Genomic DNA, 53,014 nt, shown 5'->3' on the forward strand with positions numbered 1-53,014 from the left:
GCTATTTCTCTGCTTTATAAAATCCTCCTTCAGTTTGGGTGATGCTTATCTACAAGTTCAGGAAGAGTTTAAGAATAGCTTAAGTGAAATATGAAAGCATCCAATCTCTAAAGTATGTCAGGAGGTTTAAAGTGCAGAAAATACAGGATTTTTTTTTTTTAATCTTTTAGAGAAGTGAGAAATGATAGGACTGTAAATCTGACATATGTAGGGAAAAGGTAATTAAAAATTGTAAAACCTAAAAAGCATGATCTGAAAATGTCTTAACTAGCACTAGTCTTCTAAAGATAAATTATGTCTCAGTAATCTCTTACAGAAATGCCTAAGGATGAGTATTTAAGAACAGGCAGGCATGACTTAGACTTTCAAGGGTCTGGCCTAGTGGCATAATGTAGAGCTCAGCAGAAACCCAAGTCTTTGTAAACTTGCATGCCAATGCTGTCCTGCTACTCAAACTACCTTGTTGGAAGAAATTCACAGCACCTGATGTTTAAAGATAGTCAAAGAGGCTTTTGACACAAAAGGCTACTAAAAAAAACAAAAACAAAAGAAAATGAAATTTTAGATGAACATGGAAATAATGCAGACCTGTATTTCTGTTAAGGGGAAGAGCTTAATGATAGGTCAGCTCAATAAAAGTTTGATGATAGATCAGCTCAATATTCTGTTTAGATATGGTTTCTCAGGGTTAGTCAACTGTGGTACTATTTCACCAGTTACATGCAAGTTAAGTCTGCAGTCCATATAAATATCTGAAATGCCTCTTTCTACTCTGATAGTCTCTGAGGTTTGGACTCACATGAATCATTTATTTATGAACGAAAAAAAAGGAACAAAAGGAACAAAATAAACAGATACTAGAAGACAGTTCAATCAGGATCATAGATACTGCAAGAAGGTAAATGAGTAGGAAAACATGGTAGCAGACTATAAAATAAAATTGGATAAATGCATTGAAATTGAAAGTATGAACACTATAATGGGGTTTACAGGATTCATACTGTTTCTTATGATGATTTGTTATATGAGGTTGTGATGACAGAAGCTAATGTGATAAATAAGACATGGAATAATGACAACAATGCAGAGAATATGCAGGGACTGCTATATAAGGCTGAGAAATAGTTTCATTTAGGAATTTATCTCTGTATTTCTGGTCACCTTAACACAAAACTGACTGAAACTGCAAAATTATGGGGACTAAAAAACCAAGCAAAGATTAAGAAAACTCACAAGAAAATAGATTAAGGAGACAGCAGCCATTCATCTACAAAGAAGCACAGGAATGAAAATATAAAAAGGCATCAAAGTGAACATTTATGGACAAAGGATACCCAAAGCTGTTAACACATGAAGATTTAATGGATTTTGATTCTCCAGAAGCAAAGTTTCTGACAGATTGTATTTACATTTCTGCATGTTTTAATCTTTTCCTATTGGAAAAATGTTGTCCCGAGCCCCCTATTTTAACTGCATGGGTTTTCTTATGCTAAAACATTTTAACTAACTGTGAACGTACCCCCGAAAGCTTTCCCTGTTTTACAAAGATAAAAGGACAACCAATCTACCAAGACTGATCACTGGAGAAACAAGACCATTGCCCAGCAGGAAGAAAACTGCTCTCCAGTTGCTGCCTTGAGTGATGAACATCATGAACATCAGAGCTTTGACACCCTGCTGCTGTGAGCTGCATAGCAAGAAGACAAGTGGGTGCTTGGAGCCATACCTCAATAGGACGAGCCATGAGGGATGGCTTCTCTGTACCTGCCCTCTGCTGCGCCTTTCCAGAAAATTCAGTGTTAACAGAGTAGTGTTTGGTAACTTTTTTTTTACCAAGTCTTTGGTAACCTGCCACAGGCCCTTCAGACTTCCAGGTGCTTAGTTTTATTTTTACTTAAAATTTTATTTAAGTTTACTTCTTTTATCCAAAAGTAATTTCTGCAAAGACTCTCTATAGTATTCCCTGTTGCATTTTGTTACGGATGTTACTGCAACATGAAGGGTACGTCAGAGGGACACAGGTGCTAAGGTGGTGATCTCCTCAGGCCTTACCGGCCCTTGCATACCCTCACCCGGGTTTCAACCAGCGCCTAGCCCCTAGGGCCCAGGCGCCCAGCCTCAGTTCAGCCCGGGGCTGTCGGTGCCTACCTAATCTGTTATCGGGCAGGAGGAACCGCGCCCGCCCGGGGACTGAACGGGGTCATGCGCCGAGAACATCGGACACCAGAACGACTCAAGTGAGTAACCACCCCTCGGCCGCAACCCCTGCACCATCACTGCGCATGCGCTATGAGGCCTCCCGCCCGCAGCAGCCGGTGTTCTTTCCCTTCGTTTCTGCTGCGCGGCCGCAGCGTCACCTCGCAGGGACGGGACGGGACGGGACGGGACGGGACGGGACGGGACGGGACGGGAAGTGAAGTGGGTGGCTCGCAGTGGTCCTTGCGGTAGCGAGAGAGGGGGCTTCTCTTCCTGTGGCTGCGTCGCCGGGGCACGACGGGGACACTGAGCGGAGCCTGCCCCGGTGCGCTGAGGCGTCCCGTGCCCGCTGTCCAGCATGTGGAAGCTGGTGCCCGCCGCAGGAACAGGTGAGGGCACTCAGAGCGCGGCGGGCTGGGCCCGGGCACCGCGGGAGGCCGGCCCTTCCCCAGCCTGTGCGGGTGCGGGTACTCGGCCTGAGGGCGCCTCTTGGCCTCAGGTTCGCATCTCGCGGTGGACCGTGAGGCCGGAAGCTGCCTTTCGGTAGTGCCGGCGCCGGGAGCGCGTGGTTCGGCTTCCACGGTGGTCTGCAGTCGGGCTTACTTGTCCGTGCTCCTCGGGCAGAGCTGTGTTCACCCGGTGTGGGCCGGCGGTGGCAGAAGGCCTCTGCTCCGGGCGCTCGTCCGGCTCTGAGCCTCCGATATTCCCTTGGGCACTGCGGGCGACAGCTCCCGTTAAATTTAACAGGGTTGTTTGGTCTGCCATCCCGTATAGGGTGTCTTCAGGTGTTGCTACAGGCAGTGTAGCAGGTCACAGAGCGCTGCTTTAAAATACCTGATGATCTCTGAGGCAGAAGTCAACCTCAGGAGTCTCTGAGGCTGACAGCTTCCCTTTCAGAGAAGTTGTATAAATACTGTGTTGATGCTTCAAGGACCAAGCATTGAACTTAAGACGTCATGTTGCTTCTTGGATGCAGAGTTCTGAAACTGAATTGCCACTGTGCCTTTTTTCATCTGTTCCCTTATCCATGGGAGTTTTGATACATTGATAACTTTGACAATAGGTATCATATAATATACAGTTTTTTTCTTTACTTAAATGTTTTCTTGTCTGTATAACAAGTAGTCCTATCACAACTTCATCTGCTCTTTATTTTCTGTTTCATTGGAAGTGAATTTTGAATGTTTGGTTTAACTCCTAGTGGGGAGTTCATTGAAATGAACTGAGTTATCTCTTACTGCCTGGAAAACTTGAGGAAGAGCCAAAACAGCGGGATTGTTGTTATGTTCAGGTCAATCATTTCTGTGCAGTTCATTTTCGGAAAGTTACTTGCCCAAGGTTGTTAAGTAGAATTTAATCTTTCAGAATTAATTTTCATCATTAAACGTTTCTGATTTTGACAAGTAGGGAACACACACCTTTTGGATGTTGCCACTGAAAGCCACTATGTGGTCTAGATGATGGATACCGAGAATGACCTAAAGCATAGGTCAGAGACTCAACTTACTAAGTGTCAGTTTAATTTATATTGCAGATCTTTTTACATTCATTAAGAGGACATTTTCCTCTGAATCTCTTAATATGCTATGTAAATAAATTATGTACCCTCAAAAAATTATGTACCCTTAAAACTTGTGTTTTGGAAAAGCTATCTTACATAATATCTTTTTCTTTATGTAGCACTTCTATGTGTAACACGTAATCTTCAAGAAGTAATACAAGAGAAAAGTTAAGCAGCAGAGTATTAATAAAAATGTGTTGTCCTTAAATTTGTGCTGCCACTTTAACTGCTTTGTTTATTATAAAATGTAACCTATAATGGATAAAGCAAGAGAGAGGGGAAGAAAAGAGATTTTGTCTACAAATTAAATGAGTAATTTAAGTCAGCCTAATAAATGATGTGTGACAAAGTTGAGTTTCAGCTACGCAACATATATGCAACATACATAAACTTTTGAATGTTTACTAAGTACTTAGGGTATTTTGGGATGTTTTTCTACATTAATATTTTTCTGTCTCCTGCTTATTTTTAGGAGAGCCATATCGGCTTTTGAGTGGTACAGAATATGTTGTTGGACGCAAAAACTGTGCAATTTTAATTCAACATGATATGTCCATCAGTCGAAGTCATGCGGTTCTGACAGTAACTCATCCTGGAACAACCACTGTAAGTAGCCAGCATTTTACTCTACTATCAGTGTGCTGTGTGGATAATTCAGTCTGCTGTGGTCACACATACTCTCATTACAATCTCACTCGTGTTTTATGCTTGGAGTAGAACAAGTAGATCATCTCTCTTTTGGGTTTGTTTTTCCTCAGGGTTGCTTGCCTATGTTGAGATATTTAGTGGCATAATTCTACTGATTCAAGCTCCCTTTTATTCCAGAGTGAAGATTCAGTAGGAATTTGTATTAAAATAATAATAGCAGGAAAATTATGCTATTAAATTCATTGTATAGTTAAGTTTTAGGTCTTGGTTCTGAAAAGTGCTTCAGTTATCTTACTGCAGGCTTAGCTCTTGTTTCATTCCTTTCTGTATGTGATTAGGAGACTGAAAAAAATGTCCAAAGGGTGCTTAGTGATTTACTATTACTCATGGAGAAGAGAAGGCTGCGTGGAGACCTCATAGCGGCACTCCAGTATCTGAAGGGGGCCTATAGGGATGCTGGGGAGGACTCCTCATTAGGGACTGTAGTGATAGGACAAGGGGTAACCGGTTAAAACTTAAACAGGGGAAGTTTAGATTGGATATAAGGAAGAAGTTCTTTACTGTAAGGGTGATGAGGCACTGGAATGAGTTGCCCAAGGAAGTTGTAAGTGCTCCATCCCTGGTGGTATTCAAGGCAGGTTGGACAGAGCCTTGCGTGAGGTGGTTTAGTGTGAAGTGTCCCTGCCCATGGCAGGGGGTTGAAACTAGATGAACTCGGGGTCCTTTCCAACCCTAACTGTTCTATGATTCTGTGATTCTGTGTGCTGCAATGTTTATGGACATTTTGTAGCCAGTCAGCAGGAATTTCATTTATGTAACCGTACATAGAGTTTGAAGTTAAATACATAAAATTTGTCATTTTAATATTCCAAATAATGTATAACTACACGTCAAAATTTCCATAAAAACAAGGTGATAGTACTTGTTGAACCATTTGGGAAATATGACAGTGTCTTACCTCTTCTTGAGCTATGCTGGTGTCAGCATCCCCTGCAGCTTGTGGAAGACTAGCAGTGCTCAAGGATGGGAGTGAGGGAAGGTGACTTGGGCACCTATGCCAGGGCTGAATGGTAGGTAAAAGCAATAATAAATCTCAGAGCCTTGCTAAACTGCAGTAGCATGGTCTTTGGCCTGGCAAATGATTGGCTTGCACAGCTTACAGAAAAACTCAGTGTGAGAAGCACTGAAGTTGTGAAGCTAAAAATGTGTATATTTTGTCTCATTCTTCACTGTGAAAACAAGGTGATGTATAATGAGGTAGCCAGCCTCATTGTCCAGAGTCTTTCTTTAGGATGGTATTTTGTAAGCTTTTTCTTACTCATCTACTGCTTTGATCCATAATGGTAATAACCTCTTTGTGATAAAACTGTCTCATTCTGATAAACTATAACGGCTTATTTGTGTTTTTATTTTCAGAGCCAGTCTCTCTCAGTCCCTATATTAACAGTAACGGATACATCTAAGTATGGTACCTTTGTTAATGGAACAAAACTCAGTGGCCCTTCGGTGTCCTTGCAGTCTGGTGACAGAATCAACTTTGGAGTCCTTGAAAGCAAGTTTAGGTAAGTGCTTTGATTCTAAAATATCAAATAGAAAATTGCAGTTTTTGAAAAGAGTATTCTAGCACATCATACAACTTGGCAAGTGATGCAACAATGATGGATTTAGAAAGCAAAGGAGATGAATAGTATTTTGCCTGTGTTCCACACCTCCTTTTGCAACAGTTTTCTATTACATATTTTTATAATATAATTTATTTTGACACTAAGATGTTAAATTGTTCATAGTAAAGCACTGGCAATTTAGAAGATGATATATTGCATACAGTGAGTGTTTTCAGGCTATTTTAGGTAAAGAACAAAATCCTATAATATAAACGATTCTAAAGAAGAGATGAAAGTTTAGCATAGGGAGACAGCTTGTCAGAGCCCTTGTTAGCTGCTGATAACGTAATGAGAAAAGAACTGACATAGCTGTAGGGTGCTTTCTGCAGCAGTAGCCATTGAATGCGTGTTGCTGTGATGTATGCCTGCATTCTCTTTAATGAATCCAACTTGTTAATTTTTCAAATTTAACATGGTAGCCAGAGCTATCTTTAAATCTATGAAGCAGTCCTTGAAATGGCAGGTAAACAGAACAAAATCTAATGATCAGTAAAATCATCATTAAAGCAACCAGGAATTGTCTTTGTTCCTTGAAATTTGACTCATTTGTTTCACAGCTGCTGGCATTATTTGATAGAAATTCCCCTCACATTTATTACAGTTATTTTTGAATTTTTAACTTAAACTTCTACAACACTTACGGTTTTTTTTTAGATACTAATCTATTTGTGGACCCTTTTGTTGAGCATACTTTTGCCTTAGGAAGCGCACGCTCAATTTCTTCTAATATTCCCTGACCTTGCAGTATTGTTGAAGCAGTAATCTTATGTGATGTCTGTGAAAAATTCGGAAGTCTTTAAAAATATTTCAGCCAAATTGTTATGTTTTCTAAATAAGAATCAGTATTTAGTTTCTTTGGGAAATTTTAAAGCTGTCTTTGGTCTAAGTAAGAGTATGGGGGGGGGAGGAGGGAAAGGGCTGTGGCTTGTGTTTTTCTTGTTGTCGGGTCTTTTTTTACCCCCTTCAGATTTCCCTGAGACATAAACATAATAGTTAAATCATAGTTGTTCATCATGATTGTTGAAATAACAACAGCAATTTTCTCTTGCTTTTTGCAGAGTAGAGTATGAACCTTTGATTGTCTGCTCCTCATGTTTAGATGTAGCTCAGAAAACTGCTTTAAATCAAGCCATCCAGCAGCTTGGAGGCCTTGTTGTGAATGAATGGACAAAAGACTGTACTCACCTTGTAATGGTATCAGTAAAAGTTACTGTTAAGGTATGTTGAGCTTTTACATATTGATGGCATTGCTTTGCCATGTTCCCACAGATGCGAATTAAATTCTAGACCTGTTCAAGATTTACCCATACAAAATCAACTCTTAACACATTTAGAAAGAGGAGGATGTTGATGAAAGGTTGGAGGGGAAAAAAAATCAAGCAAATTTTGAAGACCTTTACTGATTTTCGTCAGTTGCCTCCTACATTTTCATAACTTTGGTCAAGACAGCAATTAAAAGCTATGCTGTTAAAAACTAAACCATCCTGGATTTCAGTAGCAAAAATCAGTATTGTTCTGTTTGTGTGACGTTTGCCACATCTAAGATCTTGAAAACCTAATGTCAGTTGAACCGTATTCTAGCTGAACTTTTTACATAGAGTAATGATATGTTTTCTGTCTTTTTAGACTATATGTGCTCTGATTTGTGGTCGGCCAATTATAAAACCAGAGTTTTTTGTTGAATTAATCAAAGCTATTCAGTCCAGACAACAGTTGCCGAATCATAAAAGGTAAATACCATGTTTTCAGTGTCACAGATTAAATTTACGTGATGTAGATTATCAAGTAACTACATATTTACCTGATGATGTTTGACAGAATGGGTGATTTACAGTAACTTTCCTTGTGGAAGAATGCTTAATATGACACATATTTTCATATTCAGGCAGGTTCCTTGTTCCTGGAGTATGTAGAGCGAGCTCTTGGAAATGACTGTATGCTTAGAGATGTTACTACCTCTAAATAGGAACTTGTTTTGTTGGTATATTTGAAACAGCATTTAAACTCCTGGGTGTTTAAATGATAAAAGTTGTATCTTGGTGATACAGTAACATAAAGAAAATTATGTTTTTATAAAAGAAATTATGTCAAGCTTATTTCATTATGTAAACATAGTTTTCCACTACGCAGTTACTCAGTTTACTGTAAACTTTGGTTAAGACAGAGTTAGCCTGGCCATTGACTTCCCTGGAATAGCAAGGGGTTTTAGTTGTCTGTTAAGAGGTGAAGTAAGACTAATGTGCATTGGTCTTCACTATGTGAGAATAAAATACTCATTGTTTTCATGGTTAAATTAGCTTGAAATTATTACTTTGGAGTTAAGTATTGCAGAATATTCCCTTTTGGTTATTTTCTCTGGTTAGAAAAGTGTAAAATAATCCTGTTGTTAAGAATTTCATCTGAGCCTGTATTGCTACTGTTTTTACCTTGAAAAGGGAGACAGTTGTGTTTTGGGTTGGTTTATTTTGTATGAACACATGATTTGTGTGGATGAGAAGTTTCCATTGTGTATTTTTAAAAGGTAAACTGCATTGGTAGCTGTTTGTTTTGTTGGTTTTGGTTTTTGGTTTTGGGGTTTTTTTGGGTCTGCTTTTTTGTTGTTGTGTGTTTTTGTTTTTTTTAACTGCTTCTATTCTTTGCATGCTTTGGAAGATACTGTGAAATGAAATACGTAGTGAATGGGCATTGTAAGAGTACTTGGCATTGAAAATAACATGTTGAACTTTTAATGTCAGTCAACAGGGAGAAAATCTTGTGAAAATCATTTAAATGCTTTCAGGATACTATGACTTTTCTGGGTGTGTTGTTTAACCAGTTGAATGCTGGACTCCAGGCTTTTGAGTTGGGGAAAATAAGTGTTGAAGCATAGAATCACTGTTGGTTTTACACATATATGGATATACATGCATAAATGTGTGTTAGGGCATAGCAGTTTATTTTCTTTAGTGGGTTTGATGATAGCCGATGCTAGAATAGTTTGAAGAACCAGGGTGACATGGAAAAAGGCTCCATAAAATAGAACTGGATAGGTATGTTTCCCTTTCTCAGATGTTTTTGCTAACTGTTAAGACCTTTAGAGGAATTGAGTTGACTAAATGTTAGTGACACTATCAGTATATCCATTATGTAGCTTTCCAAGAGAGAGTTCTGAATCAAACTAAATGAGGTAGCTGGTGTAATACACAGATCTATATTTAAAATAATTGCAGTATTTTAATCAGGTGATACTCTTAAGATGTAGCTGGTGGGAAAATACTGAAAATTGTTTTAGCAGCTCTTTGCATTCTATTTTCAAAAATACTTTTAAATTTCACAGGGAATCTCTACATTTTGCATTGTAGATAGTGCTGACATGAGCTTCTATACCCACAAGACACTGAACAACTTGGGGCAGTACTAGTTTTTATCTGAAATAAGAAAGGTATATTGATGTGGTAATGTAGGGTGACAATTAAATTTTGATTACTACTGTAGATTTGATCTCTCAACAGTCTGAGGGCAGTATAATCTTAAAGCTCAAAGATAATCAGACTTCACAGAATTGCAAAAGCGCAGTTCTCATATCAGTGTGGGCCTTCTTACTTGAAGCTTTTTATGGTGAAGTGTATTACCTCAGTCCTCTGGTAGTCTTCGATAACTTATGCAACAAAGAACAATAACTGAAGACTTTGCTAATGGCTGTGTAAGTGCAGCCCTGTATGAAATGATGTATTTTATTACAGCAGACCAGTGTAAATAGTGAAAGGCTTTGAAAAAGCATGAAAGTAACTAAGCCTTTAACTCAACAGGACTCAAAATCTACTTATTGAAAGATTTAAGACTGTAGAAGGTCTTTTCTGAGTAACTGTGGTACTGCTCAAAGCTTATGGGGAGAGAGGACAAGGAGTGCTTCAGAATCCTAAATAGAAAAAGATTATGATGCTTTTTGAGCTTCTATCAGTATTAGATAAGAGTTTCAAAGGAAAATCAAACGTTTCTTTGAGGAGATGATCAGTTGAAGTATCCTGATAAAATTAAAAACCAGGTTTGAAATGTGTTTATAGGGGAACTACAGTCAAGTTCCAAATTAATGGAAACTGTTGTTGCTCCCTTCTTTAATTCATCCTTTGGTCTTTAGATATAACTTTATTCCCTGTATTTAACTTAGGTTAGTAACTGTCTCTGCAGGACTCAGAAGTCTGGCCTGGTATCTAAAATCCAGGTTGCCCTGTTTCTTATGATTGGTAGTTCAGTGCGACAGTATTTTTGTAAACAGACTTGAACAGGTTACTGAGACTTATCAAATACTCATTTTCAAAACTTGATGGTTTCAGGCTGGTTTATTTCCATTATATATGTAAAGGTTCAGGATTTGATTATGAAAAACACAAAAGAACAAAGATTACTTAAAATTAACTAATTACTTAGTACATTTTAGACTATCATAATTGAATTATGTACTTGGATGCAGTAGTAAATTTACATATTCTTGTGTTCAGCTATAAGGTGACTATTCAGTGTCTTAAGAATGTTTATATGTTTACAAATGGTGCGTTTTTTCAGAAATTTAAACATTTCAGCATTTCATGGAGTATGTTTCTTCCTTAGAACCTGCTAATCTTTGCATAAATTGGGAAAGAAGAAAGATATGTATGTGTATGTATTTAAATCTGTATAAATGTAATTTATTGTGCTGTTAAACCAGATTTTGGGATTATGTTTTAGCTTCCCCCCCTCCTCCCTGCCCCCATAGTATTATGAAAAGGATGTATTGGTCGATGAGAAAATGAACATGAGCCAGCAGTGTGCACTCGCAGCCCTGAAAGCCAACCGTATCCTGGGCTGTACCAAAAGGAGCGTGACCAGCAGGTTGAAGGAGATGATCCTACCCCTCTGCTCTCATGAGACCTCACTTGGAGTATTGTGTGCAGTTCTGGTGTCCTCAACATAAAAATGACATGAAACTGTTGGAACAAGTCCGGAGGAGGGCCACGAGGATGATCAGGGGACTGGAGCACCTCCCGTATGAAGACAGGCTGAGAAAGTTGGGGCTGTTCAGCCTGGAGAAGAGAAGGCTGCGTGGAGACCTCATAGCAGCCTTCCAGTAACTGAAGGGGGGCTATAGGGATGCTGGGGATGGACTCTTCATTAGGGACTGTAGTGATAGGACAAGGGGTAATGGGTTAAAACTTAAACAGGGGAAGTTTAGATTGGATATAAGGAAGAAATTCTTTACTGTGAGGGTGGTGAGGCGCTGGAATGGGTTGCCCAGGGAAGTTGTCAATGCTTCATCCCTGGCAGTGTTAAAGGCCAGGCTGGACAGAGGCTTGGGTGGCATTGTTTAGTGTGAGGTGTCTGTGCCCATGGCAGGGCGGTTGGAACTAGATGATCTTTCCAACCGTAACTATTCTATGATTCTATGTAAAATCAGCAGTCACAATAAATATAAGTAGTTCTGATGTCAGGCAGAATACATACATAAACTGCTGATAGGGTACAGACATTAGTGCAGTATGATTAAAATTGGCCTATAGTTTCCCTTTTTTCTATTGTGTGCCTTCATCTTGGTCTGTCAGAAGTGCTGTAGTAGGGAATATGTGGCTCAAATACCCTGTAAATTACTATCCTGAAACTATCAGTTAGATACTTGTCTTAACTCTAGAGGTTTTATGATGTGGGCATGTCATCGTTAACTGGAGCTGACATCACAGGCTGTGACAAAAATGAGAGTTTCAGGGTAGAATTTCATTTCTGCCTTATCAGTTCCCCAGCAGAAATCATGGTCACTTTTCTTTTTATTAGACAAAACAATTGAGAGTCTTCAGGGTGAACCAGTTCAGTTCTCTATCCTCCCAGCTAGAGAAATGTACTTATTTTCTGTTATATTAGTAGGCTGTCGTCCACTGTGGTGGATTTCTTGATCCGGTAGAAGGGGAGGAGGGTGGCTGTTCCTGCTTGAAGAGTAGAGCAAGCAGAATGACTAATTTTGTGTGGAGTTTCAGTATTAGCTAGAATAAGTGCAGAATGAGATTGCCATCTTATTTGTTAGTATTGTTAGTGGAAAATGTGGATATGTATACACAGATACTTAAAGTGGATAGGTTGAGTATGTTCCTCTCAGTTACTAAAATGGAAAGTCTTGGTCTTAGCTTGGATAATGAGAAATTAGAGGCTCTGTTTGTTCTTAACATTTGCTTGAAAGAAAAATATATGTGTAAATAGTTTTAACACGGCAAGTATTTTAACTTTGGAGCTTTACTCTAAAACAAAACGGATGATGAATTGGTGCAGATAGGTAAATCTGAATTTTGTAACTTTAATTTTCTGTTCTTGCAGTTTTTATCCTCCAGTTGATGAGCCTTCCATTGGCACTGAAAAACTGGATTTGTCTGAGCGTCAGGAAAGGAAAAAAATATTCAATGGAAAAACTTTTGTATTTTTAACTGCCAAGCAGGTAATGGGGCTTTACATTGCAAAAAAGTGTTGCAGGGGTAGCTAAGCACAGACTTCATTCTGTTCTCTGTGAATTTACACTGTTTCTGGGTTCATCAGGGAAGAAGGATTTCTATGTATTTATCTTCTTGCAGTACAATGGCCTAAGCAAGATGAAATACAGGGGGAGAAACAGAACATATCACTTCTGCATTAGTGCATCAGTGATTATGCTGATAGTTGATTATGCTGATACTTTTAAATTGACCGTATTTCAAGGTTTTATTTTTGTATTTGCATTCCTTTTTTTAGCACAAGAAACTGGGTCCAGCAGTTATTCTTGGAGGTGGGGAAGCAAAGTTGATGACAGAAGGAAGAAAAGAAACATCTTTACTAGTTTCTCCTGATGTTTGTGTTGTTGATGTGATGTTGACAGGCTCTCAGATCCCAGGGTCTGACTCCATGAGAAACTGGACTGATTCTGTTCTGACTGTCTTGCAAAGGTGCAGCATTGTTCTCCTGTACTTCAGAATTTCTGCAGAGATTTAGTCGTTGTGTTTGCATACATAAAGCGGGCATTGTTTCATTGCTTCAAGTATTTAGCATAGTAACTAAAATTTCTTCAAGCAGGAAACAAAGGACTTGGCAGGTTTTTTAGGATTTAATGAGCTTTTTGCAGCTTTTTTATGTTGGTGTTAGGTTTTTGTTTGTTTTTCTTTGTTCTGAGGATCCAGTTCTATAAAAAATTAATTGTAATGAAGCTGCTTTGAAATTACAGACAGCAAGTGGGTTTTCTTCTACTATCTAAAATAAGTTAAAATATGTATTTTAAGAATGGAAAATAGGTCATCTTTTTTTTTTTATAAATACACATACTTATTTCATGGAAAACATGAAATGGCACCTTGAAGTCACGTGGTTTGTTGCTGCCTAATTATTTGAATACAGTGTTTCTGAAGAACAGCTTCTGCTTAACAAAAATCAGGTTTTGTTCTGGTGGTAAGTTTAATTAGAGAAGGCAGGCTATTAAAACAGTGAAATAAACCAAGAACCCAGTACTTAATACGTAAACCTAGTTCCCCTTAATTTTCTTGCTGATTAAGAGAAAGCTGTACTCGAGTTCTTTCTCATGGCTATAGTACAGAAGAGGTGGGAGTGTGTGCCTGACTAACTTCTAAGAGGTGATCATATCTTTCAAGTCACTTTCACATTCACACAAATTTTTGAATCAAAGGTAATTTGGTTAGATGCTCAGAAATCAGGTAGGGAGAGATACATTGGCCAGATTACTGAAACTAGACAGTGACTACAGCAGCAGCTGGAAGTTCATATGTATAGGATATGGGTATAATGATGGATAATTACGCTTACTGTATTGTGAAAAATTGTAGTGTAGACTGCTTTTTTTTGACAGGAAGAGTGGAACATCTTGTACTTAGTCATATCTATTCCCATTTGCCTATTCATTTTTGAATCTGTATTGAGAAACAGGGTTGGGGTGGTTTTTTTTGTCTGTCTTTATTTTATTTGTATATTAACAGCAAGGATCTCAGGGCTATTCCAGAGGCAGAAATTGGATTGGCAGTTCTCTTCATGTCTACAGAAAAATTCTGCAACCCTCAAAAGCAGCTTGGTAACAAAGGTAATTGGAAGAAGGGTAGTAATATTTTAACAGCATTAAAGAGGCAGTATTTCTTTTTGTACCGGGGCATCAACTGGTAATGTTCTTTTGTTTTGCAAGATCACTAAAACAGAATGACACTGTGAAAAATGTATACAGATCTGAAGAGGTAATTGGTTTTTAATGGTCTTGCAATAAACTGAACTGACTTTCATATGACTTTAAATAAAAAGGCAGATCTAAAATTAGCATAAAAGGAGACACATTGTACATTGATCTTTACAGGAAAGATACTTTAAAACAATCTTCTGAAGTTCATGTTTTTAATGGCCACTGAAGCAATATATATGTGGTGGTTTAGATTACATGCTGTTGTCTTTCATGAAAATACAGGGGCAATAGGGGAATAAAAGATGAGTGTTAGAAATGGAGAGAACAGAATTAATTTGTAAATTTGTTTGGGTTTTTTTTCCCTTTTCTTCCTCCCCCTCCACAGAAAGGAATTTACTTCAGGAAAATTCAACCACCCCCACCCAGTAAAACCAAACATAATCTTGGCATAAGAAGTAAAAACAAATGATTGCCACATTTACTAAAGTAATAGTTTGAGGGTGGACATTCCAAGTCGTGACTTGAAACTTAAACATATTTACTAATACAATAGTAATAAACATCTCTAAGACACAAAAAGAGGTTTTTATTTCATGCTTCTTCCAAAATTGTTACTCTCTAGTTTGTTTCAGTAAAATTGTTCTTACTCTGTTCTACAAAGTGTTGCAACAGGTAGCAAATCCTACAATTAAAATAAAATAACAAAACCCTATAGATTTGTCTTTACGTATGGGAACATTATTTATTCAAAAGTGTATTTTTAAGAGAGAAAGATACACATGCGGTAAACGGAGAGCTCTGAAAAATAGTTTGGTTGATGGTATTCTTGTATAAATAACTTGTATATGAGTGTTTATCCATTTAGTTTAGAAAGCAATACAAAATAAAGTAATTCTCAGGTTAAATTTAAAGATACTGAGCCTGCAGATATCTGAAACAATCAGAAATGCTGATTCTTGTTTCTAGTCTGAATGATAGGACAGATAAAAGCTGTCTGAGTGAATTGTGTAAAAAGATTAAATATCAGGCATTTAAAGGTGGCTGTGTTTACAGTTTATTTGCTAAGAGGAAACAAATGCTGCTGTTTGGAAGTTACAACTTCCATGTATGTGTTTCGAATCAATGGGATTGCAAACGAGACTTCTTCCTCAGTTCTTGTCTCAGAACAAATAGCAACACACGGTAACATGTAGTTGCTCAAGGAGGAGACGTGTATCTATAGGTGATTTATTCCTCTACAGGTTACAACACTGGGAAAACCTGTCCATGGCAGGGGGGTTGGAACTAGATGATCTTAAGGTTGTTTCCAAACTTAACTACTCTGATTCTAAAAAATCAACAAATGTGTAGAGAATGGGTTCTCTGAAATGACAATACATCATTGTCTTGGTCAGAATGAGATGCGGGAAGAATGTAAAGGGCTAAGAGATGAGTAGTAATTAAAAATGTATCTAGAAGCACGATGAGACATGCTAAAATAGTAAATGTTAGTATTCTTTGACTTGGAAAAGACGTTAAGTATATGAAGACAAGGATGTACGAAACAGAAGATAATATAAAAGATGTTAAGTGTGCTCTTCTTTCTGTTACACAGAGAAACAATGAGAGCAGCAAATGATGTTTTAAGATAATCTCCTTAGTATAGGGATTGTGAGAAGCTGTCTGTAGAAGACAGTTATCCTAAGTTGTTTTGATAGCAAATACTGGTTCTACATTAGTAGTCTCAAATATAATAATCACATGTTAAAGATTAGGAGTTTTGTGCTCTGACAGTTGTGTATAAAATATATATTGCATGATTTATTATGTTATATCCATATTAATCATGATTTCCCATTGTGCCTCATTTTTATTTAAGGAAAAAACCCATTACTTCATTCAGTGGAATATTTAACTAAACCTGAATCCCGTAATATGGTCCTTTAGATCTGGTTGGTTTTAGTTGTATTTTCTTTTTAATTAATAGATCTGCTTAATTATTAAAATTGCTTTAAGACCATTTTACAAAAAAATTACCAGATCAGTTACCAATGTGTGATAACACGTGCAAAGAAACACCAATTTGATACTAACCTTCTAATTCTTCTCTTGTTGATTTTGCAGTTGTAACTGAAAGTACTCGTGCATCAGCTGTTGTAGGGCAAGCTGTTTCTCAGAGTTTGGTTGTGGATGAAACCATAATGGTAGCTGCTGCAGATGACAGCACAATATATGTGGCTGATACAGAAATAGAAGAGCAGACATGGTGAAGTATTTTTGGAAACAGTTTCTAAGCTAATACTTGCAAATAAAGCAGTCTTTTGTGACAGAGGAACTCTATCATTGCCAATGGACAAAGCTGTGTAGTGTCAGAAACGGCACTTACTAAATAGCTTCCGTTTGTCTGCAGTGAGATAATTTCTGCAGGCAACATAGGACTTACATGACTCAGATACAAATGTAGATACTGCTTAACTGATTTGACAGTCTTAAGTATTAGAAATTTTCAAGCCATTTCACAATTATAAAGATATATTTGTCATGATGGGTTTTACAATTCGTTTTTAGCACACCTGCATTTTTTACAAGTATGTTCAAGGTACAGGTACAGCTTTTTTGCTTTTTTTCTTTTAAATGGTATTCTGCAGTGTATCTCTGTGGTATCTTCTTATGTGTTCACTTAATGCTTTTTTCTCTTTAATGTAGTATGGAGATAGAGAATACTCCCCAGATGGATAGACAAGGAAAGATGGCTTTCCAGGATATAACCGCCATAAAGAAAAACCCTAGCACTGGTGGCAGCTTGAATGCAGGAGCATCAACATCTAGAGTGAACAGAACATCTGGGTTTAGTCAAAAAAGTCATCCTGTCTCACCATCTAAAAGTTCAGAAGCTGTTAAACCTAGTGAGTGTGCTTCACATCACCAGTCTAACTCCATTATGAATTACTTCCAAGTAGTTAGAAAAAGGTATGTTGAAATGTTCTAGACATCATTTCCCTTATTATTATATTGGTGCTGTTTTGGTTAATAATTTTAATTAAAGGGTCGTACATTTAATTCAAAATAAAAAGGTAATTTTTGATCACCTTTCTAGAATGGCAAGCTTTTCTTCAAGGGTACTTATGTTCAAATCTCATAATGCGGTCACTGAAACCTCAGGAAGCTGTTATTTTGCAAATGCAGCTAGTTATATTCACAAACGCTTTTGTAACTTCTTTCTTTTGTAAATACTGTCTGGTTAAGGGAAAGAGCTGAAGAAGGAGAAGAAACATCTGTAGCCAAACTAGCAAGACTGGAGGAAAGGTCATCGCCTGTTCCCAAGTTCACTGAACCCGCAACTTCATCAGTGCAGACCAGTGAAGCAGAGAGGCATCAGAAGGAAAATAACATCCTGGACCTAAGCCCAAACTTTGCATTAGAAGACACAGGTATAAAGCTTGTGAGGGAAAGTGCCAAACTAACAAGTGATAAAACCAACACTAAAACTGCTTCTAGTGAAAAGCATGCATCAGGGAAGAGAAAGGAATTAGAGGATTTATCTGAAGATACAGAGGCATTAGAAATTGTGTTTGGAAGCAGAGACTTAGACTGGGAAGGTCAAATGGCAGATCATGACCAGGAAGCTCAGAGAAAGAAAAAGTGTTTGGAAACCAAAGGAAGCAGAATTCAAGAAGTAAATGTAAAGCAGAGAGAGGAGAACAAAATATTGGTAAGTTACCTTCTTCTTGTGACTAGTCTTGAACTGTGTTGGAAGGATGGGGATGAATCCTCTAAGGATGAGGCTGCTTGACATACAGGAAGTGGCTTTGTAAAGTTTGTTTGCTTAAACCTCTCAAATTACTTGAACTAAAAGTTGCCATGATGTATCTATTACATGTGAATGCTGCAGTGTAACACCTATCTAGAATGAGAAATATTTTTTCATTCTTCAGGACATTGTTTCTATGTGAATTGAAAGCTGCTTGTATCCTGATGTTTTTCCTCTCTTTTTGCTTGAAGTACTGTGGGTAGAACAGCAGAATATATCACTAGTCCATGAAAAAGTTCTTGTATGTAGTTGTTAATTATAACATGGATATATATACAAAAATAATAATTATATTACCTTTATATAATGGATTTTCTGAAGAAATCATTAGTTGACCTATTGAGTTACTGAAGAAGTGTCCAACGTCTTTCGAGTCAGAATCTCTAGATGTCATGTGAAAGATTATTAAAATTCCTGTATGAGTCGATTCAAATCACTAATATCCTCTTAAAAAAACCACCATCAACAAAGAAGAAAACAAAACCAAACAAAACCAAAACACAGCTTGTAATTTGCTTTCTTGGTTATTTCTCTGGTTTTGAGGATAAGGCAATTTTTGAAGAGAAATGAAGAAAACAATGGATTTTGAGTTAACAGTGGCCACTTCATGAAAAAAAAAAACAAACATGTTTATAGAGGAAAACAATATGGAAAGCTGTGGCAGAGTAGACTATTAATGCAGAAGGGGATAAGAGACAAGGACTTAGGTGTAAGTTTTGCTTATTTAAAAAATACACATATATTAAAGCTTCCTGTACTATCACCATAAAGCTGATCTGACTTTTTCAACTACTGAAAATAATTTATGAGGGGCAAATCTGGTTTTAAACTGTGTGAGCAACCTGCGGAATGCTTTCCTGTCTAGTAATGAAATGTCCTTCCTGCACACATGTACACTTAACATGTGAAATTGAAAATGCTACTTTTTATTCTTAAAAGCTTTTGCAGTCTTTTCCACAGCCTGGCAGGACTTTGAAGATTGTACACATGGACAAAACTTGCTACTCATATAAGAAAAAGATGTGAGAAAAATTTAAGGAAAACCCCACAATTGTTACAGTGTACATAAAATCATAGAAACTTAAAGTGCAGTTTCTTTTCTGTATAAATATATTTATTTGAAAATGCTTATTCTACTGCATAGAGGAGAAAACAATTTTATGTAATTAAATTTGTATTCTAATTAAATAGGAAGAAGAGGCACGTGGATCAGTTCTAACTCCAGAAATGAAAAGTGAGTGCAAACAAGAGTCACCAGTCTTGGTAAGAAACCAGGTCATTGTAAGTTTGAACAGCAGACTTTGAGAAGCATTAAGAAAATGGATCAAAATTTTGCTTTTAAGAACATAGGATTTGTGGATTCTGTTTCAGAGTAAAGGAGGTTCTGAGGATTGTACTCCTGAGAATAATCGTATGTAAATTTGAATAGTACAGTCTATACTATTGACTGCGAAGGGACAGAATGTAGTTCATCTGCACGCTTGTTTAATGGTGTTTGCATGGATACTTTAGTTTTCTATAGTTTCAGTCACCTTATTTAATTGTATTAACCCTTCAATGTGGTTAATACTTGTACTGATATGTTTGTTAGTTTACTGCTTAGAGACCAGACAAGAATATAATCTTGTTTGCTCTAAGGAGATGAACCACTGAAAACAATGGATGTAATATACACTAACAGTAAATAGTGTGCTAGCTTTGTTAGAAGTGAGATGAATGAAGGGGAGAATGCTGGGAATGGCAGTGGAGCAGAGGGGAGGGAGACTAAATGAAACTGAAATGGAAAGGTTCTGAAGAGATAAATAAGGTTGAGTGTAGCCACTGAGCAAGTGGCAGGATCACACCTTTTCATGTACATACAACAAATTAGCCCAAGAAGAGGGAATGCTGTGCAATTGTACCAAAGTGCAGGATCAGTTCACGTTAAGGGACTTTTAGTTTATACTTTGCTATAAAACAGCTGTACTGCATCTGGCCTGGAGCTGTCTATGAAGATGGTTTAACAGTATTTTTGAACTTGTCCTGTACTCAGACTTCCTTTATAAATCACATAGGTCTAGCCCTAGGCAGGAAAGTGTGCATGCAAACTTGCTGGCATATGGGGTTTTCTCATGTACAAGAAAAAGTTGCTTCATTGATCAGATCGAGCTTACAGCCCTAAAGTTGGCTGTCCTGGGTTCAGCAGTAGCAGTTATTTTTTTTCTTAGTAGCTGGTGCAGTGCTGTGTTTTTTACTTTAGCCTGAGAACAATGCTGATAACACACCAGTGTTTTTAGTTCTTGTTAAGTAATATTTACTCCAGTCAAGGACTTTTCAGTCTCATGCTCTGCCAGTGAGGAGGGGCATGGGCAGCCGAGAGGAAGCAGAGACAGGACACCTGACCTAAATTAACCAAAGGGGTATTCCATACCACAGCACGTCATGTCCAGTATATAAACTAGGGGCAGTTACCCGAAAGGGCTCAGGTTGGGCTGGGTATCGGTCGGTGGGTGGTGAGCAATTGTACTGTGCATCACTTGTGATTATTGTTTTCTTTCCCCCTTTTAGTTTTATATTCTCCTCCCTTGTTGTTCCCCTTATCACTGTTATTACTGGTGGTAGCAGTCCTAGTTTTGCCTTATACCTTAGTTACTGGACTGTTACTGTATCAATCCATGGGAGCTACATTCTTTCACTTCTTCTCCCCATACCCCTGGGAGTAGGGAGGGAGGGATGAATCATAGAATCATAGAATAGTTATGGTTGGAAAGATCATCTAGTTCCAACCCCCCTGCCATGGGCAGGGACACCTCACACTAAACCATGCCACCCAAGGCTTCATCCAGCCTGGCCTTGAACATCGCCAGGGATGGAGCATTCACAACTTCCTTGGGCAACCCATTCCAGTGCCTCACCACCCTTACAGTAAGGAACTCTTTTTCCTTATATCCAATCTAAACTTCCCCTGTTTAAGTTTGAACCCATTACCCCTTGTCCTGTCACTACAGTCCTAATGAACAGTCGCTCCCCAGCATCCCTATAAGCCCCCTTCAGATACTGGAAGGCTGCTATGAGGTCTCCACGCAGCCTTCTCTTTTCCAGGCTGAACAGCCCCAGCTTTTTCTCAGCCTAAGAAGGGAGAGAGTGAGCGAGCGGCTGCGTGAATCTGAGTTACCGACTGGGCTTAAACCATGACATTGGCCTAAACGGTAAATCTGTAGGCTAGAATTGAGATGGAGATGTTTGACTTTGTCGTCTGTGGAGCTAGCTGGAGTTTCCATTAGAGTAAGCATACTTGGTTAGTCCAGGTAAGAGGCAAGGTGGAGAGGAGGAAAGAAGTTATTTTTAGATACTAGATAAATACAAATGAAACAAAAAAATCCTTACTTGAAGTTTTATCTGGAAGTAAAATCCTAATGCAGTGAGAGACACTGACTTCGTTATTATTGTTACTGCAGTTCTTAGTGATCCTGTCTTTTGAACAGGTGTAAATACAAGAGAAATTACTGAGCTCCCAGCTCTCTTAGTGGTATATGAGGAGACTGAGAAGTAAATTCATCTTCTTGGCTTTTAGCACTACTGCATCTTCTCCTTGCCCTTTTGTAATCCTAACTTTTGCCTCAGCTATGCTCATGATTATATCTTTCTCTGAAGTTCATACTGCTAGATATGCTGCGTGTCTCTTTATGCACTTGAAATGGTTTTTCCTTTTCTTCCCACCTAAGAACCACAACAAAATGCAAGATGACTCCAGCAATCTTCCTAGCAGACTTCTGTTGACTGAGTTTAGATCACTGGTTGTCAGCTGTCCAAGACAGAACATTCAGCTTACTGGAAATACCAGCTATGGGGGAAAGAAAAACTTCAAACTGTTTAAAAAGGTTGGTGTGTATTTGAAATGGTCACAAGATGGCACTATTTAAAAGTACTAGAAAGGTTTGCCTTAAGGTTATAGAAACATGTTAGGAAAGTTTGGGGTTTTCTTAAATTGAGAGTAACTGCAGAAAGAAACAATTTAAATACCATATTATACTGTTAACAAATATTTTTCTAACTGACTGAAGAAGTACCAAGTTGAGAGAGACCTCATGCTAGATTATTTAGAGACTTGCACTCTATTTCAAGCTGTTACTTAGAATAAGGTGTTAACTGATGACTACCATCTCCCAAAAGCTAACAAGTTGACTTCTCCAAACACCATGTGTTAGAATACGTATGTTTATACATATGCTGTGTATAAAGCATAGCATATGCTTTAGCATGTTTCAGAATCTTGCATTTTATCTAATAAATCTTGGGTTTTAAATGGAACTAAATCTAATATCTTACAACAGTAAAATCTATTACTTGCTTGGATCCTGAGGATAATTTGAAGAGTCTTAGTGTTCAGTGTAAAAATACCTCTTCAGCTCATACTAAAAAATAATATATAAAAAAAAGCATAAGATTACCAGAAATGCATTTCAGTAAAATACTGTGTAGAGCGTGAGAGTAACACAATACAACTTCCAGCTTTCTGGGAATACACTCTCATTTTTAGATAACATTTTACATTTCTAGTAGTATTTTCCATCATTTTGTAAGAGATGTTTATACATTCTATGACAAAATAGAATCTATAAGTTTATAATGTTTTCAAACTCCATTTAATGTACTATGACTTATTTAGCAAATGTAATTTGACAGCTATTTTTTTTTTCTTTCAGTAAAAGGAGGGAGTTAATAGCTTTCTGTAAATGCTTTTTCACTTCAATCTCTTAAATTTGGTCTCTGATAAATGTTATTCAAGGGAAGACTGACTTCCTTCTGTGATATCTGAATAGACTTTCTGAATTTGTTAAAAGAGACCTTTTACTTGCAGTGTGGGATGCTTTGTATTATAATTGTAAGACTTTATTGTCTGACAGGTAGCTTATCCAGGGGCCGGGCAACTTCCATACATTATTGGAAGGTCAGATTTGATTGCTCATCAGGCTAAAAAGAATTCAGAGCTAGAAGAGTGGTTAAGGCAAGAAATTGAGGTAAGGAATTAATTCTTGAAGATGGTAAAATGAAAACTTGTCGTACGTTAAGTGCTCGTGCCAGCCTCTGGTCATTACTGAAATACTTCCGAACTTTATTTTTGAAATAAAACCTCAGCTGTCCACAGATGCTTATAGGAAAATACACGTTAGAAAAGTTATTGGAAGTCAGAGGGCAGTGGTAAACTCATCTTTTTGCTGATTATTTGAATTCATTTTACACGCAACAGTCATATAATCAGAAATACTGATTTAAAGCAAAATCAGTAACCTAAGAGAGAATTACCTTTTTTTTTTTTTTTCTAATAAGCAGTATGGAAACTTATGACTTCTAAAAATGTGACAGGGAGCTGGAAAAAACTTCTCTGCATTTAGCTGGGTTCAAATTGTTATAAAGTACAGCTGATACTTTACTCATAAATGGAACAGAATATACCTGAGTAAAAATCAGTTGGACTATACCGAAGAGATAAGAATAAATAATATTTTTTTTTCTATTGCAAAAATCTTCACCTTTTTTATGTAGAAGTTGTAAATAAATTTTGTCATCACAGTTCTCTGGCACTTTGATTTTCCAGTAATTTCTTTATAAATACTTGCTGATAAATCATATTCTGTTTCCAAAGCCCAATTAAGATCCCATCTCCCATCACATCAACACCTTATGATTATCTCCCCCCCCCCCTTTTTTTCTTAAATACCTGGCTATAGATAACACTAATTAAAATTCTGTTTATGCACCAATACTCAGATTAAAAAAAATCTGCTATTTCTACATATATGCTCAACACCCCAAACCATATTTCTGACCAAAAATGCTATCTTGTACAAACTACTACATTCCATAAGTTGGTAGTGATAGCCAAACGTGAGTAGTAAAATACATTACCTAATGTGAATATGCTCTAAATATAGAAATATAAAATGTAATATAAATACTTAGAGAAAACTTATTTCTTCAAGAAAAACTGTTAGTGCGGTAATGTATTGTTTTTCTGTATTGTTTATTAGTTTAATCTTTAACATCAAATATTTAATTTATTTTCTCAGGAACAGAACCGACATGCAAGAGAAGAATCACTCGCTGATGATCTCTTTAGGTAAGAGTGCTACGTTTGTACTTAGAAAATTTATATTTTTTCTGTGTTTGTTCTTGGGAAAATTCCGATTTTGTAGAAGACTGCTTCGGCTATTATTTTCAGAATTCCATGGGTTCCCATCTGTGGAATATATCCAAATGATTTGACTTCTCTCTAATTCTTTTTATGCCTTAAACTTTCAATTTCATTCAGACTTGCTAAGTTTTTAACAAGAACATTCTGAAACAAAAATGTTGCTGCTTCCTGGCTCATATGCACGAGCTTGATTGCTCACAGAGGCTGAAAAAGATTCCAGGGTCAGCCTTTCTGCCATTATTGTTTGCTAGTGCCTAATGAAGTGTTTTGGTCTTATGATTAAGTCAGTCATGTGAACCGTGAAGAATAAATGATGGGGTCTGCCACTTTTTCATTCTGGCCATGGCACTTGCCTGTCCCTGTGCTCAGTCACTTGAGGGAGCTAAAGCAACAGAACATTAGGTGTGTGAACAAGTGATGGGCAGGGCTATTTTATTTTTTTTATTTTTAATCTTTGAAGTAGTGATTAACAATTTAAAACAAAAACAAAACCCCAAAACAACCCCTAAGTGAATCGTTCAGTATGGCCCCTCTGTGTCCCTTATGTTTGAGACCCTTCAGCTGCTTTCAGATCCGTTCACAATGAAAAAGCTCCTACCTTAGAAACTCCCTCAGTGCCTTAACATCTTCCTGGTTTCAGACTAGAGGAGAAGAGGTATTTTTACACCAATCATTCTATGCTCTTGACAGAGTAGTAGAGTCATTAATTCTGTCTTAATCACAGTATCACAGTATCACAGTAGGTTAGAGATTGGAAGGGACCTCAAAAGATCATCTAGTCCAATCCCCCTGCCGGAGCAGGAACACCTAGATAAGGTTACACAGGAACGTGTCCAGGCGGGTTTTGAATGTCTCCAAAGAAGGAGATTCCACAACCTCCCTGGGCAGCCTGTTCCAGTGTTCCGTCACTCTCACTGAGAAGAAGTTTCTTCTCAGGTTTAAGTGGAACCTCTTGTGCTCCAATTTGTACCCATTACCCCTTGTCCTTTCATTGTTTGCCACTGAGAAGAGCCTGGCTCCATCCTCGTGACACTCCCCCTTTATATATTTATATACACTAATAAGGTCACCCCTCAATCTCCTCTTCTCCAAACTATAGAGACCCAGCTCCCTCAGTCTTTCCTCATAAGGGAGATGCTCCACTCCCTTAATCATCTTAGTTGCCCTGCGCTGGACTCTCTCCAGCAGGTCCCTGTCCTTTTTAAACTGAGGGGCCCAGAACTGGACACAATATTCCAGATGAGGTCTCACCAGGGCAGAGTAGAGGGGAAGGAGGACCTCTCTCGACCTACTAACCACCCCCCTTCTAATACAACCCAGGATGCCATTGGCCTTCTTGGCCACAAGGGCACAATGTCGGCTCATGGTCACCCTGTCGTCCACCAGGACCCCCAGGTCCCTCTCCCCTACACTGCTCTCTAACAGGTCGTTCCCCAGCCTATACTGGAACCTGGGGTTGTTCCTGCCCAGATGCAGGACTCTACACTTTCCCTTGTTATATTTCATCAAGTTATTCCCCGCCCAGCTCTCCAGCCTGTCCAGGTCCCCTTAATCAGTGCTTATCTCACAGGAGTTTGAGAGAATTCTTTGGGAGGTCCATTCACTTTAATGTTTGCTATTGCTTCTTGCCATAACTTGTTACATTTGCCTCCAAAAGTCTGTTTCAGCAGTTTTATTTCAATAACCCTCAGTTCAGTTCTCTACTGCTTTCCCTAATCTCTCTTTTGAAAGAATGAATCATCCTGTTCAGTTGAGTTCCTGTCCGGTTACTTTAACTGTAATCCTAATTTAATTATTTATGACCCATTTCTAATTAAAAAAGTTCTAAGCCAAGTTCTACGTCTGCAGTAGAGCCTTTGAATATCTGTCAGTTATGAAGACAGTTATAAAAATGTGGTGCAGCTTGATTGCTATGTGCACAATATCTGGCCCAAATATCTTAATTAATTTTAGTCTTTAGGAACACAACAGTGGAAAATTAGATAATTTGCATGCACTCATGTTTAAAAAAGTTTTTACCTCATCTCCAGTCAATTTAGGATAGTTATACTTACAGAAGTTTCCACAGTCAAAAACGTTACACCACACAATTTAATGTTCAGCAGTTTATAACCTTCTTCTGATTTTGTCCTTAATTCTGAGTCAAACGGCACGGCATAATGCTAATATTAACAGCTAAAATTTCCCATGAAAACTGCATTTGATGATGTTAGAAAGATTCATGAAGTATTCCAAGTAAAGATGAGCTAGAAAGAAAAGCTGTGCCCTCAACTGCTGCTCTTGAGTAGAGAGAGAGAGGAGGAAGGAAAAGTATTATTGTACTGTCTACTAAGACTACAGATAAATGTTTATTACGTTCAGTAATAGCCCTTTGTATTCTTCACTCCCTGTTCCCAGCAAGGTCTTTTGTTTCTTTGTGCATTCAGTAGTGGAATCTCTGGAGTCCTTTTTCCATTTCAGGCCACAGGCACTGTACAGTTTCTTTGCTCTGGTTATGTCTTTTCGGTTTTTTTTCTCTGGAAAACATTATGCAGGCTTCATTTGACGTGGAATTCATCCTGCATCATCCTCTTCTCCTATCTGCTTATCTTTCCCCCTTCTCTTTCCCTGCCCCCTGCCTCCCAAAATAGGATTTGGTGCCCACAACATATTTAAATGGTCATGCTAATGTGTTACAATGCTATAGCAATTAATTCAAAGAAATGCTTTAAGATTTAATGTGAGGATCTTGCATTATTTTTTACTTTTTATGGGAAGAAAGAATAGATCAGTGTTTGACTTCTTACCTGCCATGTTTTTGACTAACATTAAAAATTGACCATTTACGTAGAAAAATGTGTATGACTAAGGTGGTTTTTGCCAAAATCTCTATCAAAAAAAAATGACACTGCATATCAACATGTAAAGCCATTCAGAAAACCTTATTGCTCTGTCAATTAACAGTTAATAAGAGCATTTCTTTCAGAGGCACACATTTCATTTTTGCCAGAAATCTGAGTTGTATAACAACAGCAGTGACTTCTAATACCTTTCTAGTTATGTGGTGATGTAATTTGGCTCACAAGCTGTCACATTTTCCTGTGTAAGCAAAAATAGTCTTGATGAATGAAAGCAGAATTAGTGGAAGTAAAACTTCGTGATCATTCAGTTGTGTCCATAAGTTAATCATGCATGAATACAAAACACATCAGAATTTCAAAGAAGTGACACAGTATTTGGGGAGATGAAGCACAAATGGAGAGAAAGCGAAAGCCAAGGGATAGCAGTGCCAAGCAGAATCAAACTGTAAGCATGTTGCAGTAAATCAGGTAACCATTTGGTATATTCAGAAAGATCTAAATTGCTAACACTTGGTAAGATGCTGTATAAAGGGGAAGGTAAGGCAAGGAATGGATTTATGTAGTAGGAAGCAGCAGAAAGGTTTTTGTCTGAACGAGTTGTGGCCAAATGTACATTACTGTGGATATACATTCACATGTGAATATATACCCTTCCGCCCTTTATTTAAGAAACTTTATGTTGGAACATTAAGAGCTTGGAGAAACTCATGCATCAGATTTAAGGATTTTAAGTTATCTAGGAAGTCAGTGAAAATTTTAGCTCATGCACAGGTTACACATCCTTCAATTAAGTTGTAGCAACAGTAGTTAATTCTACAAGTGTAGTCAGGAGAAGGCCTGAACAGTAACCAATCCCTTGTTCTGCATATATAATAAAGCTATTTACATCCCATTGTTAACTTTGAATATTATGAAGTTTTACTTCGTGACAAATTGTCTTTTTTCTTGCAGATACGATCCTAATGTGAAAAGGCGAAGATAAGTTGTGACCTGAATTTACAATGATTCTCTAGCAAAATCAGCTTTCTGCTCCTTAGGTTTGCTGGTTACACAATGTAATACATACCTATGTGTGACCATCTGAACTAGCTGCTAACTCCAAGTCTTAAGTCTTCCCTTTATTAAAAAAAAAAATAAAAGTTTCTTTCACTGCTTGCTACTTATGGATTGCCTGTTTCCTCTCAAGAGGGATGGGCATTGTGGGGATTTTCCACAGTAGTACTGGGCACAAAAAAACGGAGTACTGTCACTTGGCTGAACATACATCCAGTATATGTTCCTGATTTGGGTCCACCTTAAGGGTGTGCAGTGGGTAATAATTTGGCTTCTAATTAAATTATGTCTGCTGTCTGGTTGATGAGAGGCCTGTAGATCAGTGAACCTCATCCTTTTGTATCTGAGGTGGGTGATAAAGGACATGATTACACGATCCAAGTCCTGGGAGTCTGAACATCCGGTTAATTGCATCAGTATTTGCCTTACTCCTGGAACTATTACATTAGCTTGACCTGATGTTTCCTTTATTTTCTAAAACATACTGTTATGGGCTCACCCAGGTAGCCACTTGCTCTGCTCAGCAGGATGGGGTAAGAGAATCAGAAGGGTGAAAGTGCAAAAACTCGTGGGTTGAGATAAAGACCCTTTTATAGGCAGAGCAAAAGCTGTGAGCACAAGCAAGGGCAATTAACTGCATTTTGCCGAGCTTCTGCTGCACGCTCCATTTTCATTCTGTGTGCTTGTGCCCTGTGGTTTCAATGTTTGGTTCACCAGTTTTCTGAGAGAATTTGTGTGCTGATTTTCTTTAGAAGGTTAAAAAAAGTTCAGTAACTGACACGGCATCTAAGGCCTCTCATCTGCCTCAGACCACAGCCTGCAAGCACACCCACCTTTCTGACAAAATTATGTTCTTCACCTAAAAATACATCTAAGCAGAAGCTTAGAGATCTTAGAAGCTTCAGATCTTGTGTCTTGCATTTTTCTGTGTAACACAAAGTTTGCGGTTTTGTTGGGATTGCTTTTATCTTTGTTCACATGGCTTACAGGAAGGAAATTCACACAATACATAAACTAAATGTGCTTTTTATTAGCAAGGCTTTTAAAATACAGTCTTGCATTCAGCAGCTTAGCTGAACAGGTTAAAGCGGATTTAATTACTCCATGTACCACTAAATAGAAGATGGGTGCTGTGGGAACAACATGCTTAATTTTCAGTTAAACTCACACCAGTTTCAGTTGACTTCCCATTTTTCCTACACCAGCTGGGGAGGCTCATTACCTCCACTCCTGACAAAGCTCTATTCCATGCATTTACCACCAAACATCAGTTCCTAACTGAGACAGTAGCTGAAGTCTCTCCCATCTGTCCTATTAGCAGTTCATTTTGTACAGGTGATTCCTCAGTCCTTATCTTCTTGGTTTTCCCTTCCTCTCCCCCATGAAACTAGCCCTTCTCTTGCTCTGTTCCATTTATTGAATCTGTCTTCACTCACATTTGGCCACATCTGGTGTTTGATTCACAAATTCCAATCATGTTGTGATATCTCATTAGAACTTAAGCCAGATGTGACAAAACCTGAACTATCTTCCTTACCCTTATTCTTCACTCTTCCTCTTACAATATTTTGATACCCACCACATTTCAGCAAGTTAGTTCTAAAAACGGTAGACAAAATCAGACCTCCCTCTTTCCCTGCCACTTACTTTAGCACTCTGCTCATAGCTTTCTGCCCCAGCTTTGACTGTCAGAATCTCTCTTGAGTGCTGGCTATAGCACCATATCCATGCAAACCAACACCTTTTCCCTCTTTCCGACCACATCTCTCTGAATGCCTCTTCCTTCCCAGCTTGTTTTTTAACTGACTTAAGGGTTCCCCGTTTATGCAAACCAAGATAATTGGCTTCTAGGTGAAACACTTTAAATCACAGAATTGTTGGAAGGGAGCTCTGGAGATCATGTAGTTAATATTTAGCTTTCAGTTGCTACAAGTTCTCAAGCTTAGCATGCAAACCTCAGTTAGAGGTTTAACCTAACCAAAGCTGAGGTTTTGCTCACAAGTTGCTTGCAGCTCAGGAGAATAATTTCAGCCTATAACAGCTGCTATGTGCATGTTTACATTGATCACCTAAAAATAAAAAGGTATGACCCAAGTGTACTCTAGCAAAAGCAGGAAACTGAGACATGACACAAGGAAATGGCATTTACATAGTAGTTCCAAGTCTGGGTGTATCATGTCTGAACAAGCATACAGGTAGGTGAATATATTTTATCTCATTTAGAACCTGAATGCCACAACCAGCATACGAAGCCTAACAAAGCAAATGACAAGGTCATAGCATTGACTTTCCAAATTGTGCCAGGTAGATGTAATATGGCAGCATCAATTCTTGATCAGCAATAACTTAGCATTCACATAGAAGCTGGTCCTAGAATCTACTCTGATGAAAAATGAACCATTTGCCTTCCCAGCCGCTGGAACTGTATCATATCTCTTGGATTGCCTTGACTCTCTATTTGTGGACAACTATTTTTTCTTTATACACTGAGTTAAAAAAGAACTTAAAAATGCCAGAATTCTGTAATATTTTGTAAATATACAACAAATCTAGCTGTTCATTTTCTTTATGCTGGCATATAAGTCTACAGAGGGTGTTCAGGAACATGAAGCTGAATTTTAGTTTACTGATCATCCACTGTAAACAGTCTAGGCTGATAATTACACATTGCCAGTCAACTCAGTATAAAGGGATGGAGGAGGAAAGTGAAAATTAGATTAATTTTGTCTCCAGAACAAGTAATTTCAAAATGGCAGGAGAGCTAAGAAGGTGAAGTGTATTTTCTTCCTGGTTTTGATGACTACTGATGACCACAAAGTTTTAAGACTTGGCTTTATGTGCCCTGTAAGTACCATATTGTCATTGTTAGAAAATAAGCTACCATGGAGTCAGGTGTAATGCAAGCTCAGGGTCAGGATTGGCTTGAGATTAAATGTTCTTTTGTCTACAAAGACAAAACCATCTCTAAAACAGTGCTTAGTTCACTATAATTACTGTATTATACTGTAAATGGTTCTCTCGCCCCATAATTCTTGTTCTTACACCAAATTCATCTTTGACCTCACAGTTCCTTGTGTAATTCAAGCTTCAAAAATTAGCTGAGCTGAACAACTGAGGTGTACTGTACCCCTCAAATATGATCTTTTTCAGTAAAAAATACTCAATATCCTCACTTCAAATTTGTACCTAATGTCACCAAAACCTTACTTTCTCTGTCAGAGAAAGTTTAAGTTTCCATTCTTTCTGCTAAAAGAATCAGATATTATGGTCATTTCAAACAAAGCATGACTGTTCTTTCAGGTTGGGCAAGGGAAAAAGGGGCAAGGAGATCTCCAAAAATCTCTCACATCAGCTGAGGTACCATGCTCACATCTTGTTCTCACATCAAAAAATAATCCAAAATTATGACAGAACATTGTTATTGTAAGGTTTTAAAATATTATCTAAATTAAAATGTAACAGTATAAACCTCCATTTTTTGTTCCATACATTCTTCAAAATTAAACCATCACTATATGGATGATAATAAAATTGAATAATCAGCTGCCTTTAAGGCATACCTGTGCTACCTCTTGCTGTTTAGAAATGTTTGGAAGGTAGTAGTTAGAGCACGCATTCCACTATTACATGAAAATACCTGCTTGCTTTCTCAGAAGTAGAAAATATGATACCAGAGCAACCAGATCTCTCTTCTTGGCACAGCACCTTACTGATCCAGTCCTACAGCTTCTGGAGCAAATAAAATTACTTCTAGTCCATATACATGTTGCACTTCCATGTAACTTCAGTTAATAGTCAGTTAAAAAATATATGGCAGCCTGTTGAGTAACAGCTCCGACACACAGGTCTGAAGGTGCAGTGTACAGATGTTGACACAAGAGCATGGTAGACCAGCAGCCCATCAACACTGCATGGATTCACTTCAGCCCTACAGCTCTGTACTTCACATTGCTCACATTTTTTACTGCTTTTCCCCCATTAGTCCTCACTGGTCATCACTGGTTATCAGTGAGGACTCACTAGAAGTTCGTAAATTTCACACCCTTTCTTTCTATCTCCAGAGCAGTTGGCCTAAACCCGGCTTTTTCTTCCTTTCAAATGGATATGCCAGGTCAGCTCTGCCTCAAAGTTTGGGTCTTAATTTAATTTCCTCCTGCTTTGCATTAAGTACTCTGAATTTCTGGCCCTAGCCTTGTTTTCACAGTTCTTGAGCTGTGCAGAGAAAGAAGATACCGCCACCTCCTTCTACAAAATTAGTATTTTTTATTATGCAACCATCACTCTGTGAAATTCATCATTAAAAAAGGTGCCTCCACTCACCAGGCTAGAAAGAAGATACGGTGTACCCCACAGTTCCCTGCATGCTGCACACTAGGGACCTACAGCTGTGGGATGCACTTTGGTGTCCCTTCCTCAATGCACAGGTGCTGTTTCTGGGAGCTATCCTCTTTCCATGATTCCACTGGCAAGCCCAGGCCCAAGACAATGCATTTTCCTGAGAGAGAAGAATCCAATGTTATTGCCACCACTCTCTGTATTACTTGCAGAAGGGATTTCTGTGTTTACTCACCAGGATGAAATTTAGCCTCACTTTTTGTGGATTTAAAGCAGAAGTCAGTCATCTACTTGAAACTTGAAAGAAAGGGTGTGCTATTTCTTACCTTCATTAACAAGCACCTACTGTCAAATAATCACGTATGAGGCAGACTGTTGGGAAATCTACTATGACAAACCTTGTCCCAGCTCAGCAGCTGGATACTACTTTGAATAATCTTAGTAGTAATTTAGCTAGGAGACACATTCAGCACTAAGAACCAAACACAACTGTAAGAGACATTTTCATAGAATCACAGACTGGTTTGCGTTGGAAGGGACCTTAAAGCTCATCCAGTTCCAACCTCCCTACCACGGGTAAGGACACCTTGCACTAGAGCAGGTTGCTCAAATCCCTGTCCAACCTGGCCTTGAACACTGCCAGGGGTGGGGCAGCCACAGCTTCTCTGGGCAACCTGTGCCAGTGCCTCACCACCCTCACAGTAAAGTATTTCTTCCTAATATCCAATCTAAATCTCCTCTGTCAGCTTAAAGCCATTCCTCCGTGTCCTGGCCCTCATGCCCTTGTAAAACATCTCTCTGTAGATTTCTTGTAGGCCCCCTTTATGTACTGGAAGCTGCTCTAAGGTCTCCCCAGAGACCTCTCCAGGCTGAACAAGCTCAACTCTCTCATCCTGTCTTCATAGGAGAGGGGCTCCAGCCTTTTAATCTTCATGGCCCTCCTCTGGACTTGCTCTAACACTACCTGTTAGAGCTACCTACCACTTGACTGTTAGAAAATACACAGTATGTGTTGACATACCTTTACAAATTCTATAAATCCAAATTAAATTCCTTTGGCTAAAAATTATATTCTTGTCTGTATTTTAGTAATAAAGCTTTAGTAGTAAGCATACTTTTTAAATTCATAATGTTTAAAAGCTTATCCTTCTCACTGAAAGAAGAGCTGAAATAAGCAAAGTTTCCCTTGTGAGAACTTTTATATCATACAGGAAGTTCGAACGTTTTGTTGTTTTGTGGTTTGTTTTTTTTTTAAATCTGAGATTCAAAAGTATTTCCCCAAAAGACAACTATTCAGTGCCAACACCAAATCCACAATATTGCTGTAAGTATGATACCATGCTTCAGGTAAAACTATCCCAAGGCAAAGGCTGATTTTTACATTTCTTGTTTCTAATAAATTAACAAAGAGTCAAGAAACAGAAATTTCTCTCAAAATCAGAAACTCAAAAGTGAGAAAATCCATCCATGACTTCAAGCCTAGCAGTTCCTACAAGAAATGGGATGATTTTTTTAGTAAAGCTTTAGCTGAAAACCAGTATTTTTATAGTGGCTTAATAAGCATGACCTCTGAGAAAATGTCTCTGCCCAAAGAAGGGGTCTCACATGCGATTTCTTATTTCAGAAACACTGGCAAGATTGATAGAAGAAAATAATGCAGTTAAACCTTAAGGTGCTGTAATACTGCATTGAAAGATACCTGTATAGTAACAGGATGAAAATCTCTCCTACCAATTTGTCACTACAACACACACAGCTTGTAAGCAGCTGCAACAGCCGAGGCTAGAGATTTAGATTTTTGAAGCTACTTTCCTTTTTTGCAAAGTAAGTGGTTAAGTAAATCGCTTCCTGTATTCTTGGTATTTTAAATACTTCACATGACAAATGAAAAAGCAGTAACGTGCCATGATATGTTGTATTCGAACACTTCTACTGACACAAAACTGAAAGAATTTAACCAGAGCGCAGATGTATTCCCAATATATTAACTGCAATAAAGTTCCATAATCACGTATTTAACACTTGTAACACTGATTCTCAGTTAAAATTATTAGGTATTACAGGTTTAGGATATATTTATATATACACAGTTTCTGTCAAAGAAAGGAAATTATAGAATCTCAATTCAATTATGAAGAAAATAAGCCTAGAATTTAGATTATTAAACCCAGCTAAAGTACCAGTATAAAAAAGTATCTTAACTAGTATTGACAATGAATGGTTAAATTCAACCATGTAGCCAATGCAGAAATTAATATGAACATTGTTTCATTTGTGTTAATTTTTTCTGCTATTAAGTTGGCTCTAAACTAAAATTCAGTAGTAGCATCATTTCACAAACTTCTTTGGACTTCCATTGGAAATACAGTCACTTTAATCCTTGCATACTTTACCTTTCCAACTTCTAAGTCCAAAACGTGACTAATTTACTCAGGTGCATAAAGGTCTGCAGTAGCCACAGAACCCCATAATTCAGTAGGCACAGAAAACAGGCATTTATTGCATAAAGGTATCCACAACTATTAGACAGCTGGGAAACCAGCAAGCACTAGCAGTTTCACAAAGTCTAAGCCTGATTTCCTTTTAAAAACCTGTTCAAGTTCTAACATGGAGATTTTAATCATGCAAACACAATACCCTAAACTAACATGATATTCAACACAAAAAAATACCTCAAGCAAACAAAAAAAATTAAATAACACCTATTTCCATCACTGGATCTGAATTAAAATGTGTTCATAAATCAGTTAAAACCAAGCACTTTTGTCTAGTGAGAGTTCTGGAAAACAACTTTTCTAGCTAGCTGTTGCTTACTTTGCTACGGTGAATGACCCATGAGTGTGTTTAGGTAAACTAACTACTCTAAATCCCAGCAAATGAAACCTAGGGCTTTTATTATTACGGAGCAGAAAGGTGAAACTTCAATTCAGAGGTAGGTACAAGTTAAGTCTTTGTCTTTTATAAGAGGCCTTGAGATTTATAGGAAGTACAGCATGTTTGTTTTGGGTTTGGTTTGTTTTTTAGCTGGCTGTGAGATATAGCTCTTTTTCAAGTTTCAAAATCTGCAGACTAGAACAGCTTCAGTGTTATGTGCTGCTCTTAAAAAAATAAAGAAAAAAGAAATAACCAATACTTGGTCAAATGGAGATGAGAATATCTATCATCAACCTTCCAGCCTTCACTGGTCAAGTGATCCCTTTCAGTCTTCCTGAGCTAGGAAGCAAAAAAGCCTGAAGTTCTCTAAGCTTTTCAGTAGTACGCTACGTACTCATTATATTGACACTGTAATAAGAGCACTTATGTCAGTACTTTATTGTTCATGTTAATGAGTATTCTCAAAAATGTACATATCACCATAGGGGAACATCTGATGTTAGTCCTTCTGAACTCACCCAACTCTAGGCATAATGTGAAAAAGCCATTAACAGACTGTAAAATCATGTGTTAAAGATTAAATGGGAATGCTTATTCATTTACTCAAATTATCAAATAGGATAATTTATAACTGTTAAGGAATACTCCCTGCTTACAGAAATCCTTCTTAGGGTAAACCCCATTTTACTCAGTGCTCATCCCAAGTATTACTGTGTTACTATGGCAAATAAATAAAAACCTTGTTTGAAGCAGAAGGCTCCAAATTTGCTTTGGGACCAAGAATCACTTTGCACTAAGCAAGCTTTCTGCTTTTAGAAGTTATTTCATGGTAGGAATATTTTGTCACATTTGACACTAAAGTGTAAAGCCACTCTGGTAGGCATTGCTTTTCCCCAGAGGAAGTCTGCTCTTTTAGCTGAGCAAGAGATGACAGGCAGGTCAATACAAATTAGTCTCATTTTCTGTTTATCTGGAAGTAATTCCAGTTGAGATCAGTTGTAATAGCAGATCGATTTTTTGTGTTTTGAAAAGGTGAAGTACTGTAGTATCAGCATCCTTTACCAAGCAATACAAGCGCAGGTGGGTTACTTGTACACAACAGAAATGTGACTGCTATCAACTTTCGCTGCCAGTGAGTGTTCTGTTAGACTATGTCTATAATTCTGTATGTGAGAGTTTCTAACATCTCATTTATGGTACCCCATCACCTCCTCCATCCCTACTTTCAATCAATTCATGTTTCTTCTTTTGCCTTATTGCCAAGCATCGTGCAATGCCCAATGCACCTCCTTTTAAAAAACGTACGAAGTTGTCTCCCACCAGAGGACCTAAAGCAAAGAGGTTGGCTTCTTTAGTGCATTCATAAGTGTATGGATCAATCTCTATAGGATTCCCCTTGCATGTGATGGGCTGATTAGAATGATGACCTATACTATGTCCTTGGTCCTTAAGAAAGAAAAGATTTGGGTGAGAACCTATTAGAACCAAGGCTACAGAAAACTTCAAAATTTTCTTCAGTCCACAGGCACTCTGAAGAACGCACTTCATTTCAGGCTTGAAGGAAAGTACTTTGTGTTCAGGAAAACTAGTGTAAGCAGAATGTAGATTTGAGTCCACAGTATGGGACTGAGTACACATCATATGATAGACCTTATGGTATTCAGGGTAAAGCTTTTTAGGTAACTGTTTGAAAATTAGACTTGTATCAGTAACTCTTCTTCGAAACACATGGATTACTGGGATGTTGTTGTTGTAGGCACACAGTACTGCATCAGCTGCTGTAAGTCCAGCACCCACAATTAGCACAGGGTCTGGCTTCCCACGTAGCTTTCCTTTGCTGATAGCAGCTCCAAAGTCAGACATAGAATGAAGCACAAAAGGAAAGTCTTCTCCTTCAACTTGTAGTCGGCCAGGAGAATCAAAGGTTCCTGTGGCAAGGGCCACATTCTCAGCAAAGAGGCAGAAGGGCACGTGAGAACCATCTGTTGCTCGCTGATAACCTCTCACTTCCCAGTTTCTCTTAATCAGTGATTTCTGTCCATCTTGCATTTCCAAATGCTGTGTTGAAATATTTTCATTTAGTTGAGTTCTATCTTCATCATCCTTTCCTCGGTAAAGCCGGGATACTGATGTTATGTAAACGTTGTCTCTGAAATTCTTTTGGAGGCCCATGACTTTAACGTAGTGCTTGTAATAACAAGCTATTTCCTCTGGCATTACTCTATCACTCTTTATATTTCTGAAACAAAATGGAATGGTTCCAGTTAATATATTGATCTTATCAGTAACCTGAATATCATATATGACATACCACAAGACAGTAAAATTTAAGAGAATTGAATCTATTCAGTGTAACTGACACTGACCTTAGTATCTTTAAACACATTCAATTTGTTTTCCTTGCTGTCTTGACTCCTGATATACAAGACAAGCTAACTTTTTTTTTTAATAGTGGTAATTCTCTACAATGTTAAGTGCTAAACTTGTATTCAGAATACATTGACTCAGGATATGAGTAATTAAATATCATAGTAATTGTTGAGTGCTAACTTTCAAACTCTAGATTCAATACAATACTCTAGATTCAACACAATATTCTTCATCAAACTTTGTAGAAGACCTCTCCCTTGGACACAGGTAAGGCCACTAAGTATCAAATTAAGCTCCACGTCACAGGAATGAACAAAGCAAGTATGATACAGAACCTTAATGCAACTACGTAAACAGAGTTATGATGTCCAAATGTCTTGATAAAAAACTTTTTTGCACTGCAATCCTGGTATTACATCTATACTTCTCTTATGTTTACTGCATTCTTATTTATAAATGAAGCTGAAAATGTAATTATTTTGAACACGTGCATGAATTTTGCCTTTAGAAGAATGCTCTAGCAATAAGGGAAAAGAAACTTCAGGTTTGCCATTGAATTATTCTTAACTGCATATTTACAAGAAATTGGGTGACTCATTCTCATAGATTAAAAAGGTAAGCGTATGTGCTTTTAAATGTTCAGGTTACTACTATGAAAATCCTGATGAGGTTTATATTGAAGAGGATAATGCGACAGTGTCACATCTGTTAATATGAAATTTAGGAAACTATTTAATGGGACTTGAAGTTTTCATTATCATCAATACTTTTAAACACATTTTTTAATTGTAGTATAACAAGGCAGCATTTCTGGGTTTAGTATTATTGAAAGCTGTAATATAAACAAATTAGCTTCAGATAATAAACAGCTTATGGGATTTCAGTTGATAAGGAGGCAAGATTACTGTGGTTATCCAAGAAAGCTGTTACAGAACAAGGTATAGTTTCTTCACTGTAAGTGGTGTCCTGAAATGGGTAACTGTCTGCCATTAAAGACATACACCCAAGTAATTCTACTTCTTTTGCCATACGTGGTACAAGAACAACTTCCTTTAATTTTGCTAAGACCAAGTCAGAAAAATTAAGATTTCAGAAAAAGCTTATGCAGTGTTCCTAGGTTCATGTGCTGACAGACCTTTTTGAGCTAACTGCACAAGAGAAGTAAAAACAGTGAGCTTGTACAAGGCAGTAATTTTTATTCTCTATATTTTTTCTATTAAACTTATTACTGGAAAATAACATTGGGAAATACTGAATTATACTCTTAAAATATAGACAGCAACATTTCAGATGCCGCAGCTTTGCCTTTTCAGTATTTGTAAAAGCAAATACTGAAATACACAATTTCCGAATTATAAGAAAGCTAGTGTGCACAGCAGCCTAAGTTGCCTACATGTTGAGAGAAGAACTTTCAACACTTTGGTTGATTTTAAATTCTTTCCTCAATCTTCCCTCAGCTGTGACCAAAACTGCTTACAGTAACAGTGCACCACCTTCTAGTATGTAGGATTTTACTCAAAAGCAAATGTGGATGCACTCAAAGCAATTACTCTGGCTGACCATTGTCCATTTTTTTCCATTGGATTTCACACAGCAGAATAATTTTCAGTGCCATCAGGCAATGTAATAAACAAAACAAGAAGCTCTTTTGTGAACAATGAAGTCTGAATCATAGAATAGTTAGGGTTGGAAAGGATCTTAAGATCGTCTAGTTCCATGGGCAGATGTGTTCCATTCTCAAAATAACATTATTTGGATTCTTAGAGCAACTAGATTTCCCAAACACATTATGCAGTATCTTTACCTGCGTTTGTTAGCTGCCCACTCCTTAAAGCTGAGGCCAGGCAATTCCATCCAGTCTCCAAAACTGATTGTTAGCATAGAGCCTTCCATGGACTGTGGAGAAAAACCCAAGATGCATGACCAGATACACTTCAACAGATACATTTATGCAAAATACAGTGAAGTTCACCTCATTATACTCATCTGGAGCAATAAAATATCAGACCATAACACAATACCAGGACATGACATGAAGTGCTGTTTAACTGGTTTCATGTTACAGTTAGGTACTATTTTAATGAGCACCTACACAACCTAATAAAGCAGAAGGTGAAGAGAGAACAAGTAAAAGGGAAACTAAAACCAAGTTATTTAAAATAAAAAACAGGAAGAAAAAAAAAGTGAAACCAACAGCATATGAACACATTAAGATTTAATATTTTGCGTAAAAGCATGTGGAAACAATGCAGACAAGAGAAAAAAGTTACAGAAAATATTCTTCGTTATAATTCATTAAGTTTAAGATAATAAAAAACCCCATATAAGACAGCAGTCATGGTCACAAATCTCCAAATAGAGGACAACATTTTCCTTCCCTTCTCCTCTCCCTAACATATTTTGGCTTTAGTAACTGAGCAGTAGAAATTGCAATTGTCATTATCATCTAAACCAGCCTTCAAGACTAAGTAAAAAACCGAAACCACAAAATTACCAAGTTACCATAGCAGTGATGTGAAATTTTTACTCACATGCCAAGCCCCTCCAGGTGGTCCTTTACCAAGCACTATATGAGGAATGTAGTTATGTTGTTCTAGCTTCCAGTGCAAAACAGGTGGGTAGTCATACCCAAAGTCAGCATCAGGATGAAGCAATGTATCAAAAAGCACTGCCACTGGGTTTGAAGAGCGTCCTTCAAGACCTTCAGACAGGTATTCCAGATCCTAGAGTACAAAAAAAGTGGTATGTTTATGCAACTTCTACTGTTCATGTTATTCTGATGTACATGTCATGGTTTAAGCCCGGAAGCTGAATTTCAACAAAAACCACAATTAAAGTTGCATTTTAAGTAGAGGTAAGTATTTAATGTAGAGATTCAATCAAAACACTTTTCAGAAATAACTGATTCAGTTCTTCTATAACTTTAAATAATACATTTCACTCATTTAAAAATTACATGTTAATTACACAGTAATACCAGGGCTGGTCAGTATTTGAAATTCATTGTACAAAAAGAAATACAGGAACAAATATTCAGAGATCAGAGCAACTTAGTAATATTTATGTTTATAGAGAGCACACTTTTTTAACAAAGACTTGCTAATATTTCTAGGAGCCTCATTTTGATAAAAGCAAAATTGGTATCTAAAAACATTTAGTTTTAACCATCTTGTAGTAAAAGCTCCTTTGACAGCTCTTAGGTAGTTCCAAAGTAACTTTAGTATATTTTGAAACAATGGAGGTATTACTTTTAAAAACTGATTAAAAAAAAACAAACAGGCTTATTGTACAAAGCAGTTAATGTTGAGAACAATTTCTAGAACTTCATAAAAATGTTCACATTGCAGCATCTATTAACCATCTCTGTTCTAAAAATTCCACAATGCAACAGCAAATATATGAAAAGAAAGAACTGGCCATAAAGCCACTTTTTGCTGACAAAATGTTTTGCTTCCAAAACTCAGAAAATATCAGGTGGTCGGGAGAGGATGAAGCACACAAAACATCTGTAGCCAAAAACTTAGGCAACTTACTCTCCTACCAAATTAAATAATTGTAAAATCGTTTGGGTTGGAAAGGACCTTAAAAGATCATCCAGTTCCAAACCCCTGCCATGGGCAAGGACACCTTCCACTAGACCAGGCTGCTCAAAGCCCCATCCAACCTGGCCCTGAACACTGCCAGAGATGGGGCAGCCACAGCTTCTCTGGGCAAGCTGTGCCAGTGTCTCACCATCCACACAGTAAAAAATAAACTTTGAGACTTAATGTCAACATTACATGTAAACAACATGGCACTGAAACAAACAAACAAAAACCAAACCAAACAAAACAACAACAACAACAAAAAACAAACCCTGTTTCCCCACTACAACACATATGCATGTCTATATTTCTAACTAATTAGTCACACAGGCAATACAGTTAGTGATAGCACTGTGAGTAATCAGTCAGGACTATAGTCAGGTGAGTAGAAAATGATAACATGGCAAACAAATGGACACGTGGGAATAAAAATAACGGAGAAGATTTAACTAATCAAATCAGACAGAAAAATTGGATGCATACAAGCATAACATGCACTCACGATTGCCTCATGCTGTAACACAAACAGGAAGGATACAGACTGTTCAGAAGAGAAAAACAGAATGTGTTTATAGAGGGTATATGCCCCTAATGTTACTAATAATTAAGTTTTAATGAGAACTGTACTGTTTAGGAAGATTTTAAGTTTAAGTATGTGTACTCAAACTATGTTAGCAGCACCTGTTGTTTGATGATGAAGCCCAAGCATCCTAGGATGTGAAAGCTGGAATTCCTGCATCAGCTACTCACTCACCAAGAGCTACTTCAGACACTTTTGGCAAGTAAGGAGAACACAACAAAGGGCAGTTTATAAAACAAAAACACCACAAACAAAGAGCCCTCAAGAGCCACAAAAATAACCACAAAAAACAACCACATGCCCCAGGACTAGATCTAATGGTCATGAGTTGCTTCTGTTTAAATTATCAGCATAACAAAGTAACTTACTGATGCACTAGAAGTAAGATTGGGTAAGTAGGCTGGTTCTTCACAATGCAATCTGCAGAATTTTGGGGGATAAGCGTTCCTAAAATGCACTGCTTTTCACCTGAAGTGCCCTACATATAATTTGTTACAAGTCACAGAAGAAGGTATATACCACTCTTTATTTCACAGATAGGAAAAAAAGAGGCCAAGACAAAAACCGAGTTTTTGAGGTCATACTGTTACCAAGCTTCACTGTGGTCTAATTCTTTGTGAGTTGAGAACATTACGCTTTTTCTTATCTGTGACACTACTGATGTAAGTTCTAAAAGCATTTTAAACAGGATCATTAAAGAAAGGTTACTGTTTCATAATCCAGCTAGCAGAAGGAAAAGAGCTAAACAAGATGGTAACCAAACCTTACTTGATCCACGATGGAAAGATGTCGAGCTTCTTCTAATTTTGTATGTAGAACGGGGTTTGGGTGTATAGCTTCAGGAGATAAATACGGCCTGTACCCAGAGAGCAGGTAAGAAAGACAAATTCCTGAAGGTCCATTTCCTATTAAAGAAATAAGTTACTGCTCTAGTAAAAACATCAATAAGCTAAGTTTTTACGTCACTAAATAAGCAGCAACAAAATCGTACTGAAGTAGTGTAACATTATACTACCTGACTGAAAGTAGCTTACAAACTTCACAGTAAAATAAAGCCTAGAACAGGAATTTACTCCAAATAAACTGAGCAAAATCTTTCAGATAGCAAAAAACATGGGACTGTTTATACCATGAAACAAAATGCATATACAGATGTATCTCAAATTCATCAAACCCGCGTGAAAATGGTCTGATGGTAAGATCTGGTCTGTCAATCACAATGATATCTGAATATTATTGCCATCTTACAACTTTGCATTCCCATTTACACTGGGTACTGTAAAACAGAACAGAAAGACAACCTAGAGCAAATGCCCTTCAGGTCTGCCCATGAAATAAAAAGAGGAGACAAACAGAAAGCTGAAGACTGCAAGTCAGAGGAGAAGATACAGGAACAGCACAACAGCAGCATAAAAGCTGAGTGAAGACAGAACAGATAAGTGTAAAGTACAAGAAACTCATGTGAGACCATATTCATCACTCAGCAACAATATCGATTCAAACATTTTTATCTTTGTTTTAGCATTTTATAATTCATGTATGTGCATTATTGCAATTTTATTAGACTAACTTATTTTCAGAATTTTATTAAAGGTGTGAAATGGATGGGACAAAAGCATTACTGTAAAGTAATTATTTCCATTTATTTGACTAGTATTAAACAAAGTAGGGGACCACATTTATAACATGCAAATACAGAAATAATGTTCATGTTGCAAAGTCAGATATTGAAAGCCAGGGAAAATTGAAGTCAGAAAAGTATGTGCTGCGAAACAGAATTTAAACATGTGACTATGTACTGTTATTTATATAGCTCTTCTTCCTCTAACTGAATGAAAGCAAAGTATTCTCCTGATAAGGTACTATTGAGTATTTTGTCTTTGTTTTCCATCTGGAGTGGCATTTACATGGTATTTACCACACACCATTCAAATTCTGGGCTAAAGATATAGTTCCTAATTTATTCACAGTTTTATGTAGCGATCACTGTTAGGTTGATAGCTCTTACCTCCTGCTGTTTCAACTTTTCATCTCAAGTGTTCACCTGTCAATTTCCTGTTTCCCCATCACCTTAGCACACACCACTTCCAACCACTTGTTAACAATCCTGCTTTTCCAATGCCCATCTCTTCTCTCTTTTCTGATTTCCCAGTGAAAAATGGGAAAAAAACTAAATCCTTCATCAATTTGCTGAGACCCTGTTCATTCCCAGTCTCTTCATATCTCAGATCTCTTTTTCCTCTTCCACCAGGCTACACTCATGACTCTGGTCCCAGTGGCAGTATATCCCATACTTTATTACAATGCTGTGCACATAGACTGGTCACAGCCATGGCCAACAAGAAAATCATGTAGGCCCACTGTAGATGAGTTCTTCAAAGGCTAAGACTGCTAAGCTGTAAGAAATCTTCAATAAGCACATTTTCTCCGAAGGCCTAGAAACCAAGTAAGTATGTGAGAATGGTTCCTGCCCGACAATCTAGTTTTTGCACCCAAATATGGAGGCAAAAATAGAGGCTTTAGGACACCTGTGTACTCCAAGGACCATAATGCATGAGAAAAAGACTCTCTAGAAAGCTGTGGGTTTCTGTCACTGGGATCTTCTTCTGTAATTAAAGGTTTAAAAACTGGTGATCCTGCCTGTATTATTCCACAAATTACCTGGATTCCTATTTTGTCATTTGCAAAAAAAAAACTGTAAAGACTCTTTCAGACAGTGAAAATGCTCTTCCTTGCTCTCTCCTACAAAGAGATCAGTGTGAGATGTCTGGGTACACTTCAGCCAAAGAATTTGATACAAGCCCCTCCTGTCACCCACTTGCCCCATCAGACGGATGTGAGAGAGAAGCCTAGCAATATACTGAAACCATCTGTAACAAAATCACATGAAGTTGTGAAAACACTCTAATCATACCTATAGTTCACAAACATTCCCAGGACTGAGTAAATTCTTAACTATTTTTAGAATTATATCTCAGCTTTTGTTTCTTTTTACAAGTGCATAGCTGGATTTTTTTTTTTCCTTCTGCAGTGCAATGGGAGCTAGTCACAACAGAAAGATAAAAATGTGTGCTATACCCAAGGATTCCCTGCTAAAGAAAATTCCTACTGGATAAGACTAAAAAGAGCTAAATGGGTAACAAAAGTTGCCAAAACAAAGGCCAGCAAAATTACTGAGGATGGGATTATGTCAAAGTGAATTACTGTAACTAGCCACTTCCCTGGCACCATCCAGAGAACTGATCCAAACCCAGCTCCTATTCTTCGAGCAGAATAAAGAAATTCCCTTGTCAATAATACCCTCAAGGACACACAAGAGGAAGGTTCAGCTGCAAAGTTTGCAATTAGACTTGCTATGATCTTCTCAGAAAATCCCTGTGGGGGGAGGGGGATAAGAAAATAATCTGAAATGGGAAATTTATACCTGAGGAGTTTGCTTTTTAATTACACACCCTGCCTCCAATACTGTGAAATTATATAAACTTTAGATATACAATCAATATACCCACAAACTCCGTGGCCCTGTTCATTTAAGGAGCAGTTAACATTTTATTTGAAGAGTAACAGAAGCTTCTCCTTACCAACAGTAAACTAGAGTACAATCATCTTCACATATAGGTCTAAATTTAAGCCTTATTATCTGGATGAAAATTTAAAACGTTGTGCTTACACAGTAATGATCAAAACTAGTGCAGAAGATGAAAGAGTTTAGCACAGAACGCCCTCTAGGATTAAGAGCTCCAGAATGAGATTCTTCAATTCCAATCCATTCAAATGAATGTATCCATTTCTTCCCAATTTCTTGAAGGCAGGTACAGCACAGAAGTTACTCAGTATCACCACATTAGCTTAGGACTCTATGCAAAACTTCAGTACAATATGCAGCACAGGCTTAGAATCAGATCTTAAATCAGGCATCATGTAAAGTAAAAGGGAATGGTAAAGTTAAAGAAAGGGGAATATAAGTTATTGTTCCATCACTAAGTTAACTGCTTACACATGTGCCCTCTTTTTCTTTCTGATCAAAAAAATAGTGCAATGAGAAGATGGAGCACTAGGAACCTACAAGTATGTTTAATTCCAGCTATACAGGAATCACATGGACTAGAAAGCGTGTATGCATGAGAAGATTACTATTTTCCTATTCTTCTACTACATTATTGAGTGATTTTAGATCCCTTTTAAGACTCTTCAGACAGCCAATGGCTTAGTGATAATAGGCTGCCAATGGAGAAGATCAGCATGTGAAGGAGTGTCTCAAGTATGTGTAAAAAAACATTTGGGGACCTTATTTATTTTTCAAGGAAAAATAGTCAAGGCAGCTGTATTTGGTGTCAGCACACAGAATGGTGCTCTAGACAAAAGTATTAAGCACAGGTATTTGCATAATGCATATCTGCAAAACTAAAGAGTGAAAACGGAGTCATTAACCATATGGCAAACCTGTACTAAAGTTGACAAAATGCCAGGGAGCTGTTGCTCTTCAACTATGATGCAGAACTCAGCCAATGAGTCACGTCTGTCACATCCACGCGAGCCTATTACATGAGCACTATTTTAAGCTATCATGAAGAGAGCTTTAGAGAACAGGCACTTACAAATACCAGTCCTTCAAATTTGTGGAAACTTACTGTGAGTACATTACACTGAAACATCATTCTCTGGAATCACTGCTTGTTTGCAGGTACAGTTAAAGCTGTTCGATTGCTATCGTCCCATCAGCTTTGGACTAGATTATTAAAAACCTCCTTTACTCCAGATCTTTTCTTTATCCCTCATCAAGTCATGGCAGTAAGGAGCTGGTGACCAGCTGTTGCTGAAAAACCTTGGCCCAATACAAATCATCCTGGCACTCTTTATTAAGCTGCATACCCAAGGAGCTTGCTTCCTCTGCTATCCTGTCATTCAGGAAGATTTTACAAGTACAAGCCTTTAACTATTTAATCAAAACTACAATTTATTATTCTAAGCAGGTTGAATTGATTTGGACTCATTCTGGAAAAGACGGGACAATAATTAGACGTTAGTGATGGATGCAACAGAAAAAGACAATTAATGAGAGAGGTTAGCATCTAACCACATAGCACATATTTTACATTCACTGTTACATCTCAGTGCAAAAATCTATACTGGTATACCATCAACAACCTCCACACAAGCTGAAGTAGACACTGCATTCATGAAACCCTAATGTGATCAACACAGTTCTTCCGTTAAGGCTCACATATCTGCTGCCAAATAATGCGGCTCATTTTGTCAAAGCACAATTTTGAATTCAAATATAATCCAAAGCAAGTTCCTTAACATAATTTTATTAGGGCTGTTAATCATAACAACTGTATTAGTCTAACGTCTTCACTGTAAGGATGCTAAACATCAGCTATTTAATGATAAATGACTTCATGCAACAGGTCTATAAAGGCAATGACAGAGAATCTTAATATGAAAAAACTCACCTATTACCACTACAGGCAGAGTAAGGAGGGAGTCCCCAGGCAGAACAGTTTCTTCAATTAAAGGCATTCTTTTAATCTTCCTCCCGAGGCTATCACCAAAATACTGGGTGAAGGAATTCAAAAGCTGTCCTTCAGCTTCAGGGTTGCTGTAACTTCTAATTAATAAGGACAGATGGGAGGAAACTAAAATGAAACAGTTGAACTGCCGTCAGAACATTCTTTTCAAAAATAAAGTTGCTTTTGATGCTTTAAGAGTTACGGGACTGGCAAAACCAAGACCAACACAGATATGCTTCCATTCAACATACAAAATTTTACTTTTCAGCACAGTTTTTCTATCAGAAGATTTTTTAAAACTCTATTTTCTCCTAGGAAATCTACAGAAGGATAGCAGTAAGGCACAGATGGCTCTGCAGAGATGCAGATCTCTAATTTTGGTTTATACAAAGCCAAATTATAACCAACAAGCATTATTTTGATCCCCCACACAGAACTCGTTCCTCATTATCCTTATCAGAAGAGGAGAGATACACATCACCTAGCCAATTAACATCCTTAAGGCCAGCCAAAGGCTGAAGGAGCAGATAAGGTACCACAGCAGCCGCTCTCATCGCTTCCTTATTGCTGAGCAACACAGGAGACCTCACCTCAACAAATTTCTGCTTGGGTAGAAGTAAGGCTTGTTAAAACTGGCAGTGGAGTGAAGATGGAGAAAAGTGTGATGCCTGTAAGCCCTAGACACAGCTAATTTTACCACTGCTAAAAACCCCCTTTTTCTAAATGGAACTGCCACGCAGCCAAGTCAGCTACTGCAGAGCAGACTGCTTTCACCTCAAGTCATTTTCCTCGATTTCCCAGTCATTTCTCTGCAGCTTCTGCTTAGGTTTCTCTCACAACTCTTCACCAATTAAATGTGCTTCTAGACTAGGAAGACTTGTTTTATCTTGTTTGCTGTTTAATTATTTAGGAGCCCTTTCTGAAGCCCTTCCAGGTCATTGAAGAAGTATGCACTATCAGTTTAGCTACAAAGGCACAGGCAAATTAAAGATCATCTATAACTAGCAGTTATTTTAGTGCGCCTTCAAAACAAAGACTTAACTTTCTAATTAAAAGTAACCCAATCAACTGATCTAAATTTCCTCTTACAAACACAATTTTAATTATTAATAAATAAAAGTACTCTTACTTGTTGCCTAAGTCTCTCTGTATCTTAAAGCTATTCTAATATTTTAGGAATTATTTTTTACTCAGGACCGAAAGCATACGATGCTGATTCAATTCCCACAGCCTTCAAGAAAGCTGCGTACACTACGTGCTACTGCAACTCCCACAACACTGAAGGTTCTGCTATGTATTTCAAGAGCCTTTCCTCAATGGAGAAGTTGGAAGTAAACTAGAGTCAAAGCTGTACAGTAACAACAGCACACGCTGTTAATACACCTCTCTGGCGGTTACTTCCTTGTTAAAAAGGGTGGAGAGCTAGTCTAAAGTTGTATTTATTTCAGAAATCAAGAACTTGGTATGTGTATTCCTTGTACTACAACAAGGAAAGTTTGCAAATTACATGCTTACTGTTTGAGTACAGCTGCACATTAGCACTTTGTGATCCTGGAGGCCCATAAAATACAACAGTGTGAGTTAGATTAAGGCAAGAAGGTGGCAGAGAGAGGAGATCTAATTATCACACTGCTTTTTCACCTCCGTTTTTAGGTTGGCAAAAGTAGACTACATTATTCTCCAGAATTTGCTCAAAGTTAACTAAGGCAATACTACCCTGTGCTTTGCAAAAGACAGGATTAAACGAAATAAGTCTGTTTTAGGGTGGTTTTGCTGTGCTAGTAGGAAGATACAAATCAAAAGAAACATTCCAGAGTTTCTTTTCTGGGATATCTGCACAGTGCTGTAGGCTACAAAAGAATCTTTAACAATAAAAATGTCACTTCTGTGCAGTTCAGATGGTGTATCACAAACTACCCAACTGTTTCTGGGCAGAATCTAATTTTGCACAGAAATACTCGCATACAACACAGTTTCCCAGCTACTACTCATGCAAAGCAGATGAAGGACTGTTGTCAGGAGCACATTCTTCCTCTGCAGGAAGAATATACCACAATTCACGAAGATCTTAAGTTAGGGGCCACCATCTTCCTAGCCTCTGAACAGCACTGAAAGCCACCAAATACCAGAAGTTCTTATATTGATAAAAACTCAGGGTAGACAGCTTTGCAGTGGTGGGGATTTGGTAAAGATGACTACAGCTCTGGTCCTGCAGAGATGCAAGAGGGCACAAAGATGAGTCAGTCCCAAAGCTAGTGCTTAGCTTACGCTGCTCATACCAAATAACCTCCAGAATTACGTTCTGTCAAACACCTAGATTCTAAGCATGTTAACAGGAAACTCGTTATATAAAAGGAATTTATATTTGGTCTCAAGTTGACGCTTTGGGAAGCAAAGCTGTCAGGCTGTTACGGATTTTTTAAGTAACGCAGAGAAGCAATGCCCCGTCGGGACCGGGCTCTCAGAGGTGCAGTGCTACCAACCCCGAAGCGGTACCGAGCATCACCAAGCGCCGGCTCGTTCCCCGCTGCGCTCCTGCGCTGCCCAAGGTCACACCGCGCCTTCCCGGCCGACACCTGCGTCCCCTCGCCTCCAGCCCCGCGCCTCTACCCACCGGCCCGGCCCAGCGCGACGCAGCGCAGGGACCAGGGGCCGCCGTCGCCGCCACCACCACCACGCAGCGGTCATGCAGAGGCCGCAGCACCGGAGCCGTGCCTGCACTCCGCGCTCCCCAGAGCCCCCTTCCTCCCCGGCACCGCCCCTCCTGCCCTCTCACTCCACTCCTGACCCACGGCCCGCTCTTCTGCGCCGCCTCACCTGAAGTGACCGGCCAAGGAGCAGCGGCAGCACCACACGGGCATGGGAAGCGCAGCGCGGCCCAGCGATGAGGCTGCGGGGGGACGCCGCACCGCGGCTCCTGCTCCTGCTCCTCCTCCTCCTCCTCTCGCCTCCGCCGCTGCCGCTGCCGCCGCCACAGTGAGGCCCACGCAGCGCCGTCCCTCCTCCTCGTTCACATGCGGCAACGGGTCACACGCGGGAGGAGGAGCCGCGCCAGCACCGGGAAGGAGCGAGGGAGGGTGGAGTGAGGAGGGAGAGTGTCGCTTCCTCCTCCCGGTAGGCCAGTGTGAGGAGGCAGCGCCGCGCAAGGCTCCACAGCGGGGTATGGGATGCACCGCCCCCCCGCTCCCCCGGGGAAGGCGGGGAAGGGAGAGAAGGGGAGCCCCGGCCTGGCACCGACGCGGCGGCTGGGAGGACACCTCGTTGGGCAGGGGGTGAGCGGGGCGGTGGCAGGAGGGGCCGCCTTCGCCCCCCTCATACAAACACCTCAGAGAAACGCGGGGCCCGTGGTCGCACAGACCTTGCCGCCGCCAGCCGAGGCACACCTGCGGCCTTGACCGTGCCTTTCCGTGGCGTGGCGCGGCGTGCCGGGAGGGGGGCTCCGGTGTGTGAGGGGAGCTATACCGGGCTGCTTTGGCAGTGGCGGCCATCACCCAGCCCCACAAGCGGCCCGGAGCTTCCCGGTCTGCCCCGTCAGGTTTCACCTGAGAAATGCACAGGGTTTTGCTATCATAAAGGTATTTTTAACATTTGTAGCATGATCTTTCTGCTGATCAATGGGCTGATAGCTAAATATGTTTAGTACCAGCTTGACTCTGCAGAATTCCAGAAAATCCTGTATGCACGGAAGTTGAGAGCATGAGAGCAGGGGACTGTTGGTCTCAAGCCATGATACGCAGCATGTTAAAAAAAGCTTCATCTTCTGTAGAAGTGCCATGACCAGTGAATAACTGAATAATGACAACTGTGTGCTGAATACAACCTGCACACTGTAATGCTGCATGGGAAACAAGGAAAATTACTGCAATGTTTTGGTAAGAGTCCCATACCTCCACCAGCTGCAATATGAGATTAAAGTACAAACTAAGTAGAAAATAGACCTGCAAGGCTTCAAATGACATTACAAGGATATGATTGACTCTGGGGATAAATAATGCAGGATCTCAGTACTGGAGCTTACTCAGAAAAGATGTCTCATCAATAACAAACTTGTTCCCTGTAACATTAAATGGCTCTGAAAGATGTATGAACTGCAAGGCCCAGCAAGCGACATTGTAGTGAAACTTCTGATGTGAGCAAACAGGAAGTTTATTGCAAGCCTGTGGCACTCAGCCTGAAGTACGAGGTGCTGAAGAAAGGCCAGGAGAGATTAAGAAGGCTTGAGGTTATTTACTGTCAATGTTGTTAAGCAAGATGGCAATTAGGAAATGAAGCTGCAAAACAACTTTCTGCCTGGCAAACGATGAAGAATGATAAAGACGGGGAAATTGCAATCAAGAAGATCCTGCCAAAAAGTCAAGATACTTGCCGAGAGGGATGAATTAAAGACACTTATGAAACAAGCTTAAAGGAGCAGGACCGTCAGGTTCCTTCATCACCTGTTGAATAAAATTTTCAACAAAAATATTTGAAAGTGCTAATGAAGTTGTACTTGCTTGTAGAATAAAGATGCATCAATTTCTGAATTAAAGAATTATCTTGGTACTATAGAAGGATTGACAAAAGGGTCTCCATGGGCCTTTTGCACGTCAGAGATTGATTTGCCTGACTGTCTCAGGAGGGGTCTGTGTAGAATTCTGTGATGATTTGCTAGGATAAGAAGTCTGCTGATGGTTTAACCTGGCAGGCAGCTAAACACCACCACACAGCCGCTCACTCATTCCCCCACAGGCACAATGGGATAGGGAGAGAATCAGGAAAATGGTAAAACTCTCAAACTGCAGTGCTGTGATAACATCATTACCATGTGCTAATGATAATCTTTAAGCATTCAGAGGTTATGTTGTTTTTCTGCAATGGGAAGTACACCTCAGGTGTGTTTGAAAGATGGGAGAAAGACTAGCTAGCTGGACTCTAATTGACAGTAAGTGAGACCGGGAAGGGATTAGCAGCTTTCAATGCTTAAAAGACTCCTTATGGGTAATGGTGGGGCCAGAAGTTACAGACTCCGGGAATTGAAGAATTTGGTGGTTCCAGCAAATGTGTGGAAGTCAGCATGTTGCAAGGCATGCAACAAAGTTTATAATATATTCCCGAGTAATGCGAGTAAGACAAAACACTGACACATAAATGTATTGGCTTTCGCAAATCATAGGTGTGGTTATGTGGATGTAACTGTACCAGTTTACAGTAACAGAAAAAGCTCGCTAAAGACACAAGATTAGACAAGTTAAAAAGGGCCAGAACTCTTGAGCAAAATGGAGTCACATAGCAAAAGAATTTGTAAAGGTAAAAAGGGGGGAGGGTTTGATATAAGAAAAGCTAGTGCCTGAAAAACATGGAGTTAAAGTCCTTTTTAGCTTAACTTAGATTGTAGAAAAAGAACAATGTTTACGTTGTAAGTCTGTGGAATGTAGTGGCTGCACTAAACATTAGTTAATTGTTTCACACTAGTCTTCTAAAGTATCCTTAGTTTTAAAGAATAGTGTTTGGGTTGTAAGACTGTGGTGAGATAACAGGATTTAGTGGCCCCACTAAACATGAATGAGTTATTTCACACCATCCTTCCACTTATCTGTTAGTTTAGAGGCAGAACCTTCCAAACATCTGCTAGCTTTGGGTACTCCTTGTCTGCCTATCCTGCAATAAATTTTGCAGGAAGGTCACACTGTTCAAAATCTTTGCCAGCTA

At 38.6% G+C, this 53,014-nt stretch overlaps 2 protein-coding genes across 5 annotated transcripts; one reads left to right on the forward strand and one right to left on the reverse strand.

The window, feature by feature from the left end:
* The first annotated feature begins 2,444 nt into the window (after positions 1 to 2,444).
* Positions 2,445 to 28,106, forward strand: NBN (nibrin). 3 transcript variants are annotated; one of them, XM_061346799.1, is made up of 16 exons: positions 2,445 to 2,585; positions 4,230 to 4,363; positions 5,822 to 5,967; positions 7,128 to 7,287; positions 7,696 to 7,799; positions 12,385 to 12,502; positions 12,793 to 12,983; positions 14,022 to 14,122; positions 16,316 to 16,457; positions 16,898 to 17,161; positions 17,438 to 17,903; positions 19,194 to 19,277; positions 21,707 to 21,862; positions 22,889 to 23,002; positions 24,053 to 24,102; positions 27,969 to 28,106. In XM_061346799.1, the coding sequence occupies exons 1-16, from the start codon at positions 2,555 to 2,557 to the stop codon at positions 27,997 to 27,999; spliced, it is 2,292 nt and encodes a 763-aa protein (XP_061202783.1). In that variant the 5' UTR covers positions 2,445 to 2,554; the 3' UTR covers positions 28,000 to 28,106. The 3 variants fall into 3 exon arrangements, with proteins under 3 accessions (XP_061202783.1, XP_061202784.1, XP_061202785.1); XM_061346800.1 differs by having other exon boundaries at positions 19,194 to 19,265; XM_061346801.1 differs by lacking the exon at positions 2,445 to 2,585 and adding an exon at positions 3,213 to 3,259.
* A 5,688-nt stretch (positions 28,107 to 33,794) lies between these two features.
* OSGIN2 (oxidative stress induced growth inhibitor family member 2) lies at positions 33,795 to 50,252 on the reverse strand. 2 transcript variants are annotated; one of them, XM_061346807.1, is made up of 6 exons: positions 50,144 to 50,252; positions 47,270 to 47,424; positions 42,582 to 42,718; positions 40,181 to 40,372; positions 39,454 to 39,545; positions 33,795 to 37,518 (listed from the first exon to the last, which is right to left on the reverse strand). In XM_061346807.1, exons 1-6 carry the CDS (start codon positions 50,185 to 50,187, stop codon positions 36,471 to 36,473), a joined length of 1,668 nt encoding a protein of 555 aa, XP_061202791.1. In that variant the 5' UTR covers positions 50,188 to 50,252; the 3' UTR covers positions 33,795 to 36,470. The 2 variants fall into 2 exon arrangements, with proteins under 2 accessions (XP_061202791.1, XP_061202792.1); XM_061346808.1 differs by having other exon boundaries at positions 47,270 to 47,452.
* Between the last annotated feature and the right edge of the window lie 2,762 nt (positions 50,253 to 53,014).

Source organism: Neopsephotus bourkii, unplaced genomic scaffold, assembly GCF_033783945.1.
Source record: "Neopsephotus bourkii isolate Nb327-2 ecotype Australia unplaced genomic scaffold, CSIRO-AGI_Nbou_v1 NB_275, whole genome shotgun sequence".
Lineage (NCBI taxonomy): Eukaryota > Metazoa > Chordata > Aves > Psittaciformes > Psittacidae > Neopsephotus > Neopsephotus bourkii.

Excerpts from the sequence above, each read along its gene's own strand:
- OSGIN2 (XM_061346807.1), bottom strand. The coding sequence starts at position 50,187 with ATGCCCGTGTGGTGCTGCCGCTGCTCCTTGGCCGGTCACTTCAG. Across the intron at positions 47,425-50,143 it reads TCCTTGGCCGGTCACTTCAG|AAGTTACAGCAACCCTGAAG; the intron begins GTGAGGCGGCGC and ends CTTATTAATTAG. Across the intron at positions 40,373-42,581 it reads ATCTTTCCATCGTGGATCAA|GATCTGGAATACCTGTCTGA; the intron begins GTAAGGTTTGGT and ends TTTGTACTCTAG.
- NBN (XM_061346799.1), top strand. The coding sequence starts at position 2,555 with ATGTGGAAGCTGGTGCCCGCCGCAGGAACAG. Across the intron at positions 12,984-14,021 it reads GTTCTGACTGTCTTGCAAAG|CAAGGATCTCAGGGCTATTC; the intron begins GTGCAGCATTGT and ends GTATATTAACAG. Across the intron at positions 14,123-16,315 it reads AAAGCAGCTTGGTAACAAAG|TTGTAACTGAAAGTACTCGT; the intron begins GTAATTGGAAGA and ends TTGATTTTGCAG.